The sequence below is a fragment of the Anopheles nili genome, chromosome 3 (assembly GCF_943737925.1).
Source record: "Anopheles nili chromosome 3, idAnoNiliSN_F5_01, whole genome shotgun sequence".
In the NCBI taxonomy this organism is placed as follows: Eukaryota; Metazoa; Arthropoda; class Insecta; order Diptera; family Culicidae; genus Anopheles; species Anopheles nili.
Genome location: NC_071292.1, coordinates 57514403 through 57582638, shown reverse-complemented (window position 1 = coordinate 57582638; position 68236 = coordinate 57514403). Strand labels below are relative to the sequence as shown.

Below are 68236 nucleotides of genomic sequence, written 5' to 3'. Positions count from 1 at the left end.
AATCTCACAATGGTCCGTATGGAACGGTGAGCGCATTTTCCGTTCCATTCGCGTGATTACGCTACTCGTGACTGCGCTAACACGTGTATTAATTGTCATTGATTGTGTTCACACATGCATGCTGAAGTTAAAAGCAGAAAATGGTTTCCACGGTGCTTCTCATTAACCCAATAGTGAATGTTCACAATCGAACGCAGCATGTTTTGTCACTGTCACTTCGGTTCAATTACGCTGCCCAATCTACTGCACATAATTGCAGCTCGCTAGAACTAACCCCGGTATTGGTCGCCGAGGCGTTCACCACATTGTTGCAAGACACCACGAGAGACAACATCCGTTTTCCAGCGTTCCCATGTTCGTGCCAACAAATGTACATTTATTTCCCACCCAATCCCAACCCGTGGCTCGCTAATCCAGCAGCTTTGACCGGGCTGCAATATTGAACCAGCGTGTTCCGGAGCGTTACTTTCGCACGCACAAATCTTTCCCAATCACGCGCTCGCAGCGACCATCCGATCGGGTCCCGGAGGCTTGCAAAGGATCAACAGCTAAGCCTCACCGGGAGGCCAGCCGGAAGCTGGCCAGCTAGCAAACTGTGCTCCTTTTCGAAGGGTTAGTGTCAAGGGCACGGAATGGTGAACCTTGTTCGGTGCGCCAAGCTCGGAATCCTTTTCGCAATTGCAAATTTACCAGCTTGTGACTTGGGGAAGGAAATTACACTCCGGGGGCTACCGGAAGAATGACCAATTTTATGCGACCCGCTTTGCTTGTGTGACGTTGTGGGAGGCGTTTCATTATAAATGAGATAATTAAACCCATCTTAAGTTTGCTCTCCTCTGCCAACCAGTTCAGCCGCCCTGGGTTGGTCGCTCCAGCGAGCTCGGCATACTAGATCATCCCACACTGGTGAGCAAATATTTATTCCGGAAAAAATAGCTCATGCTTTTCTTTTCCGAACGCGCTCCTACAATCTAGTGTGCCATGCTTGCTCTTCGCGATGGGATCCCCCCATGAGCTTATGGTGAGCTATTTTTACCATATTATCCCCCACTTAAGGTTCTATTCTGGATAACGTCCGGTGCAAATTTTAGTTTCTCAGCGTTAACGCCACCGAAGGGAGAAGTAAATCCACAGAGTCCCATGATCATGTGTGTGTGCGTGTGTGTGTGTATTTACGTTCATAAACAGCGCGCGTGTGTACGTGGGTGCTTGTGCCACTCCAACCAGTCTGCTGGCGTGTCGTTCAGGCTCGCTGGTACGTGATTGCATAAATAAAGTGCAAACGTATCGTAAAACTTGCCAAACACAAACAAATTTAACTCCTGCTTCGTCCTGTTTCCATCCCCGTCCCTGTACGCCACCTCGCCGGGGTTGACAGCCACCCACGGGTCGGCGAGTCACCGGCGAGGTGCAGGCGACACAAACAATTGCCGGCTTGTGGGATGTCGGACGACGTAAGCAGCATGCACGGGGGGCAATTGGGGGCACCCGCTCGCGCCATTTGCATAACTGCCGTGGAAGCAGAACTGCGGAACACAGCGTGCAGCGGAAAGCCGGGCGAAAAGTCGCTAGCGATCGTAAGCGATAAGCAAACACATGTACTTTCCTTCAAGACGTGTAAACAGCTTCAAACCGGGGTGGCTTCAAGGGGAAAGCTGATAGATTGCACGAGCGGTGGCAAACAAAAGTTAAACAATTTCCAATTACACGCCTGTAAACAACCGTCGTGCGTCGACACGGGAGGAAAATCGAACGACCGTGGCATCTTTTTTTGTTACTTTTTGCTTGGATCGTCGCGCGTTATATTGCCTGGTTGCCGTTGCATGTGTTGTGTGTTTGAATAAAGCGGTTGAAATAGTGTTCCACTGCGCTCGTTCGCGGTAATATTCAAGCAGTTTGAACCGTACTTAACATGAAGTTCATGGTGATGTTTCCAGGAGAAAATGAAAATTTTAATTTTTTCCTGGGATATAAATAAATTTTCCTGTATAAATTACAAATTTTTCTGGGGAAAATATGCACCCCAACCCCAATGGACAAATGCACCTCCCTCTGGAAATCATAAAAGCAAACCGTAATTAATCTCCCGCACTCTACCCTCCGATCGTTTGCAAAATTCGCGCTTCCCCTACGGTCAGCTTCATAAATCCCAAATTGGTCTAATAAAGAATCATTTACGATGAAAATGGGTCGTTTTTTGTCGCAAAAAAAAAACAGGATCCTCAATGGTGGCTTCCCGCTTGACCTGTTGCCTACATTCGTCCCATTCGCAGAAAAGTACCTGCCGTTTTGGACAACGAACCTTGTACGCAACCGTCACCCAATCGGCAAAGCGTGTCGTGTAATGAAAAATTCCATCCCCAACCAACGGCCCAACGTCGCGGAACGGTGAATCCTGAAAGTTTGCTCCGGTAGGAATTTGTATTGGCCCGTCGAAACACCCATGGTGGAAACGAGGCAGCACACGTGTTGGAATTCAATTTTACTGCAGTTGGGAGAATATCGGCCGCTTAGGGACGTTTGATCTGTAATCTATCTTAGTTTTGAGCTAGCGGTTCCGCTTCCGCGACACGTTCTGCTTATTTGCTTCTGCATTTAGCACTGTTTCGAACGAATTCAATTGAACCCAAAAGCTAGGAAAGTGGCTTCTACTACTTCGTGAAGGATATTTACGTACACAAGCTGTCTGTGAATCACATTCCTGCGTGATGAAATCTTCCCAATTTTTTCTCAGAACCTATCGCGTTTTGATTCTTCCATTCAATTAATTGAAGTCTTGCTGCTCGATTCTAGTCGATTGTGTGTTTGAACGGTTGTTTCGTCAATGTTATTGAAATTCCGTTCAAGAGGCTTAAGATTGAGTCATGCCATTTGTGACTGCGAGCTTCTCAAATGTGCTCCAAAAATACCCAAATAGGCAGCAGCTTTGATTGGAAATAATTTATTCATGCTGCCTGCTCTACGTCATTGCATCTCTATTGCTACTAATTTTTTTTTTCGCATCCCATCCCCGGTGGTAATGAATTGTGCTGCTTTATTATCTCATATTTACAAACTTACAATTGTGAAGCTTTATTTTCCTCTGACCCACGACTTACAAGCAGTGGTCGAGTTCGTTATCATTAAAAAGTAAACGGCGAACAATCTCCGGCCACCAGATTATAGCGTGGATGAGCTACCAAGCGTCAATGCGTCGGTTTTTCCCCGACCCAGAACAAATTCTTCACTTTTTCTCGCATGCTTTTCACTTCATCCTGATGCTCGAGAATATCCACTCCACTCTCGAACGGCCACTAGCGACGAGCTTACGTTGTAAGTAGGTTTACACATTTTACACGAACGGATATAAATTTTGCTACCTTCCACGAAAAGTTCCACCCTAACGAGAATCTATCGCCCGTCGGCAGATCATCCCGTCCTGGGCCGGAGAAAACCGTCGGCGAGCGAAAAGTGCTGATCCGACGGTGTGTGAAACCGTGCAACATCGGTCAGGATTTGGGGGAGAGAATTATTTTCCTCGTATTTAATTGGTTTTTGATGCTATTACAGTACGGTATCATAATTTCAACACTTTTCTCCGCTTTTTAAGGGCTGCCTTCGGCCCCGCTCACTGACAGCCTTTTTTTATCGTTATCCTCAGTTCTTTCCAGGAGCGGCTGGAAACTTTTCTAATGCCGTAAAAAATGAGGTCGCAAAAAAAAGAATTACTCACTGTGCTGAAACCATACGCGCGTACTCGACCAAAGGGTTGCTTTTTTCTTTAATTTTTCTTGTTTCATTTTCTTTATTTCTATCTTTCCAAAGCCGATACAGAGAAAGCGTATTTTACGAAAGTGTTGCTCATACGAAGCATTTCCTCGTATGTGTGCCGTTTGTTCTGTGAAGCTTTCACCCTTATATTCCGCGAACAAAGTGGCTGCCACCGAAGATGATGATGCCGGTTTAATGAAAACATCCGCACTCAACCGTTCCGGCAGAGTGGAGCCCAAACACGTGAGTCTTCTGCAGGTGAGCTGCAGTTTGGGTAAATAAAATTTAATTTGAAACCGTACATGGCAACTAGAAAGGCGGGTGAAATTCCCTAGTAGCGTATCCTAGCAACCTACAGTATTTTACAGTCACGCTGTGACAGCAAGTGGTGCGTATCTTTTTATTTAGGATACAAAAAAAAGCAATTTATCTCAATAAAGCCTCTAATTGTCATTTATGTGGCTTTCTTCAGGAAGCTGCAGGTAAAAGTATAGCTAAATTGAATTAATAATTGAGCTTGATTTGGGTGGCATGAGATGTGAACATAAAATCAAACCAAACATCATTCATTAAGCTGATGGAGGCGCCCAGTCTTTTGTAAGGGTTCGAGTGAAGAGCACATTTCTTTATTCGGTAGTTTTAGATATTTTATATATTATGTTTAAACTGAAAATAATTCTGAAAAAATAGCCGATGATATAAAATAACTTTGCACAGTTGAAAAAAAAAGTTGTCTGCATTATTTAAACTTCACAGAGTAAGTTGATGGAGGCGCCCAGTCTTTTGAACGGGTTCTAATAAATAACACATTTTTTAAGATTAAACATATGCTATATATTACGCTAAGGCTGTTATTAGTTCTGCAAAAATATTCCGTAAAATGAAATGACTTTGCTAAGCTTAAGAAACAATTGTCTTCGCTATGTAAACCCCACCAGTGTACGTTCATAGAGCCGCCCAGTCGTTCAAACGAGATCGAATGAAAAGCGCATTAGGGCTTTACGTTGAAGCTTATCATTTATCCGCTTCAAATTTCTATACATTATGCCAAAACTAATAATAATACTTACGCAAACATCCTCCATCATCACCTGTTTGCACACAGAAATCAACTATTCTACCATCGCAAATATTTGAGTGTGATTCTGTTACCACCGCGCGTTTGCCTTTTTTGTACGAACAAGGAAGAACTTCCACTAGCTCGCCTAGAAGGGTTTCCTAGAAAGAACTCTTCACCCACGATTTCGCAAAAGTTTCACGCGAGAAAATGATTATTTTTCCCCGTCTTTTTTTTCATCTTGTTCTTCCCTTTTTACTCTGCCGCCGGTGGAACCGTTTACTTCGCTACCGGAACGCAGCGTGCTTCCGGAACTAGCGTTGCGCCAAAGTTGAACTTCAGCACGTCAGCATCCCAGCACCGAGAGCTAAAGTTAACCAAAACACACACACACACACACCCACAGACATTCGTACAAAAAAAACGCACCGGCATCACGTTGCTTGTGGGATTTTATCACTCATAATTAAATGCCAGCTGAATGCACCCGAAAATACTAACGAACAGTGGGAAGGGGACTTTTTTTTCTTGTCGTTTTGCTTCCGAAAGCGAGCTCCAGAGGGATGTAGGAAAGTTTTAGCATTCGGTTCCGGGTGGGGGGGGGGGTTCCGGTTACCCGTGGGAAGAGCGAGTGTGAAGTTTCGCTCGGTAGAGTTGCTTTCATGATGGTTACCCACTTTTTTCCGACCGCCTTTTTTTTGCTGGCCCGGCTTTGCACCGTACCAACTATCCGCTAACTAGCTGGTGGGCTCACTGGCCACCATAGGTCAACTTGTGATTTATGGTAAATTTGTCTTGCGAGTTGATTTCCTCGTTTTCGCCGTCTCGCTACTGCTCGCCTGTTCTGTCTCTGTTGCACGTGCATTTTTTATTCGACCCTCCATTTCGGGCCCTAACGAAGTGCGTGCTAGAAGGCCAAACAGGTGGCGAGTGGCACACTGGCACACCGTGCACAAGCGCAAACTAAACCATTGCAACGGCACCGAGGGAGAAGCTTAATTTGTTGATCCTTCGTCCCTTCGCCGGTGCCGTGATTAATTGGCCAGCAAGTTTAAGGGTAAATCGCACATAATTAGGCAAACTTTGGCCCCCGCGCACGATGCGCGGAGTGTGGTGAAACTTTGCGCTCTCTCGGACTCCCCACGGACAGAGGACGGACGGCCAATTGACCCGATCGGGCTATGTAAATGAGCGCATGAATATATTGAAATTGAGCGGTTCGGTTGCAAGCTCGACCGCACGGCAGGTAAGCTGCCCGGAGCTGCAGGATTTCGGCCCTAGTGGGGAATTTGGCGGAGCTATTTGTTCGAGTGGTCTTTTGCAGAAGGAAAAGAATCCAGTGGCACTTTGAAATGCTGCAACCCGACGGTGAAGTTTTCCAATTTCCCTCACCACAGGTTCGCCGCCGTGTGTTTTACCATCGACGCCCTCGCAAACGATTCGTCCCTTCGACGGCTTGTTTCGCGTGCCCTTGATTTAGGCACGAGACCACAGCGTAGTAGCACACAAACGCTCACTGCAAAGCGTAATTTTGTTCACACCAATGAACGGCAATGGCCAATGCGACGAGCCAATGCCCCACGCAGTGCTATTTTCCCCAAAAGCACCATTAACCTGGTAGCACCGTGTACCGCTCAGATCGGTTGCTCCACTGCGTTTCAATTAACTGCGAACGCGTTTGGCACGATCACCTCGGGGACGCACAGCAGCTGCAGCAACCCCGTTTACATTACATTCATGGTGCAACGATGTGGTGCCAGGGCAAGCACAATCCACCACCCACCGGATGCTCCCGGTGGTTGGTTTTCTTTTCGGTTCTTCCCACTGCACCGGATGCCATTTGAAACATCGGGCATCCTTTCGAAACCGCAAAACCGCTGCGCGAACCTAGACGACCGGGGGTGGTGGGTGGCAAAGACGCACCGTGTTTTGCATATAAATTGATGATTCCCATTACAAAATGGTGCCATAAATCTAACGATAATGTGGCAGTGATTAGCGCGTACCATTCCTCTCGGCGAAAAGCGAGAGATGCGAAACGGTTCCGACGATCATGCCCTTTCCTGTAGCACTACGGTACGGTCGTTGGCGACCTCGAGCGAGTAGCGTTATTGTTGGAGATTTTCTAAATTTGCATAATATTTTGAACCCCTTTCCGAGCCGGTTCTCAGCACCCCTGGAGGGGTGGGTTCATTCCAGTGCTGTCAATGTTGGAATGGAATGGTCGTCCATTAGGATTGTCAGCGTGGGCTTTGGTGGGTGTGACGGGCGAGTGGAGAATTTGCCATAGTTTGAAAGCTCCTGTGATAAGAGATACACTCAGCAGGGACACGTTTGGAGTCAACTCAGACGCGGGTTTCTCGGAAGGTTTTTTTTTTCTTTCACCAGTGTAGTCTGCTTATTCTCATGGTTCAAAGGCCATGATTGCCTTTAACAATTTCAACCAACTCCCGGAATGTAGTGGTTGATCTGTATTGCCGTGACAGAATTTCTCAAAACTCCAAAAAACAATCGATTAATTACTGCCATGAGTTGCGAAGAAGGCAAATTCGATTGTGGGGCCATCGCGATGGCGGGACTACCAAACCCAAGCTGCGGAAAGGCAAAAATTATGCCAAAGCCAACAGCGGATGAGATGGAAAAAGGTACCCCGGAGCGTAAGCCGCAAGCGTCGAGAGCGTCAGTGCGATCCGCGCTGGAACGCCTTGAAAGAACGCAAGCGCTTGAAAGGCAAATGGCTGAAGCCGAGTTTAAAATGAAGATCACCCGCGTCGAGTTAGAACAAGATCGTTTGCGTGGCGAACTAGAAGAAAAACACATTGATTAATTGGAGCACTCGAACATCGTAAGTGGAGCGCCGAAAGCCGCGAGCTGGGTGCGCCAACAAAGAGAAAATGGCCACAGACAAATCTGACCGCTCAAACAGTGAGATCCACTTCGCTCGGAAGAGTACGCTAAACCAGAAAGAGTACTAGGGCACTTAGTCCAACTAGACCACTTCCCAAAAAGAAATGCACCTCCTCTGCGGTGCTGCAACAAATCAGCATCTAGAATCCAATAGAATCTAGACCATTACAACGAGGTTCGTCAGCGATATTTTATTCCCCATCTCCCCGCATTAGTGGATAAACTAACAAGCAAGAACTGCCAGCGCTGCAAAATAAGAAAAAGTAAGCCTTACTCACCTCGGATGGCCGCCTTCCCACCAGAAAGTCTTACGGCACAAGTACATCCATTCAGCTACGTAGGGATCAACTACCTACGTCCAGTAGAAGTGATCAACGGCAGGCGTACAGAGAAAAGATACGTTGCGATCACTTCACTTGCTTTGTCACTGGAGTCACTGTCAACGAACTCATGCATTATGACCATACGAAGGTTCGTTTCGCGCAGAGGATCACCTGTCGAAATATTTTCCGACCACCGCACCATTTTTGTACACCACGCTAGTAACGTCCTCTAATCTGAAATTGCAGCTACTGGCTACAAATGTGCGAAAACCTTCACCAATCCAAATGGAGCTCAAACCAAATGGACGTCAGCACCCCACATGGGTGGAGTATGGCAACGGATTTTACGGAGCGTTAAAGAGGCTATGCGAGCTTTGAATGATGGACGGCGGTTGAATGATGAAACGTTGATTACCATTTTTAACCCATGCGGAGCATTTGATAAACTCCCGATCAACAACATCACTCGGAAACAACACACAACACAACAAACATTACACTTGCACCACATCACTCGGAAAGCCTTACACTAAATCATTTCCTAATGGGAAGCTCAAGCATTGGGCGATCGAAGGCCAATGGCACCTTGTTCGGATCTGGCTTCGGCCTTACGAAAACAGCTACGGAAGATCCCAATATATAGCTGCATGCTTTTGGGACCGCTGGATGAAAGAATACTTTCCGTTTCTTAACCGACGGCCAAAATGGCGAAACGAAAACAAACCAGTGAAAGTGGGAGATCTGGTTTTCATCACAGAGCCGAAGCCGAAAGGACTGGATTCGAGCTATCGTAGAAGAAATTCATCCCGGACGCGACGATAGAGTACGGCAGGTAACTGTTGGTAGAACTGCGACGCGGAAAACGCTTCAAAAAACTGACCGTAAGACTCGCCATACTAGACGCGAAAATACAGACCGACAACACGTGGCGAGGACTTAGGCACAAATAAGTAAACAGAAGGATTACAAACAACGCGTGTGAGACCTGTCCGGCTAGAAGCCGTTTAGGTTCACGGGTGGGGGTGTTGCCACGTCACTAGATAAGTTGTTTGGTTCGATATGTAGTAAGGAAACCGGACAATAGATGGCGCTAGCACTGATAAGCCCAAGGAGGCTCGGGCCTAAGTCGGTGAGAGAGACGGCACGACAACAAGCCGAATCGGAGGTCGTTGGCCCGATCGTCCGGACGATCGGGACGATTATGGACAATTGGCGCGAAACTGTCGGGTAAAGGTCATTCGCAAATTAAAAGTGGACCAGAAAGAACACTGTTTTTTTTTGGAGCTACCAAATCACACATAAAAGTGGCAGCTGCCAGAAAGTGCAATTACGGTTCCAATATTTTATTCCGAAAGTAAAGAGGAAGTTTTGCGAACCAACCAGCTAGTAATTTGATTGTAGAAAATGTGGTACGGCCATTTTTTTGTTAGAACAGATTCCATGATGAATCGTGAGAGCAGATATTGTCCGTTTTCAACATGCTCCCTGTGAAAGGAGTTCGCTCGCTGATCCCTATCAATAATTCATTTCTCCTTTCCCTCACGTCAAACCAAACCCATCAGCAAACCCGTTGTGATCCTCCGGTTGTTTTTTCTCTTCTTTTTTTGTCAATTCCCATCCCCCATCCGATCCGTATCACAGTGAAAATAGGATATCACATGTTTGGTGTGGTAGAAAATGAAATTTGATCCCACTATCGGGCGATCGTGCTGAACGACGACCACAAAACGGGAACAGCAGTCCGTGGACTCATTCGCTCCGGGGCCAGCTGTCCGGAGCCATTCGGAAAAAACCATTATGCGACCGGAGTGTAATGAAATCTGCTTCCGGCCAGCAGCATCTGCATCCCTGCAGTGAGGAAGTCAACCGTTTCACTGGCATTCTGGTACGCTTTCACACGGCCACTTTCTCTCTCTCTCTCTCTGTCTCTCTGTGTTTTTCGTTCTCTCACCCGGTGGTTCTGAATTTTCCGCCTGCCCACTCGAAACCCAAGGTTTGCCGACTAAGAAGCTTATGCCCATTTGCTTTATCACCGACCGGGTGTACGATGTGTTCGATGGCACCGTTCCTTCGATTGGCAATCCGCTTATCGATGGACAAGATCATTTTACGGGCGCTTTTCCTGCGGGGTGAACTTTGGGCGACAAAAATTGAAGCACACCACAGGCAGCTCAGCAGCTCCTGGGCGTGCTTGGGAACTGAATTGCAAATTATGTGTACCCAGGCTCCCCCTTTTCCGGAGTGTCCTGTGGGCCGGTGGATTCAGGTGAGGTGCTTCATTCATTATGCATGGCTTTTATTGCATTAATCAGCCAGTGCGAGTTGGCAATGAATTTTTATTACGTGTGCACTCATCGAATCGTCTGTCGTCTGTCGTGCCCGGAGGGTTTCTACTCTTTAGGACCATCGAGAGCGGCATCCCTAGACAAACAGACGCAACTTGTACTGCACTCTAATCCACTCTGGTAGACAAATAATTCCCACCGATTGGTGTGTGAGTGTTTTCCACCCCCGGGGGGCGGTATCCGACAAAGAATGACGATGGGTGGGGGTTTTTTTTTTATTTTTTGCTCATCTAATCTACAGCTCAAAACAAACATGAAGACACCGCATTTGCACCGCTCTATCTTTGGTTTTGAAATCAGTTTCAATTTCACATGTCCTTGCTTGTCGACGAGAAAACCAAACATACGTATACGTTCACAAAACATCCAGATCAAAAGGGCCGATTCGATTTTCCACTCACCGTTAACGATATGTTCAGCACACGGGAGTTAGCCTGCTGCTAATTGCATTGGCACGAGCAGGACGAGCAGGTGGTGAAAATAAAACGAAATACTTCCTTCAAATCCACGTGTGTCTAAACAGACGCGAAAAACTCAATCAAATTTGACGGATTCGATTTGCCGCAGCAGCCCGGCAGCAGGAAACGTTGACCGGCTCTGGCTTATCAAGCACGGATGTGTTTTTAAAGCGCCCTGTTTAGACAGTTTCTGCTAGCTTCCGGCACATATTGACGAAAGGTTTAATCGAATACGAATGGCCTACGGGCACGGGACGCGGGCAAGCGTTTTAATTAATTCCATGCCAACGCAAATCGCATTAAACCGACCACATTAGACCCGAAATGGGCAGAAATAAAGAAGCTTCCAGCCGTAGCGAAGGGCTGCAATAAATAAACCCGCCCATTTATCCACCACCACCAGCCGTGAACAGCATTTGTTGTCAGCTACGGAGTGAGAAAAACACACCCATAAATCATACGGCACGGGAAGAAAAACCCAACACGCTCCATCTCACCGACGCCCGTGCTTGGGATCCTGTGCACTGTAACGTTATTAAATTACGTGATTGAAGTTCAAATTATATAATCAAAAGCGCTCGGTGTAGCATACGGTACGCTTTGCTCAGAATGAAAGATTGTGCACCTCGGTGGATGGGAGGTGGATGATGTTTTGGTGCGATACCAACCACACCAACCGGGTGATGCATAAAATATCAGCAAACGTAAACCCAAGGGCGATGCACAACTGTGCACCGGACCTCGGCCGTGATAGTCAACACATCACCAACCGGGGCCGAGGATGTGCCAGCATCTAGTATGCCGGCAATAATTTACGCCATGGCAACGCGTTTTGAATATTTGCTGTCACCGTTAGCAACAGCAGCGCACCGTGTTCCGGGCCGGCTTCCGGTAAATGACAACCGGGTAGGTAGCTAAATTGCCGAAAAAAAGGACTCGCCTCTCCTTAAGCTGGCCCGAGATAAATGGCACCAAACGAGGGGTGAGAGAGAGAGAGAGAGAGAAAGCAACAAAAAAACTCCCAGCACGCAGCGAAATGCTAGCAAAAATACGTGCCCATTGTTGAACTGTTATCAGACCGTAATTCTTCGTCCAAGCCAAATACACCATATGGGCCAGTACCATGGTCGGGTATCTAATGCGATTTTTTCTCGTCCTTCTTTTGTGCTCCCACCCTTTTTTTTTTGGTTCAGCTCACCGTTTCCATAATCCACCCAGCGCTCGCTATGCTTCCCACCGGCTGGAGGTGTCGGCTACTGGCCTTACTTTCGGTGCGTTATAAATCATGAGCCAAAATGTGATGCAAATATTTCAACCATTTACCACCCCGGGAGAGCAGATCGAGTGCAGGGATTTATTTTCCGGCACCCATTGCGCAGCGTTCCTGCCGGAAGGAAGCGGAAGCAAGAAGAGGAAGAAAAAGAAAACAGAAACTCTCGAATGCAAAAGTAACATCCAGCTGGCGCGGAAGCAGTTTGTTGAAAGAATGGAACGAGGCTTCCCTAAATGGGGCACTGGAGTAGCGCAAATGTCACTACCGTGCCACCATCGACCGGACGCTGGGGAGAGACGAGGACGAAACGCAAACCATAGAACCGAATCTTCCCCAGGAACCGGAAGGTCAAACCAATCGCGTTGCCACCAGGCGGAGTCGCAATGGCGCGTACACGGATGTTCGAATGCACCCGGATCATACGCTCCCGTCCAATTGCTACTCAGCGCGCAATAAATCTTTATTGCACGATGATCTTTCGCTCTCGCGCTCTCCCCACCCGTGTGTGGTGTCTCACTTCCGGTTTTTGTTCGCTCGTGCCGTCCCGGGTCGTTTACGCGCATCCTTACCACGGTGTGCCACGTGCAAGCAGCAGCGTTAGAATAAAATATGTGAAACACAATACTTACAGGCAGCCATCTGCCGGGAAGCGCGTTGCATTTTTCATCGCCCCGTTCGTTCCGTGCAATGGGTGGCGCAGGATACTCGCAGGTTGCCTAGCTCGTCTAGTATGATCACATCATCAGGAAATTCCGCATCAGCAAGATTGTCATCGTTATGGGATATTTTAACACTACGCGCTTGCAACGCTATGCTGACTGGTTTGCAGACGACGCTAGTTTATTGGGTGTTTCAATCCCACGACGGGACCGGGTGCATAAATTCCGCATCGTAACACCATTCCTAATCCCTAATCCGATAAGCGGGTGCTTTTCTTTGTTGCATCATTTTTCAACCGTTGCAACACCTTCACTTGTTCCTCCATTCGTCGGATCGTATCCTCGTACAGCTGCAAGCGGGTAGATGAAGCAAATGGTCGATTATTCAAAGCATGGCATGGCAAACGAACGTACCCACCTCAGTCTGGCTCGTGTACTTGCTGTCCGGCAGGGGTGTTTTGGGGTGGCGTGCTTGGGTGCGCCGGTCGGTTCTGTTCAACGTCGGGTACCGCTCGCTGCTGGCCACGGAAGCAACCTTTCGGAGATCCGACACCACCCGGTACGTGTAGTCGTTGACCCCCGAAGGCATTCCAATTGACGAGTATGTCTGCAAGAAATTGTGCCCAATTAAAACTTCGTCCTGTCGCGAAGAAAGCTTTCAGAACTTTCTGTGGTGTGGTCACGAGGTCACCCCCGCTCGTGCCTTTTACAAACCCACCTCCCCCCGAGACTTACCCGATCGATTTCATCGTAAAGCTTTTGCTTCTGCACCGCCAGCTGCTCGAGGGCCACATGATAGCGCTGATCGAGCGGACGTTCGTCGGAAACCGGCACCTTGGGAACTGGAGCTGGTACCGGTCCGCTCTGGTACCGCGTGGAAAGCAGCTCCAGCTCTTTCAGCTTAATGTCCTCCTCGGCAAACAGCAGATCCGTCTCTTCGCGGTGACGCTGGTGGTGAATGCCATTAAGCCCACCACCGGGCACGTGGTTTGGCCGTTGCGCGGAACGAACGAAAACCCGGAACCAAATCAGCCCCGCGCGGGAGGAACGGAAATGAATGAAAATTCAATTTTTAAACACAAATTTGCGCCGGTCTTACCTCACGCTCGAACTTCTTCAGCAACGCATCGAGCTCCCGTTCCCGCACGGTCGCCTCGTTGATGAGCTTCGCATTGTGCACGTCGAGGGATAGTTCGCTTTCTCGCTCGCGCAACTGCTTCCGGTGCAGCAGCAGCAATTTCCGCTGCATTTCGATCCGCTGCTCTTCCTTCGCGATTGCCTCCTCGAGGTTGCGCTCCACCGCTGCAAGAACCGGGAAGCGAAGGAGAAACGATTTCTTATGAGCATCCTGTGAACGTGAGCAGCGCCTTCACCCACATTAGCCCTTCGCTCCTTGGCGTTCTTTGGCGTGCCATGTAGAGTTGTCATTTGCTGGCATGGCGTACTGCGATCGCTTGTGTGATTAATAATTCAATAAAGCGTACAAACGCTCAACTTTGGACAGTGCCGTGTCGTGTTCTTTAGGTGGGCTTATAAATGAGTAATGTAAGACTAGTGCCACCGGCTGGCCAGCGCCACGTGCAGTTCGTGCGTGGAAGGAAGAAAAATATGACCAGCACCCAAAACTGCCTCAAAAGCATGGGAGAACGTGCAGGTGCATTTGCTAAATTATGCAGCGAATACACAGGAAGCGCAATGCTTCACCGGAACAGCTGTTTGTTAAAACAGCACTCTCAAGCTCGTTAGTAGAAGCAAATATTATTACCAGCTCGAGATGGCAGGAAAATGGATGTTACTGCATAACCTGCATCCGAATAAAATGGCCAGAGTACGATGCAAATGAACCGCTTTTAAGTTTGAGCCATCGGTTTGGAATTGTTTTTTTTTTGTAAGCGCAGAACACTTACAGCTTATTGTGTGAAGGATTTGCCAATAGAAGGGACACAACCGTTGCAGCACGTTTGTTGTTACTAAATCAGCTTAAGCGCACGAAGTAACCAAAGAGGTGCTTGCCGGGCGTCTAAGTGTTTTATTATTCCCGCGTAGGTACGTAAGTATGCGCACATAAAAGCTCCTTCCTTCGATGAGCCACCGGGGACACGGGCGCCATTTAAATAGCATATGAACGCAACTATCGCATAAGCCGCTTATTTTATGCCGATGCCTCCAAACGAGCCAACAATGGCTCGGTAGCCGTAGACGCTCAATCGTTTCTCGTGCGCTCGACTTTGATACGATTAAAAATAAACCCCGTGGACCCCTTCCCCGGGGGTGCACAAGCCAGTATATTTTCTCTCTTCTCGATGGCCCGGTCAGTGGGTTTTGATTGCCACCCCAAAGAGCCTGGGATGCTCGCTGCGCCCGTAAAAAGGATTTGCAATCGATAGCCCTTCAACAACTTGCTTTTTTTTTCTCCCCCATTTCTCTACCGGTCCCTGTCACACGCAATCATAGCACACCCAAATGGGTTTTCCCCTTCTAGCGAACGAAAAAAAAAAAGAAATACATATCCCTCAGTGTCACGCGAAAAAGATACACCGGCAGGACGATGGCCGGTTGGAGTCGACACGCGTTACTTACCCATCACCCGCTGCTCGTGCTCCTGGCGGATCAAATTGTTCACCATACGTTCCTGGAGAGCGTGCTCGAGCTTTTCCAGTTCAATAATTTTCGCCTCCAGCTGGCGCTGTTCCGCCTGCATCGCGTCCGCCTTCGTGCACCGGATTTCGGTGAGCTTTTTGGGGAAATTGCAAAAACTAGCGTACGCCCGGGTGGTCGCTTGTGTGGGCACGTCATTCCACGCCAAAGATGACGCCGGTGATGGGAACCGCTCGTCGGGCGATTGCCGTACCGAGCCGTCGCTGGACGACGTGAAATCGATAGCATTATTAGCATCATTATGGAAAACCTTTGCGCCAACCGATGGGCGCCCATTCACGGCCGGGACGTTGCATGGCTGTCTGGCGCGACGATAAGCTTCCCGATGGTGGGTTGGACCTTCGGTGGTCATGCCAAGTGGGCGAAAGGATTTAAAATAATTCCTCGGGTGGACGGTATCGGGGCAACGTTCCATTAGAGCGTACGCACGTCGTACGAGCCGCCGCACGTCGACAGAACCCGATTGATGGAGCGAAAAGGTGTCCTTCGTTGCAGTGCCGTTCGCCAGAAGCGCACCCCGGTGAAGGCTGCTGTACGCAGCGATGAGAAACACTAGAAAGTAGGGTTCGTTAGAGAGCACGTGGTCCCACAGGGCCAGCCACTGGGCGGTTGTGACGCATCCGGCGAAGGCCGTCTCCATCAGTGGCATCGTGTACGCTCGAGATGGGATGTTGCGTTTGCGATAGAACGCCACCAGCCGGGGCTCACACTCCAGCAGCACGTTCTCAACCATGGCCAGGTAATTGAACGGATCGAGAGGAGCGAACTCGAACCATAGCTGACACTGATTCAGTAACACCGTAGCGACGGTTTCGAAGAGCCCGAGCGCATCATTCGGTTGCTGGCGGGCGAACGGGAGCACAAAGCTGGGCATGTAATCGATAAGACCAAACACGGGACACCAGTGGGCGAGGCAGGAAACGGTTTTCTTTAGGCAGCGGACGACGCGCTGATCGTAACTGGCAAACCGGTGCTCGTAGTCGCCCACACACGGATGATATCCTCGCCGGAGCAGCCCGCTGAAAGTATCCGCATCGCCCGGAAGTTCCTGCACGGTGCGCCAGATTGTGGCACGGTGCTTCGCCGGGTACTCGCCGTACTCCTTCAGGATCGGCAGCAACCGCTCTTTGGGCAGTGTTTTCGATAGCTACGAATTAAACGTTGCGTCCAAGGGGAAAAGAAATGCGAAATTAAGCGATGGAATTTACGCCGACCGGGTTTGGTCGGTGAGCTCGGGACGTAATTAGATGTTCCATAAATTTTATCAAACATCCGCAGTGAGCGAGCAAATTAAAATGCCTACGGAACCAACCGTCGGTTTACCTTCGTTTGGAGTGCGTTCAGCTGGAGTTTAAGTTTTATTTCACGCGTACCATCGTACGGCCGCAGAACCGCGATTGTACCACTGGTTGTACCACACGCCGTTGCTGTACTGCAGCTACCGGACGATGAGCTGGCCCGCTCGCATTTACCAGAGTAATTTGCACCCAATCCCGATACTGGCACACCTTTTGTGCGGGCTTTCTGTGTCACCGGAAGTGAGCTGACCGCTCGGGACGAACTCGTATCGCCGTACGCGTCCAAATTGTGCAGAAGCACTTCGCCGGTTTGCAGCACATTCGCCAGCATCCGTCCGTTGGCAGCGAGACCGAATTTATAGCACTTGCCCTCGGAGCGAACCGCAAGCGACCGGGCAAATGGAGGATTACGGAGGCTCTGGCCGAAATTCAGCAGCATTAAATCATTGTCAGTGGTTCGAACGACGAGCGAACCCATCGTCGTCGTCGTCGTCGTCGATGGCCATCGGCAGCGGGCGGCCGTTTCGCTGATGCTGCGTGCGACATGGACAGCCGGTACGAATGCGAACTGCGTGATAAACAAATTGGAAAACGTAACCACGCGGCAGATGAGCCAGGAGTCGAGAGCCAGGAAGGCCACCGTGGCGGGACAACAAAGCAACGCGTAATACCGACCATCGGCGGTGGGCCGTGCCATAGTCACACGAAGCCCCGGGACAGCGTCCTGCATCAGACGCCTTATCGTTGGTTCGAACTCACTCGCTTCCGTCGAGCCGGCATTTGATGGAGGGTGCTGGTCAAATGCGATCGTTTGGGCGGGCGTGTGCTTGAGATAAAGCTCGATAAGCCGGGCGGCGTTCAATTCCTTGCAAAGTTTGAAGTTAATTCGGTACACTCTGATAAATCCGCTCGTGCTGTGGCTAATCAGCGACGATCCGTGGACGCCCTGTTGGAACCAATGCCAGTCGGTTGGACGAAATGAATTATTGGAAGCCAATCCGTAGCGGATGCAGGACACCTCAACGAAGCCATCGGTTAGGTACAGTTTTGCGCAATCCTGTGATGCCACCAGGAGATACCGACGATACGTTTCCTCGGTTGGTTTGGCGGGATCAACGTTCGCTGCACCAGCTTCGGGTGATCTTACGAGGTGTGTTATTCGATCAGGATGTGCGTTTAGCTTCAGTACGCACCGCTTTGTATCTACAATGGCAAGGAACAAACAAAATGTATTAAGAAGAACTAAACATGCGGCTAACCTTTCGCACCTAAATCGACGATAAACACCGTGCCTTCCTTATTTCCAAGTGCCACTGCATTTCCGCCCGAAAGGCCTTCGATTACGGTTATCTGCTTGAGTTGTTCCGACAGCGTCCAATAGCGCTTACTAACCAGATCGAACACAAAAACGTTCCCTCTGCAAATAAAGGCGTTAGATACCATAGAAAAAGGTTTTTAACCACGCCGATCTCTCACCTATGATCGACTACGATCATGCGTTCGTTGTTGGCGGTGAATCCTGCGACGGTAAACCGCACCCGAAGGATCGTTCCATCCGCCTGATTCTGCACGGTGTGATGAACATTTAATAGCACTCTGCAGATGAAAGCAAACCTGTAGCCCTGATCTGTGACTGGCCGCGTATTCCCGTTCAAATAAAACCTACCCGAGATCGTTGGATGATGTGAATTTAAAGCGTACTTTATTCTTCCCCTTGACAGCATCGTCAGCGTTTACGTCCATCGTTTGCGGCAATTAATTAGAGGCTGCAAATCTGAGGAGATGCTAAAAATCACTAGAAATCGAGCTTTTTATTGTTATTTTATGCCACCAATGCCTCGGTTTCATGTCACTGCTGTAAAATCCGGGATACACTGTTTACAAACCATTTGGACGCGGTCTTCTTCGCATCTTCTTTGTCCACGCTGCTTGGTTGTCATGGCAACAGGTTGTAACCAAACAAACAACAAGTGGCGTCATCACAAACGAAAACAGCTGACACAACATTTCATGTTGATCGCTGTGGGAACGTGATATTTTAATTGTGTCAAGCAAGGAATGTTCCTCAACCGAGTCGCAATTATCCGCTGATAGTAACGGCTGCGTCTACGGCGGATCACTTTGGACATTTTCTTTCATCAAACATACACGCATGTTTCGTACAAGTTTCCTATCTTACAGCTCTTCGTAAATAGTTTATTTAAAAAAGAATCCTACAACGAGCCGAAAAACTGGGTAATACATATGAAAATGCAAGCAATACAAGGTCAACAGTCGGTAAGACGATCGAAAATAATTGACTTCTGCTTAAATAAATAGATATGCGCGTGAGTGAATGTGTATGCCTTAATGTTGTCCTCTGAACGATAGTCTTTGAACATACTGTTCATTTGCACTAGACGTCGGGTGAGCGATTACTTAGCCGTATCGCTCACGCTTCACGCTGGAAGAGATCTATTCACGTGTCACGGTGGTCGCTGAAGCCTGCAGACAAAGAATATAAGTAACAAACCATCCCTTCACTACCTCCTCCCAGGGTTGGTACATTCCGAAGCTACTCGCCCAGCCATTAGGTATAGTTTTCTGTTAGGTTTTAATTTCGCGTTCAACTGCAGGAAATACTAATATATTTTGTGGTGTAGCGTTCTATACGAAAGCTTTCGTCTTGTTTGTTGCCAGCTATGCTTTTTGTATGATTTTGTTTTCTTATCACGAAACGGGGCCAACGAATTCATGCATCGGTTACTAGCAACGGTTTCGCAAAGCGTCACATTAGATCCTCGTCCCCGGAGTGTATATGTATAAATATAAAAAGCTATCACAAATCTCTCGCCAAATCGAGCCAATCTAGAATCCGTGTAGGTAAGTTCGTTCCGGTGCGGAAATGCACACGCTGTCGAAAAAAGAAAAGAACACACTCGTCCGCAACACACACAAACACACGGCTCTAATAGCAGCACCAGCCAACTCGCTGCTCATCGCCGTGCGCTATGTGATCCCTGCTCCAGGAGGGCGTTTCTAGCCTGCCGATTCCGTCGCTAAGTATACTGTCATTTTCCACCGGAATGCCCATCTGCACGACACCATTTACACCTGCCAATAGCCGAAGGAAAATGGTTAGCAAATGCGACAATATGGTCTAGGACAGACTGTAACTTACGTGTCGAGTAGCCGGACAGCACGAGGGAATCGTTCGATTCGTACCGTTTGAGAGATGAACACACGTCCTCCCCGGAGAGTTTAATTAATCCTACTGCTATCGATATGAACACTTGCTCTATACCCTGCAAACGGTCGCAAAACGGTGCATGGTCTTTAGTACAATACGGCACCACGCGGAGCGATACAAGAGATCGCGTTAGCCCTACCTGATCGTGTAATGCGGAGGTTTCGAAATAGTTGCCCCCGATCGAGTTTGCGTACAGCATAGCTTCTTCCCGGGACACCGCCCGTTTGTCTTCCAGGTCGAGCTTGTTGCCCACGAGCGACAGTACCATCGGTTCCTGCACATTGCGCTGCAGTTCCTGTACCCAGCCTTTGATTTCGTTGAAGGAGTTGTATTGCGTAAGGTCGAACACGAGCAAGGCAGCGTTCGCGTTGCGATAGTAAAGTGGTGCCATGGCCTTGAATCGTTCCTGTCCAGCCGTATCCCAGACCTGCAAAAAAAAAGATCAATCAATTGAAGTTTAAAAGGCGCGTAACGGAGCATTTTGATTGGCCGATTCACACACGTACCTGCATCTTTACTTTGAAATCTTCCAAATTGACCTTACAAGTGAAGAACGAGGCACCAATTGTGGGGGATATTTCCTTTGTGTACACGTTCGAGACATACCGCATGACCAGGCTCGTTTTGCCAACGCCTGCCGTAATGGAAAGTAAAACAAAAATACGTGAGTTATAGTGACCCTGTCGAAACACGTGCAGCCTCTGGTGATATAGACGTCGATGTCAGAAGCACCCAACCGGAGATGCTGTCGATAAGGATGAATGCGTCTCGCTGAAGCAACGGGCCTCCTGTACACGACAATATGATAAGACTCTGTTTACAGACAGTTTGTCCTATCAACCCTAAGCGGATTCAGGGGGTTTCAGTCACACACCTGAATGAAAGCCTCAATTATGGCATTATGATGAAATCGCTTTTGATACATTCGAGAATGTTTTGAGGTTTGATTAGATATATCATTCCAGCTTGTGATAGTACACATCGCATAGACCGGTTGGTTCTTGCCACTGATACTCTATCCCCATTGGCAAAAAGGGAAAAGAAAGCCAGCTCCATCGCCAGCACACACCTATGCTGAACGAGGCGCGACGCGAAGCCACCTGTGCCAGTGGCGGCGTCGAGTTCGGAAACGTGCAGGTCCAGTGCTTTCCGCACTGATAAGCACGGTTACTGGTGCGGGCGGGTCTGAATAACAAAATCCGAAACCTAATCCAAGGCAAACGAATTATTTGCAACGCGGATATCCAGATATAATGCGCTTGAACGAAACCGGCAAAGCGGTGGAAAGGAAAGCATTAGGGCATGGTACCGATATGGGCGGGGAAAAAAGGGAAAAAGAGGCAGAAAATCCATACGCTTTCGTGACGCGATAAAAATGCAGCAAATTATGCTACGTAGGCTTTAGCTTATCTCGTACGCAGTGCGCTTGCTGTATTGCAGCGGTGCAGTGAGATACACGCATGCGGGAATTTGGCGTGAAAGCGTGAAAACGAAAGCGGGAAAATGTCCTCAGCGTGTCCGCATGGGGCGATCTCCAAGTGTAGCGGTCGCCGGCTGCCACGATCGCAGAATGAAAGCCGCGCACATTCGAAACCGAGCCGCTCAAGGTGAAGGTCACCGTTTTGGCAGCGTACGGCACGGTGCGTAGTACGGTGCCGTGCAGAAGTACACCATGAACTCCTACCAGTTTTCGCTTCGTTCCGTCGGAAAAAAAATCCTCTCTCACCTTGCGACCCGAGGACGACAATTTTGGCTTCGATCGCTTTCATGCTGGTGAACGATGCTGCTGCGTTTACGGCTGCGTAATGGGGTTTTGTTTCTTTCTTTTTGCTGCCACAGCGCGCACGGAATTGGAAACTACAGTTAGGCGGATAATTCAATTACGATTTTCGTGGTCCACTCCCGACCTGGCAGCGCACACACTTCATACACCGCAGTAAGCGCCGAAACGAACGGGAAAACTAGCTCGCTTCGGGAGGGGAGGCGGTTTTCCAGGATCCGTTAGTTACATCGAAGCACGTCACGAGCACAGCACACAGATTTTCGTGACACCATGCCAACGAGCTGCTCCGTTGCGAACCGTTCGAAGGCGCTTAAGTTTTTTCCGCTTGTTGCAGCCGCTCCACTCCTTGCTATTGTTTCTGCTGTTGATGACGGGTGCTTTGTTGCTTGCCAATAGACGGCACCTTTCACTCATATCGCACGCAACAATCGTACGGATCGCCTTCTACACCATCGCTTTTCACTCGGGCGCCACAGTAGGACACAGCACAGTTATTGGAGAAACAGAAACATGAACCGAACACAAACCACGGTCAATGCTAATACGCCGGCAATTTTCGATTCGGGCCACCTGTTAATATCGGCAACTGCGACTTTGCTGTTCCAATAAATTCACTTCTTTTTCTCCGTCTTCGGGGGCACGTTTGGTTTCCTTCTTGGGCAACAGTGGAAAATCGCTTGTTGACAACCGTTTTCGTATCGTTCATCCATGGGCAAATGTAAACAATGAGCTAGGCTCGAGTTGACAGATAAACGATATATATATTTTCTTTCGCGAAAAATAACTTGAAATATACCAATAGCGATAAATATTCTCAAGTTATTTGCATCCCCAGGGGGTCCCCGAGTGTGAGCTCCTAAAAATACGGTCATAATACGCATACGACGCCTATTAGATGAATAATTTGCCTTCGTGTTTCATTGCTCTTAGACGGACGCTAACTATCGTTTTCACGTCATCAACAAAACACGGATAAGCCACAGCCACTAGTTATTTTTACTCGATCGTAACCCAGGTTTTTGGGAAAGCGCAGACCATTTCAATCCAGGAAAAGCTGATCAAAGTTATTATATTTCGATAGAGCATCGTTTTTTGGCCACCGATTATGTGAAGTATATTTGTATACATCGATCATTTCCGACGAAAGATTCCTCTTGCTCAGGCGCGAACACCGGTGTTTTCATCACGGTCGGTAACAACGAACAATCAACATATTTCAGTATTCTAGTGCTACCGTATTTAATTCCTGCGTGAAAATGAGCGACACACTGCCTGAGACAGATCCAGAGGAGATGATGGCCCGGCATCGCAAGGAAAAAAAGGATTTGCAGTGCAAAATACAATCGATGAAAAAAATGAAGGTAGATAAAAAGAAAAAGAAGGAAATTCTTGATGAGATTGCGAATCTTGAAGTGGAAATTGAGCACCGGCATGCGGAAGAGCTGAATCGGTTAAACCTTTCCGATGCAGCCGATCGACCAACATCCCAAGATGGCAATGAAGAGCCTCATAATGACAACGATTCAAATGAAAAAGCGGAGCCACGTATCTCGAAGGCGCAACGTAGAAGGGATAAAAAAGCACAGGACAATCGAGAACGTGATGCCCAGATTAAGCAGGAGGAAGCGATTCTTCAGAAAAACTCTCCGCGAATCCTGGAAAACAACCAAATTAACGCGATACTCAAAAAACGAGGCTTCATATCCCACACTGTACCAGCCGATGGCGACTGTTTATACAACGCGATAAGTCACCAACTTACGCAGCTGGGAATCGGTTCCCACACCGTAAAAGATCTGCGCAATCTAGCGGCGGACTATATCGATGCCAACAGAGATTCGCTGATTTGCTACATGAGCCATCCTGACACGGGGGATGTGCTCAATCCGGAAGAGTACGCCAAGTACTGCCAGCAAGTTCGAGCGACCAAGGCATGGGGCGGCGAGATAGAAATCAAAGCTCTCTCTACCATCCTCAAGTGTCCCATCGAAATCATACAAGCTGTCGGTCCACCTACCATGCATGGGGAGGATCATACCAAGGATCGTAAATTAGTGCTAACGTACCACAGGCACATGTACAGTCTGGGAGAGCATTACAATTCTACGCGACCATTGCCACCGGCAATGGTGGATGAAAATGAGGGTTAAGCTTAAAAGTAGTTGCAAAAAAAAAAATAAACGATTAACCGTTTTAGAAAAATATATTATTCAAAAAACAAAAATCAGATTTAAAAATATGCACTGTTCCCTTTTTTATTTGGTATCGCTTTGAAACACGTATAACCTTCTGAAATTATCACATAAAACGTTTAATACAATTGTCTACCATTGGAATTTAAAGTATAATTTACTTTTGTTTTATTTATTTACTTATTTTGATCAAATTTCTTGGAAAAAAGTTTTATTTGGTAAAATCCTTTTTATTTAATCCCCCACAAACTTATCGTTTATAGGTCATTCGATCGTCTGTCAATTCATAGAGCAAAAAAAGAGGTTCTAGAAAATACAAAACATTTCCTTTACATGGCATCCTCGAATTGCAACTGTTCGAAGGAAACCTAGTGAAGAGAACCGTGCACTCCTCGAGACATCAGTAAGACATCGACACCTCGCGTTACAATCGAAAATCGCGGAATACATCATGGCAAAAGTGAAATACGACTGGTATCAAACAGAGACCGCCGTTACGGTGACGGTTTTGCTGAAAAATGCTACCGAAAAGAACTACTCCGTCCAGCTAGAGCAAAATGCATTGACCCTGCAGGCCGACGGCATCGAGACGATTGCACTGCAACTTTTTAACCCGATACACGTCGAGCAAAGTTCGCACAAAGCGACACCTAGTAAAGTCGAGATAAAGCTCGTAAAACTTATCGGCCAGCGATGGGAAACGCTGGAGCGAAAGGTGTCTGCCGAAGATTCACCCACCTCGGCTGCGGCGAAGAAGAAGCATGATTGGGATAAGATCTCCAAGGAAATCGAAAAGGATGACGAGGTAAGCGTGCCTGTCCGCACTCGTCACGATTGCGTCTTCCGTGTCCGTGTTTATAACCCCGATCGGTTTTAATTTTAGACGAAGGACGACGTGAGCGAACTCTTCAAGAAGATTTACGCCGATGCAAGTGAGGACACCAGGAAAGCGATGATGAAATCGTACTACGAATCGGGCGGTACCGTCCTCAGTACCAACTGGGCCGAAGTTGGTGCCAAACAGGTGGAAGTTAAGCCCCCGGACGGATGTGAGTTCAAGAAATGGAAATAAGCTCCTTCGGCGCTGTACTAGCATGCATCCCAAGCGCACGTGTGCATCGGTGAACTGTGTCCTCTGTTTGGTTAAATTTATGTACATTTTTTTTTCGTACGCGGATTTGTTGCCATCCGCACTTAAATAAACAATTTGAACTGCTTCATTTTACTTACATGACGCTTAAAGCTTTTATTACAAACGTCTCAGAAATTTACTTAATGCAAACCTTTTGGGCACTGTTTTTTTTATGATTGCTCTTTTGGAAAGAACATCTTCAGAGTGTTTTTGTAGTATTGATCGGCGAGTTGATCAATGGGTTTTCCTTTTATGCCAGATAATACTTCCAGCACTTGACTAGAATGCAAAAAAGAGCCGATTGATTTGGTTGATCGATTAGCGAGGAAGTACAATTACCTTATCATAACAGGCTCGCAGCGTCCCGCTATGAGTGAGCTAGGTTCCCATTTTTCCTTCTTTTTCACGGTGGGGTATTTACTTTTGACATGCTTCGCCCCGGCATGGGATGGCCTTATTTCGCACCAGGGACTGTCCGTTTCCAGCATAATCCACTCGTCAGGGATCTTCGCGACCACGCTGAGGTTTTCCTCCGTTTTCAACGAACAACCGTTGATGCCTATGTAGAATCCGTCGGCAATCAGCGCCTCAGCCGCTTCAAGAGTGCCATCAAAGGTGTGCACCACTCCTCGCTTCGGTAGCTTATCCAAATTCCGCCGCAAGATGTCGGAGAAATCTTCATGCGCATTGCGGCAGTGCAGGAACAGCGGTAGGTCGTACTTTGCTGCTAATTCGAGCTGCTTTTCGAAGTACTTCCGCTGGATGTCCTTCTCACAAAAATGCAACCGATCGTAATCCAAGCCGCACTCCCCGATCGCTACGACCTTATCACGGTGCTCCTCGATTTGAAGACAAAGCGATGTAAAGTAGCCGTCCGGATCCGGCTCGAACTCTCCGCACCTTGTTGGATGACAGCCTACCGTGGCGTAGAGTCTTTCTTGACGGGGATTAAAATGCATCGTAAATAACTTGAAACGCTTTCATTCAATCGCTAACAACACTCGAATGAGATGCAGTTCGTTCTCACCGTCGGTCCCTAAAATGTCAAACGTTGGGGCGCAGTCGAAAACCGTCCCGACCGTGATGATTATTTTATCTAATCCACCGTTCCAGCCTCTCTGAAGGACGTGAGGTAGGTCAGGTTCGTGCTTCGCGGAACCATTGTAGATCCCTTGGTACATGGGATCGGTCAAATTAGCTCCTATATCTAAGGGTTTGATAAAACATACCAATTACCGAAATTGTAGTGACAGTGGAAACAAACTATCGTTGAACTTCTTACCAATAAACTTCATCGTATTAGAGAACGTTGTATATACTGCTTTTTTAGCGTGGTTCTGCCACGACACCGTAAGGTTCCGGTGTATCCTGATCGAACTTCTGCAAGACAATGCAATAGAGAGACTGGTTCTAACTAAGCCGATGCGATTTCGAGCGTTCATTTAATCTGTGGATGTAAATTTTAAGGATTCCACGAGTTTAACTAACGAAAACTAATAGAACCATACCTTTTATCGGTTTGTTTTGCCGGGATTCTAATTAGGCGCGATGTCAAAACATTCCACAGCTCACTGGAATATACAGTGACGGCAACTTCTCTTGACAGCATAACTCGCAAAGGCCCATTATGTCAGTATCCTTTTTTTTATGACGAAAACAATAAACTTTTGTTGGTAAGCAGAAACGGAAACACAACAGGAAGTAGATCACGACCGCTTTGTTTTGACAACAAACGCCGATTAAAGGGCAGCCTTTTTATCGGTTTTCCCGGTTAGCTGCTCCAACCGCGCGCCAATGATATTCTGGGTGCGATGTTTTCGCTGGTAGCAGACTATGGAAATAGTGAAGAATCGGGCTGCTCCGATTCGTCGTCGGATGAGGGTGATGCGAAGAAAGAGGCTCTAATCCACACCCGACAAACACCGCCGTCCAGTGCGTTGTAAGCAAACGATTGGCGTGTGGGGGAACCATTCTTCCAGCACCTTCAACATTACCATAATAGGCGTAACGTCCATTGCAGGAACGATGGGCAAAACGTGCCTCTGCCTAGCGCCAGCACGATGCTGCAATCCGGATCGAATCGCATCATTCCGGGAAGCGTTTTCAGCAATCCATTTCGTGAGGCGGAAGAAGCCAAACTCGCTAGCCTGGAGAAACACGTGAAGATGGTCGATCCAGAGGCGAATGCAGCCGAGCAGAAGCGCAAAATTTGCTGGAGCCACAAGAAGGGACGCTGTCGATTCGGAAGCAAGTGCAATTTTGCGCACGATTCCGATTTGATACTGCGCAAGGAGCTGCCGGGGGCTGGCAGCAGCGAAAATGAGCAGGAACCACCGGTTACCGAAGAAATAGCTGTTTCGGTGAAGAAAGTGACTCCACCGAACAAGAAAAAACGGCCTGGTCTGAGCCGGGAGCTCGTCCCACCGAAAAAAGTACTGAAGATGTACCACAAGGAGAAATACGGGATGCTTAAATAGGCCCACCCCACGTGGTGGGGTTTGTTAGTGACACACGGATGAATAGCTACATTTTACGTTTCGCCTTCTGTAAGATATGACCTAGTTATTTCATTTTTTTTTTATTTACAAGCAATCCACACTGCGTTCCAACATACATACGGTTCAAAATAGACTAATGTTTCCTTCCTGAATTGGCTTGCATATCAGCCTTGTCTATCGATACTAGCACACACCGGCGTCCGTAATCCGAAAGAAGGTCTTTTCGCCCGATCTGAGATAATTGCTCTTCCACACCTGTACCGATCGAGAGCCCGAGCCGTTGCTGGATTCGTTTTGAAGCAGTAGCCTCGTGCCAGGGGCACTTTCCCAAAATCGTCCTAACGCAGAATAGGCCCCGGTAGAGCATACGTTTCGCTTACTTTCACTTCCGCTGCGCCCTAACCCATCCACCACGCTGACCGCTAAATTAACCAGCACTATCCCGACGCAGTACTGTGCGGCCAACTTCCGCAGCGAGCATATGAGCTTCGTCAGCAAACCCAACGCTTCGCAGGAGCTTTTGGAATCCTGGAAAAGGTACCACAGCGCAGGTAGCGAGTCGATGATGAGCAGTTTCAAGTTTGCCTGCTCGTCGAAATGCTTCCCAGCGGCCAGCTCTTCCACGGTCTGCACAAGCCGCTCCGGGGAAAATATCCGTTCCACCTTGATACGAGCCATCGTGTGGCCCAGTTCTTTCTCGGAGAGCTTACTGTGACGGTGGTTTAGTATCAGTTGTGTTTTTTGCGCCGAAAAATCACACTTTGTGTCGATAATACACACGGAACCACTGTACCGCAACGCAACGTTGGCCGCGATCGTCATGGAAAGAATCGATTTTCCGGCACCGGATTTGCCGCAGATCTCATACACGTGACCAGGATGTAATCCACCTTGCAGCAGCGTGTCCACTGTCGGTACGCCCGTACTCATCGGGACTGCTGCCCCAGGGTTGATCGTGGATCCATTGCAGTACCGGCCGGCGAACCGTTTGTTTAGGTCGATCTTCACCAACGAGATGTGTTCCCTGGACAGATTGGTGATGTTCAGCAGCTTGTCCGTACTGATCGTGATGAAACTGTACACCGAGGTGATTTTATTTTTCCTCAGCCTTTCAATAACGTACTCCGTCAACACTGGATGCAAATCGGCGCTCAGCGATGTAGCAGCCATGGGAACAACATGATCAGATCCGTTTGTATCGGCTTTCGTTTATGTTTACAACTGGTGCGTCAAACATGTAGGGCAACATGAAGAAACATACCTTTCTGATAGCTGTGTAGGCACAATAGCATTTCAAAATTGTAAATTGCAATTTTCAATATATTCGCATTAGAAAACGAGTTTTGCAAGTATTTCATGCTTCACCAGTGCTTTCAACAGTGCAGATATATGTTCAACTTTTTTGCAAAAGTAATCAAATATTCATATGGAGTTCTAAATCGCGAAGGCCATGCAATACCTTTTTCAACATTTATTTTTTTAAATTAAGCCTCCGGGTATTTAAATTTGAATATATAGTTTTATCAACACAACGATACATTCGAATTTTTGTTATCCTTTAAAGGACATTTTGAAATTTCAAGTTTAAATGTTGGTAACACGTGCAAATGAGTGATTCACTCCGTCTCAAGATGACTTCTTGCGCTTGAACAAATTTTAGCGGTAAAACAATTGTTGACAATAGATTAATAGTGTATCCGAAGTGGATTTGAATACAAGAAAATTGTTCGTATTTAAGTAAAAAATATTTTAGGTATTTTCTTCGTTAGGAAGCGTGGCCGTTGCGGAAAGGAATAATTTGAACTTTTTTTGTATGTTACTAGAATTGTTTATACTTTTATTTACCTTCACAGTAATGTGTTTTAATTTTCAATATGTTTGACAAAAGAGCTAATCTTCTGATCATGTATAATATAACACATCTAATATAATTATGAAACGTTGGAGCAGCCAACTCCGCACCTAAACGAACGCTTGACATAAGCCATGGTTTGACTACGGTGCGTCCATCCCTATCATTTCCGGCAGCAAGCGAGAGAAGAAAGAAGCATTTTTCGTCGTCGCGTTATTTTCGCAGATCGGGTGAGAAGAAAATTAATTTCTGCCTCACTAGACAAAGGAAGTGTGATTTTTCGGCAAGAACAAACCGAATGTGGTCGTTAGCAATAGTGTGTAGTGTACGTGCGAAATTATAATGAGTGCGTCTATTGTTCGCTCGGAATCGAAATCGCCTTCCAGTTGAGGTACGCCCGGGGACTCGCCCGAATGTTCTTTAAAATCAAGATGGCTGCCGCTGGCATTTTTTCCGTTCGACTTCGCTCCCTTGGCTGTGTCGAGTGCTGTAGCTTCCGTGTGCTGTGTGACACGACAGAAGACGAAATGTGCGACGCATTTGATTAAGATAAAAATTATTAGGACATTTTTTGCGGCACTTTTCTGTTATCATTTTGTGGAAGAACCATCGCGGTGCTTCCCCCAAGCAATCTCTTGTTACCGGTAAAAATGGTATCATCTGTTCTCATTAGAAAAAAATGTAATAAGTGATAGTAGATTGTTACTTATGAGTTTCTGAAACGTATCCGTCATCTTGGTTGCGAAGATTAGTGACAACGGGTGGCATGATTTCTTGAATTGCTTGATTCTTCCATGCCGCTCACGTCCATAGTCACCCTTCAAGCCGCGCGCTGCGCTTGCTTTACTTGGGTTGGCGCGTTTGAAAATTTGACAGCTGCCACCGGGAACGGCTACTGCTTGTCGGCTTCTGTGACTCGGTCTCTGTTGCTTTCAGTAGAGACCGCTTCGTCTCCCGGCTAACAGCAGTGTTTACGACAGAAGGGAAATGTAGTATTTGCTCATAATCTGACGAGATCTCTGTGTGAGTTTATGTGAGTTACAAAGGAACACTAGATATTATCAAGCCAGAAGATAGCAGCACGAGAGTTTCATCGTGGGGCACGGGGATCGGTTTCAAATGATGATAAACTTTACTTTCGTATCTAATGAGCCGTCTGTAGCTCCGTTTTGGAAAAACAGTCTGGCAAAAAGATTACAATTCGAGGCATTTGCCTGATCAAACCGACTAGTAATGGAGTTATCCCTTCTCGGCATATTGATTCGTTTGGAGTGTGATGCTAATAGACCATTTGTTAATTTCTTATCCTTAGATGTGTAAAAAATGAATGAAGGCGATACGGCGGGAGGGCAACGTGGTCGAATCCAGGCCCTTCCTGCTGGAACTGATCGTATAGCACCTACCGTTGTCAACTCTGTCCAGGTAAGCGTTTAAATTTGTTTACTTTCATTCTGTTTCTCAAAGAAATTTTCATTGTTTTCCTATTCCAGTTCTCCACTGGATCGCACGAATCCACAAGACCAATGTCGCGTTCGTTAGATGAAGACCAACAACAGCAACTGGAACAACAGTCTCAGCAGCGCCCGCAGCAACAGTCGAGCTCGCAGCACCGGCACCGAGAGCAACAGAGTCAGCAAATGCAGTCTGCTGGAACACCGACGTCTTCGTCGTTGTCGTCAGCGTCCTCTAGTAAAGGCTTACCACTTCAGGATTTGCAGCAGGCACCATTTCAGGCAACTTCTAGCCACGTTAATAACGCCGCGAATGCATCTAACGTTCAGCAACACCCCACGGCATCATCTCACACCCTCCAGCAGCAGCAGCAGGCTTACGTTAGTTCCGGTAGTAACACCGTAGGTAGGGCAACCGCGACCGGCGGCATTGTGAATAGCAGTGGTGGTGGTGGTGGTGGTGGTGACAGCAATAATGCAATCGTTACCGGTGCGACGGGTAGCATACGAACAGCAAGTCCTCCCGCTAGTACCAAGGGAGGGACCGTTTCTGGTGCTGATGGTGGGATAGTGGTGTTGTCGGGTGCGCCGCATGAAAGTGAATGCAGTGTTGGGAGCGAAACTGCAAGCGCAACGAGGGCAAGTACGTTCGGTGTTGTTAGTGAGGACGGCAACACCGCAGCAGCAGCTAGTGCAAGTGACGAAAAAGTAGGAACCAGTTCGGGGGTGGTGGTTGGCAAGGCGTATGCGAGAACTAACCCTGCCGGAACCTTTTCGACGACGAATTCGGCCTTGGGTGCTGCTGTTGCTGGAGGGACGGCATCGATTGCTACCACTGTTAGGTCGGTGTCGACTTTACCATCCGGATCCGGGGCGCATAGCAGTAGTTTAGCTTCGTCGCCATTATCTAAAAAGCGCATCAAGTTAGAAACGGACACTGCTGACGTAGAGAATGATATTGATGCGCTCAAGAAGCTGATTCTTGAACACAAGTACATGCGTTTAAGGAGCATCAAGGAAAGGTAAGGCACAATAAGAAATGCTGCTTATTCTGTTGGATTAGCTAATCATTTATATTTTCTTCAATTTATTACAGATACAATGAACACGTAGCGGAATTGTTTTTCCTTCAAACCGGTGGTAGTATGATGGAATATCCCGTATGGAGAAAGAAACCATCCACGCCAGCGTTTACCAATTTCATTCGTTCGTACAAGCTAGAGCCGTTGTCCAGCAATCTGGAAGAGGCCGGAGAGGCTCTAAAGCAGGTGAGAACGGTCGGCAGATATTCTCAGCAGCTGTTCGAGCACACACAGTACGTCATCTTATAAATTCGTTCATATTTTCGTTTCATTTCTTTGCAGCAATCGACCCGAGCTCAAAGCGGAGTGTCTAATGCGCTTTCCAGCATTAATAGTATCAGCGTTACAGCTGCCAGTAGCAATAGCGATGTTGCAACAAATCTGCCGCAAGGGGCGGAAATCAAAATACCCGGTGTTGGAGTTACACCAGTAGCCGTCTCGACGACACTGCCGGCTGCAGTGGCCCAGCTCACCCAACAAGGTATGCTTGTCCGTGCTATTTTTTTCTAGTCATGTCGTTGCATCTCAAATTTACGATGATTAGGAGCGGTTCAAAACCTAGACAAATTTGGCATCAAATTTGAGATATTTGGATTTGGAGATATTTTGGTGAACAAAATATATTTGTTTTGATCGCTAATATCATTAACCACGCGCCGCAAAGTGTTCATGTTTCGTTCTGCCGCTATATAGTTGCTACATGCGCTTGTAATCACGTACAACTACAATAATTGAAATATGTATTGCAAACGTTTGAATCTGTTTGTATTATTTCATATTGACGGAAAAACGGACTCAATTTAGATGCCACACTTGCTTGGAGAATTCCAATTGTACATATCTACAACCAATGATGCTTCCTTATATCTTCAAATGAAAGTTTAGCATATTCTGAATGTCTCTCGTTGTTCTCTTTATTTTTTATTTAATCCCTTCCCTTTTCTGTACTGCTCATCCGCCGTTCATGGTACAACTATGCCATTGTCTCCCCTAAATTTCTTCTGGAGTAGGACACGTACCCGGTAGGCCGCAGGGTGGTCGTCATGGGATGGTATTTGGGCAGATTAGTGTATCTTCTACGCTAGGAAACTCTTCACAGCCTCTGGTGCCAGGTAGAGCACCCAGTTTTCATACTATTTCTTTTAATTGTAATGGTCGCTGTATTAAATTATTATTTGTTATCACAATCTCTCGATTATATATCTTGTTATTATTTCTGATATAATGTTACGTTTTTTTTGTCTGACAAGAATATTCGAAGTTGTAAGAGTGCTCTACGAAAACTTCGTCATCCAATTGTGTGGAATAGCAATCATTCATGCTCTGCAATGTTACATTTTTTTACGAGATGAGATATTTGCAATCCATTTTCAAACAGAAAAAGTTATATAACAGTATTTGTACTAGAATTAGTTGAAATATTTACTTTTTTGGCTTTGAAATTGATAATATTAGCTTCAAACCACGAACCTAGGATACTGCATATTTGTATTAGGTATTTTAGAAACATTTGCATAGAGCACTCTATTGAATATATGTTCACTAATATGTCGGATATAAATATGATTTTCGTATTCGGCATGTTGGTTAGTGTTAATTACGTTTCGGCTAGATTTTCGTTTAGTTATGCTTTGGTTTCAATTCCGTTGCGATTCAGCTACGAGCAAGCGAAATGATTGATGGTTTCGTAGTAAACTTTAGATCTTCATTTGAAAGCGCATGTGTTCTTTTTCCGCTCGCTCTTCGAAACTGTGTTACTCTTGTTGCCAAGAGTTTTCTGTGAATCTTTTAATTTTTAGTAGCGTTCAAGTATTTAACTTTAAAATTTCATAAAAATAATGCTTCGTATGACATGAAAAGGAGAAATTTATCTTCAAATGGTCAATTTTCACTGAACTAGTTTCGTTGCTTGTTTGTATATTATTGTTGCAGTAACTCTGATACTTAGCTTTACTAGTTTCTAATATAGAATATTTTATTGTTTGTTTGTTTCAATTATAGGTGGAACGCCGATCATCCCTGATAGGATTGGAATCGGTGCCGCGAGTGCATCTTCAGCGATTGATCGGAAAAAACAAATTTCCGCTTCAATTGTAGCAGGAAGTCTTACGATTAAAGCCGAGCTGTTGGATGCAGTTGGTAGTCGTACCACGTCTCAGAGCACGTCATGTGACTCTAACGGACCGAGTGCATCGAGCATACGAGGAAGCATAGGCATTAGTAACAGTCGCAGCGGCAGCAGTACAAGTATTGCAGGAGCCTCTTTTGGGCTTCAAGGAGGTGCAGTGAATAGCATTCAACAACAGAATGGGGTAGAGCTGGACAATGCCAACGGCAACAATGCAGTGGTTGCTGGAACACCGGCTGGTGAACAGTCTAGCCTACCTGGGGCTAGTGGGAGCAGTAATGGTCCCGAGCAATACACTAACAAAGCCCGCCAGGAAGTGTTTGTCATGCAGCGAGTTCAAGAGTTACAAAAAGAAGGTCTGTGGACTGAAAAACGTCTCCCTAAGGTGCAGGAACCACCACGGCCAAAGGCTCACTGGGACTATTTACTGGAGGAAATGGTGTGGTTGGCCGCCGATTTTGCGCAAGAACGGAAATGGAAAAAAGCATGTGCTCGCAAGTGTGCGCGTATGGTGCAAAAACACTTTCAGGACAAAGCTTTGGCGGTACAGCGCGCGGAGAAAGCTCAAGAGTTGCAACTCAAGCGGATAGCAGCCTTTGTTGCGAAGGAAGTTAAGACATTCTGGTCGAACGCCGAAAAGCTTGTTGAGTACAAGCAGCAGATGAAGCTGGATGAGAAACGAAAGAAGGCTCTGGATCAGCAGCTCAGCTTTATCGTCGACCAGACAGAAAAGTACTCGCAGCAGCTGGTAGAAGGCATGAACAAGGCCACCGCTACTGCTGGCACAAGTGGCGCCCTAGCTTCCGGTAGTAAGGCTGAGAGTTTAAATTCCTCGCGTATATCTTCGCCTCGCCGCAGTGGATTGACTGGTACCGACGATGAGTTTTGTCCGGAGGCGGAAAGCTCCGATGATGACGAGGAGACCATCGCAAAAGCCGAAGCGGAGGCGGAAGATGGAACCAAAGATGAGGTAGCCGCCCTGCAGAAGGAGTCTGAAATGGACTTGGATGATTTCCTTAAGAATCTGCCAAAAGACTATTTGGAAAATCGTGATAAAATAGTACTGTCAGACCCAGATGATAAAGACGAGGATGATAGCGAAAGTGGTGCTAAGGTGGATGAAGACGGTGATAAAGACTTTAGTGCTGATGAAGATAGTATCGATGATGAGGATACTATTCGTGAGCAAGAAAAGAGAGAGAGGAATCAGGATCACAAAAAGGAAATCGACGATTTAAATGTAAGTGTTTGAAAAATTTCCTTATTTAGTATGCGAAGGCGATCGCGAGGGTACGGTTTCAATTGATGTGCTATATTGATCTCAATCTTGTATAGTTCAAAGTAGATACAAACGTGCAATTGGCCAAAAGATGATACGATCGTACCGTACATACATGGGCCTAGAGTGTTATTTCTTAATACTATTGCTATAGCTGGATTTTTTTCTGTTTGTATTCTTTACCCCCAGGCTGAAAATGAAATGAGCATAGAAGAGCTAAAGGCAAAGTACAAAGACCTTCCAGTAGAGAGGATGGATGTGGATTCTGAACCCGACGGTGAAGAGGTGGAGCTGGTTAAAGAGCGAAGTCGTAGAAAAACGAGGAATCATCCACAATCTGAGTCATCTCAGTCGGACGAGGACAATGAGGACGAAGAGGATAGCGATGAAGACAATAGTGAGGGCTTGACGGGATCTGAAGACGATGATGAACTTGGTGAGGAAGAATGGGAAGACGACGAACAAGCGATGGACACCGAAGAAGATGGCATTGGATTGAAAAATCTGCTGGACGACGAAGCGGTATCCTCGGGAATGCCATCTGTAAACGCAAAGAGCCAAAGCGAGAAGGATGACATGATAAACGACGCAGCCGCTATCGCCGAAAGTATCCAACCCAAGGGCAATACGCTTTCGTCTACCAGCGTTGTGACACCGATTCCGATTCTCCTGAAGCATTCGCTTCGCGAGTACCAGCACATCGGTCTGGATTGGTTAGTCACAATGCACGATCGAAAATTGAATGGCATTTTGGCGGACGAGATGGGTTTGGGGAAGACGATACAAACCATTTCTTTGCTGGCGCATTTAGCATGCGTGAAGGGCAACTGGGGGCCGCATTTAATCATTGTACCATCCTCGGTTATGCTAAACTGGGAGATGGAGTTCAAAAAGTGGTGTCCGGGGTTTAAAATATTAACCTACTACGGTACGCCCAAGGAACGGAAAATGAAGCGCACCGGTTGGACAAAAGTGAACGCGTTTCATGTGTGTATTACTTCATACAAGCTAGTGATTCAAGATCACCAGAGTTTCCGGCGTAAAAAGTGGAAATATTTGATCCTGGACGAGGCGCAGAACATTAAGAACTTCAAGTCACAGCGCTGGCAGCTGCTATTGAACTTCCAAACGGAACAGTGAGTATGCGAATGCTTTTAGTTTTTAGGAAGTGCTAAGAGAAATGTCAGTACACTTTTTGTGATGATAACGTTTACTTTTTTTAAACTGATTGGAATAAGAACTCTGTTTTAGAGGACTTTTTCTGATTTCTAGATGACTCGAGGCATTTGTCTGAAACAAGAACGCGTTTCACTATAATCTATTATATTTATTACAGCCTTAGTGTTAATACATGATTTTTTTTCTTTTTTGTCATTTTTATTACTCGGGATAGACGGCTGCTTCTTACCGGAACGCCGCTGCAGAACAATTTGATGGAACTTTGGTCGCTGATGCATTTTCTAATGCCCCATGTGTTTCAATCTCATCGGGAATTCAAGGAATGGTTTTCCAATCCGATGTCCGGCATGATTGAAGGCAACTCTGAGTACAATGAAACTATTATCAAACGCCTTCACAAGGTCTGTACCCTGTACGTAATGTAATATTATGATTATTTACGCATCAATTGATATTGGTGATTTGTTTTGTTGTGTTATCTAATTACGATCATTCACGTTGTTATGTTTGCCTGTGGGTGCTGTTCACGTATCCATGGTGTTTGGGAAACTAAATGATTTTTGTTTCATTTCGAGATAAATTAACAATTCTGGATAGGTTTTGTGTTTGGGACATGTTCATATGTGTTTGTTTCGGGGTTGGTGATGCAAGAAATTACTGGAAAGTCAGTTTTATTTTATTTTGTTTTAATTTGTTTTTGTAAGGTTTTGGTGATAAATAATCATAATGCTACACATTACCATCGTACGTTGCAACAAGTGTTGCATTATTAGGTTCATTTTGGAATGGTTTAATCACCAACAAGTTCGACGCACCTATTTCTGTCTTATCTCCTAGGTCCTACGTCCCTTCCTGCTGCGGAGGTTGAAATCGGAAGTGGAGAAGCAAATGCCTAAAAAGTACGAACACGTAGTCATGTGCAGGTTATCCAAACGCCAACGATTTCTCTATGATGACTTCATGAGTCGTGCAAAGTAAGCAGTAGTGCGATACGCACATATTCGTTTAGTAGCTGAACGCTAATATTTGAATATGTTTTTGGACTAATGGTAATTATTTTTTAAATTTCAGAACAAGAGAAACGCTAGCGTCGGGTAATCTGTTAAGTGTTATTAATGTGTTAATGCAACTGCGCAAGGTGTGCAATCATCCGAACATGTTTGAGGAACGACCCACGATATCTCCTTTCCGGATGGAAGGAATATGTTTTAAAACGGCCTCCCTCGTTTATAACATGTTCAATTATGATCCGTTTACTGTGAGTATAAAGCCGTATGCATTTTGCCATGATTTATTTGTTATTTTGTCATTTTTTTCTTTTCTATCCTTACAGCAAATTGATCTGTCTTCCTTAAATTTAGTTTTAATTCAACTGGAGTTGTTGCTACCAGCGTACGTAGCGCACCGATCGCAGCGGCTATGTATGCCGAAGCGCTTAATCGAGGAAATCGATTCAACTCCACTGCCACCGCCCCGGTGCCCAACTGGCAAACTACGGTTGCATGTCCGTATACCGGATTGTCGAGTGCAGGAATCGATCGGTGGTGGCAACCGTGCTGGCATTAGTGCCAGTACGGGCGTCCGCGTTGGCACCAGCCCAGCGATGAAGACTGAAGGGACGAAGTTCGTTCCGCTTGTAAATCCTGAAGCATCTTTAGATAAGAAATCATCGCTCATAGCTTCTAGCGCACAGTTCAGAACCATTGACATGCGACGGCGAGTACCGACGATGATGATGATGATGGGAGGGACAACGGCAGAATCCTACGTGACAGGTGGAACAGCTAGTGGAATGAGCAGTAGGAGTTCATCGCCTGGTTTAATTTTACGCAAACGTTGTGATATTGGTGGTGGCGGTAATGTCGCGTCCGTGAATAATCAGCTACTACAGCAACCGCACCAACAGGCGCAACAGAGCCGGTTAAGTACCGGACAGGTCGTGCAGATCATTCCTCAGGTGTCATCAGGTGTGGCAGGCGTGAATACTTCATCGTCCTACATCATCACCGGACGCTTACAACCTGCCACTAGTGGCGGTAGTCTAGGAATGTTTCCACGATCATCCGTTTCGTCAACGACTGCTGGAGCAAATGTTGCGTCAATGCAACGAATATTAACTACCGAATCGGTTGCGCAATCCAATCCGACCCTGCTGACGACCAGTGCTAATAGAATGGTTCACAGTGTCGGTCATCAGACGCAAATCTCATCCACGCTAGCTGCAACGATCATGAAAAAGTTAAAAACTAATTCTTGCTCGACCCCTAAGAGTGTTGTGTCTGCTGGCAACAAACTTGGAACAAGAGCTTCTGCGGCCGACTTGGAGGAGCGACAGCGGACCGAATTTTACCTCGCACGTATTGAGGAATCGCGGAAAGAGCGCCGCCGTGACGTTTTGGAACTGCTAGGACGCATCAACACGAATCGGTGCGATGCGTCTCCAATTTACGGGAAAGATTTGAGAGAAACGATTTGTTCGTTGATCGATGAAGAATTTCGTCAGCGACCCAGTGAATTGATTCCGTTTGGAGTTGCCGGTGCGTATTACACACGCGAGGCGACCATGGCACAAAGCAATGGTAACGGTGACGTTGCGTTGGCTGCCAGTGGAAGTCTCGCGAAGGCGATTAAGACGATCGGTGAGCGAGCGGAAGATCTACGTGCTATGATCTCGAATTTTGTCCTCTTTGTACCTGCCGTGTGTGCGCCGACACCGTATCTGCAAGTATCACATCCGTACCCTTCCATGCTGAACGCTGAACGCAGGTGGGAAACGACGATGACGGAGCAAATTCGACCAGCCATTCAGCTGCTCCATCCGATCATTTCGGCCATGAGCACACAGGTGAGTTCATAGTTTTATTTTGAGACGTTTTAGCTCTCATTCACAAATTACTTCAATTTATTTCAATCAGTATAGTTGCTCCAATAATCGATCGTTCTGAAGTTATCTTCGATGCGATTTTTGCTATGGAGCTATAACAAAAGATTGACAGTTTAGTTCCAAAACAATTTTTTGTCATTCTCCATTTTGTGGGAAAACGATGAAATAACAGTCATACAGGTCATAAGAGCATCATTAATGTAGTTTCACTCGTGAACACTTTCTGTGCAGCTTTTGTCGTGATGCAACATTGATTGTTTCGTTATAATATTGTTACAAAATTTAAATGCAATATTTTATATTTATGATTCCAACAACATCCTTTCTCTTCGCAGTTCCCAGACCCCCGCCTGATACAGTATGATTGTGGTAAACTGCAAACATTGGACAGACTGTTAAAAAACTTGAAATCAGAGGGTCACCGTGTTCTGATTTTCACTCAAATGACTCGCATGCTTGATGTGCTGGAAGCGTTTCTTAACTACCACGGTCATATTTACCTACGGTTGGATGGCACGACGAAAGTGGAACAGCGGCAGGTGTTGATGGAACGATTCAACAACGATAAACGTATGTTCGCGTTCATTTTGTCGACTCGGTCTGGAGGCGTCGGTGTTAATCTGACCGGCGCCGATACTGTGATATTTTATGACTCCGATTGGAATCCAACGATGGATGCCCAAGCACAGGATCGATGTCATCGGATTGGTCAAACGCGTGACGTCCACATCTATCGGCTGGTGAGCGAGAAGACTATCGAAGAAAACATTTTAAAGAAGGCAAACCAGAAGCGTATTCTTGGCGATCTGGCAATTGAAGGTGGCAATTTTACGACGGCCTACTTCAAGAGTTCCACCACCGTTCAGGATTTGTTCACGGTAGATAACGCAGAACAGAATGCTTCCGCTCGATTGGCTGAAGTGCTGGATCGTGATCGAGAACGAAAAGAACGGTTGAATGCGAATCTCGTAACGTCCACCACGCCACCGGCCACCGAGGTGGAATCTAATAAATCGGCAATCAACGTGTTTGAGTGCGCACTGGCAGCCGCGGAGGACGATCAGGATGTGCAGGCGGCTAATTTTGCTAAAGCCGAAGCCTCTGCCGATTTGGATGAGTTCGACGAAAACATTCCGATCGATGAAGATAGGGGGGCTGCAGCAGTAACCGCTGGAAGTGATGGCAAAGAACCAGAGTTGAGTAAGGCCGAAAAAGAGGTTCAGAATCTAATTAAACAGGTACGTAGTACTTTTTGTCGTTGGTTACGGATTTATACATTCCAATCTTGGGAAAAATCGAATCCTTTGGATTTGAGATTTGAACTAATTTACACGAAGTTCATTTCATTTGCTTTGGTTGGTATATAATTTTGACGTTCCAGACCGCTCACGGCTTTCATTTGATAGTAGCCCTGTGCTATCAAAGTTCTCGTACAATTTATCTATATTACTTATTTGTATTGATTTATTTAAGATGATTGCTAATTTATTTAAAATGTGTTTTCTTTTTAGTTGAATCCAGTCGAGCGTTACGCTATGCGTTTCGTCGAGGACACCGAAGGTACCTGGACTGCGGTGCAGTTGAAAGTAGTTGAACAAGAGATAGAGCAACAGAAGCGTGATTGGGAAGCAAATCGATTAGCTGAACAGCGACGCAACGAAGAAGCAGTACGAAAGCGCGAAGCCGAAGAACACGCTGATCTTCTGACCTTCTCCCGGGAGGATGCCAAAAACCAGGTTAATAACACACACCCTAGTTATAGAGTTAGTCGTGGTGGTAGTAAAAGGATGCGCAGATTGCACCGTAATGACGAGACATTAAGGGTAACTACGATTACCAAGACAAAATCAGACGGAGGGACATTAAAGACAAGAAAGAGCAGCGGAAACAACAAAGGGCCATCAATCACTAAAATAGACCGGGGAAACAGTGATAATAGAAGCGACGGGGGTCATACACAAAGACAAAGATCGACGGCAAGGGGAATGCTTTCTGGGAGGCGGCAATCGGCGCAGCATACTATGGGTGGGGGGGTACCAAGAGGTGCTATTCAACAAACATTGATCAAACGGAAGGTCGAAGGAACCGTGCTAGGGAAACGAAAATTTCATGACAATATCTGTAAAATCAACTCTACTCACCGCCTCCAGCCTGGTACGGTTAATTCGCGCCAGCTGAAGGGCGAATTACGAAATGTTGCTGCAATAGAAACAACACGCAGAACAAAGTACGCTAGGATGGGTCGTTCAGTTTCGAAATCGCATCATGCCGATCAAAAAGAGGAGCAACGCTCTGATGGAAATTTACCAAACAATGAAGAAGAATCTGTCAGAGAAGATGATGGTTCTGATTTGGTTACGACGGGAAGCGATGAAAATGGAACAGATGAAGAGGTGAGAGGGAATGCCTTGGCACAGAATATTATTAAACAGAAAAAACGCGGAACATTAGTGGGAAATGTTACACGGAACAGTACACCTGTTAAGGAAGCTGCTGCAGTTCCTTATCGGTTATCGCTTAGACGTTCGTCAACAGCAGTGACGAGTGTTGTGGCTTCGTCATTGCTTAGTGAAGGCAGTAGTTCAAAATTACAGACGCTAGCCAAAAGTTCCAAACAATCAGCTACTAGTAGCAATACTAACAGTATAAGGGGGAAAATGTTGCTACGAGTGCAAAGTCCCGCCATAGGGAAAGGCAATAGTACAACGGAAAGAACGGCGGCTGTAACTATTGCAGGCGTATCATCGAACAGTGGTGATGGCCGTTTATTGCATGAACAGCGCGAGAAAGGGAATGAATCGACAGTCGTGGCGACGCTTAGATCACTTGATGAATTTGACAGTGAATGCAGTTTAGATGTGATGGTTGATTCAAATGATGCACCCGATTCGGATTCAAATCAAATGAACAACTATTACATCAATTCTGCTAGTACAGGGTTACATCAAGACGAAGATGGTTTGATGACTGGGGGATGTCCTTCAAGGGAACAACCGAGACCCTCTTCGCGAGGCGGTCGTTCACGGGACAGTAGAAGCAAAACGCCTATTGGTAATTCGAATTTATCAGGCGCAGCTAACAGTGAGCATTCTACTGACGACCTTCTTGATGGTGAGGACGAAACACGTGGCCCAACGTCCGCAACCCCGCGAACTCGTTCGCGCGGAACTGTGAAGATAAATCTTTGGACATTGGATGACAGCCCAATGCTGCCAGTCTTTAAGCGAAGCAGATCAAAGACTCCTCAGCAACAGTCGCTGCTTGTGAATCACGTTTGTGAGGGTGATGATAAGTCGTTTGAAGAAGAAAGTGGGGCCAACAGGAGCGAATTTTGCAGAAATGAAAAAATTGAAACAGAAAGCAAAAGTCTTCGTGCTGAAGAAAGTAAGCCAGACATGGAGGATAACCATATCGACATGAACAACATAATGAATTCGCCTACAGTTTCGACGGTCGAGCAAGCGAAAAATGATGAGCCTTCGTTGACAGATAAAGCTAAATCTGAGCGACCTGCAGACGCCAAGTTTGGCATGTTAAGAGATCTGAAGATTGTAGTAAGCGATTTGAGGCGCAACTCCGATGGCGGAGGAATATCAAAAGTAACTTCAGGTTTGACGCATGGTTTTCGTACACCTACTCCTACCCTGTCAAAGATGCGAAGATTTAATCGTCTGTCGAAAAGCGCTATTAGTAGGATTTCCTCGCCAGGTACTTCAAAGGATATTGGACGCCTTAACCATACGTTGGATGCTTGGCTTGTGAAAGGTGGTAAAGTAGAGGAATCTGATGAAATTCAGTCGCGGGATATAAAAGGCACGAACATTATTTCATCGAAGCAGCAGGAGTTGGGCAATCATGTCTCTTCAGAGCAAGACAAAAGTTCAAGCGCCAGTGATGTAGATCATCGATTTATCTCGAAAACTGATTCTGCATCGACTACATCCTTGTCGGTTTGTACGGATAATTCTATTGCTGACGTTCCAGCTTATGGTGCTGGTGGTGATATTCCTACGCCTGTCGTACAGGATGAAAAAAACTTATTTGAAAATGGTGAAGTTTGATGGACGCTAGTGAAACTATCTGCAGTTTGAAATTTTTTGTCACTGTTTTAAAAGGTTGCTTTTTTATTTTCTATTGACCGTTTGGCCTACGGGTTGTTTTATGATATGATGCGACATCAGAAATGAAAATCGTGTATGATGTATCATTTTACGGTCGAATGCTGACTTGCTTAACAACCACTGGACAATGGCTGGAGACCATGAGGGAATTGATTTTTTCATATATGCATATTTTTAACACTTGTCAAAAAACAAATTTCCTTGCAAAATCGTTGGACAAGGGGCGTTTCGCGTATCTGTATTTTCTTTATTTACATTATTAAATTATGTTTTATGTAGAACATTTTCCGACGAGGCAATCGCGAACAAAAATTGCGTGTATAAATTCTTAAAATATGCTTTCATTGAATTTTCTCATTTTTTTTTTTCAAAGCTCAAATCTGGTTTCTGGTAATTGTTGGAATATGGATTATTTTAAAACAACGATTCCATGTTAATTGTTATGCTTATTATTCGACCAGCAGGGAAGAATCAGTCTATGTAATGTAATGTAATATTTTGCCACACTTTTGGTATAATAGCAAAACAATTCCTTACTTTATTGTTACGTGTTCTTATGCTTCTCCTTCTGCTCTCTCCTATTATTTTTTGGTTTCTATAATGCAGTGGTCACAGCACATCGAATGCTGTGTATCGTTCAATTGTGATAGCATTTTATTCTTGTACATTGGCAGTTTCTATTTATTTGTATATCATCATAATTCCACTTTTGTATCCTTTGCTCACCTCGTGCATTATACTTTAAGCCCTTTAATCACATTTTGATCGCGTTATTACATGCAAGTAATAATCACGAGCAAAATATATTTGTCTGTATGCGTTTTTTGTACGCAATCCAATCTACATTCGTCACAAAAAATCAAGGGGAATCAAAGTATAAGGGAAATGATTTTGAAATTGATTTAGAACTGTTACATTTATGTTTTTTCGTTTGTTTAAACGAACGATTAGCCCTCGTAAATTTTATGTCCTGTTTTTGAAGATTGGAAATCTTCGCTTAGCATATGTAGTAGGTAATACTGGAGTTCTGGGAAATGTAAATTTATGTATAATAAGAAATAATCTCGAGATTATCTGAACCTCTGATGTACAGGTGAAACAATTATGTTAGTCACTGTCTAATAAGAGATACTTTAAAGTAACTCAAAGAGTATTTTATCATTCACATTGGAATACGTTTTCAAACAATCGTGAATGTATTCTGCAAGCAAATCATCATCGCATCGTGCGTACAGTTTTATTTTCACAGAACGTTAAAATCTGTGATTAATGCCGCTGTTTGGCAATGACTGGAATAGGGGATGATTATGTTTTACATCATTTGACAGTCCAGAATCGTAACTGCACATGCATACAACGATTTGTGTATTTATATTGTGTACAAGATTCCATAATTCATCAACAAAGAGCTACTTACAAACATACACATATACGCTGCCTAATGATCAACAATATCGATGCAACAAAATAACCCAGATCAAATCGGATTGTGAGTACTGAACAGGTTAATAAGTAACGATTGAACGATAATCTACTAAATAAGTATAGGGGTATGTTTTCACAGGTTAGAGAATATTTCGTACGCAGCTACGGAGGATGTAGAGGGGTGAAGAAATGACAAAATTTAAATGTATAAATGAACATATGAGAGTACCAACAAGATGAACATGATGAACATATGGAAAGTAATACCATAACAACAATATCCCAGGGAAAATGAAGAAAATGCTTAGTGGAAGCATTATATAACACTAAAAGAACTAAACATTACAAACGAGAGTTTGTGAAAAGGTTAATAGAATAAAAAATTGTCCTTGCTGATTGAATGCTGAGTTGATGAATTCATTTCGATGAGGAAAACGTGATTTAATCAGGAAAAACGTTAAAGGATGGCTTCGCTTAACAAACAAACAAAATTAGAGATCAAATGAATTGGATCAGTTTTTGGTGTCGTTAAACGTATCGCTTGGCTTTTCGAGAACGTGTCAACAGAGATGAATAGTTCTTGAAAAACATACAAATGGTTCTTATACCATAGCGTGGCAGCGTTTTGGAAAGAAATAATGAATACAACAACTGTCCGACTACGAAATGGAGGTGGTGGTATCAATATCCGCATATCTAGAGCAAAAATGAGGAAATGATACTAATATAAAAGTAAAAAGCGTATACATTATGTCAATATGAAAAAAGTTGATAAGAGAAGATAAAGAGATCGAAGGAAGAGAGAGAGAGAGAGAGATAATACAACTATGAGTGTTGTTACTGAAGAGAGCAATCCATACCATAACTTGCTGTTTATTGTACGTTCTTGATAGTGCATCCAGATGTCGAAATACAAAGACCCATACAAAATTATACTAAAAGCTAAATGAAACGCGACAGCCCTGTGCGATATTTCGATGAAATGTTATTAGATTTTTTGATGGCACCAAAACGTGATAAGTAACTGAACATGTTGTAAGAGCATTTCTGTATTGTTTTGAACAAAAATACCTGGGTCAACGCAAGTATTTAAACGTGAAAGTAAGTTCTACAGTGTACTTACGAACGTACATATAAGCAACGCCATTCAGACAACTCAACAAACAGCAAGGAGATGATTTATTTTGTTAATTTTTTCATGTATTTCTGATGCATTCGAATAACGAAACTATGAATAGAAAAACGAAGTTTTTCATAGATTTAGATTTTATAAAATAACACAAAATGTTATAGCTGTATCGCTATAAACATTTGTTAGGTAAAGAATCCGTATTAAACACTGCAACGATTGTACCATGTAGAAAAAAGTACAGTCTACGTTTTGTCATATAAGCTCATATATTATAGAGGAATATCTTTGTTGAGTGGAATATATATGTACAGGCTGGCAGTCCGGCTTGCGTAGAACGCAATTTAAACTGGATTGCGGTTATTACGAAAGCATCAGAAAATCCTTGAAAAGAACACAGATTTGCTAGCTTCATGCAGGGTAGCACAATCATCTTATCGTTTCAAGTAACGAATGTGTTTGCAAACCAAAATTAACAAAATAATTGTACGGATTTGTAATATCTCTTTTCTCTCTCTCTCTCTCTCTCTCCTTCCTTCCCGACCCCTTTCTCTCTTTCTCTTTTTTATTGGCTTTATCGCAATGTGTATCATGGAAATGCTCTAGATATGGATATCGGATAGCACGATGGAGAAAATGCCGGTGAGTACTAGAAATAATTGCTCTGTAAAACTAAAGAGAACAGCATGTCAAAGTTTTCTTTGTCATCTGGAATTCTCTGTGAAAAATCAAAAGCTCAATTAATTCCAACAACATTTTCTCGAATTTCTCAGATGTGGTGTCCACCGACGCCTCCGCAAGATGATAATGATCTGTACGTTGATCATTCATTAACATTTCTGTACGACACGTGCGAGATAATTCCAGAAACCGACCTACCTGCGGTGTATGTTAAAAAGGAATATAAACGCAGCCGTTCGGAGGCCGGATTTTATCCCGATGGACGAAGACCACAAAAGATTCGTCGTGAAGATACCTACTACGCCCCACGCTCGTTGTTTGATCGGCCAACGCCGCAAATGGCGAAGATGCGCAAGGAGTACAAATTGCAGCGATACAAGGGCATCATCAAACCCTTCCCGCCGATGCTGGCTATGAAACCTGTAACCATTCCGATGAAACCTCCGGTCGAACCGGAAGGTGGCATACCAGAGTGGACGGTGTACGAGGATATGGCGATTTTGAACGTGGTGCAGAATCTACAGGGGCTACCGATGAATCTTATGCTGATTTCTCCGGGCCATACGCCGAACTGGGATCTAGTGGCGGATATTGTAAATCAATCCTCACGGACATACCGGTTGCCGAAGCAGTGCCGCTATCGTTACGAATCCGTCATACTTCCCCGTGAGGAAGGTAAACTGCTCGAAAGTCCGAAGAAGCAAAAGAAAAATAAGAACCCCCTTAAGCAGTCACCCTCGTCGTCGTCGTCGCCGCCGTTAACATCCGGTCCGTCGCCACCGAAACAGATTCGATCGATGCGTACAGGACAGCTGTACACGAGCGATGCGAACAGCTCGTTCATCAAGCTGATGCGCCAAAAATTCGACAACATACGGAACGCATTTGGGAAGAAACCTCCCCCGGGCAAGACATCGCTTGCTGTTGTCTTGCCGGCCGCATTGAAGAACCCAAAGCATGCTGTCGTGCTGGCTAAGCACGGAATTAGTGGATACGAAAGCCCGCTAACACCGGTCGAGATAGCTACAAGGCGTGCCGAACGTATTCTGAAGGAAAAGCAGAAACTAACCATCGCCCAAGAGCAACAACAGAACACTCCGCAAGCCGCCACGCAAGCTCAGCCAGCCCAGCAAGCGCAACAAGTCCAGTCTCAGCAGCACCAACACGTGCAGTTGCAGGTCGCCAACAGCAATGCAGTATCGCAGGCAACGACCGTCGTTGCCACGATTCAACAACAGCAACAGCAACCGCAAATTGCTACTGCAACACTTGTGGGTGTACAGCCGATCGTAACGACCCCGCAGCAAGTTACGGCTCAATCTCATGTGCAAGCCAACGTCCAACAGCAGCAACCCTCAGCGGCTACCGTACAAGCGGTGACGGTTGCAACTCCTACGCAGCACCTTCTTCAGCAACAGCTTCAAATTCAAGCGCACGCTCTGCCACAGCAACAGCAACAAGTAGCAACGCAAGGGCAGCAAATATCAACAACGTCAGGACAGGGCATACAGCAGGCGACTATCGTTGTGTGCGGCGTGTCGACGAACCCAACCCCCACCGTGGCCACAATCGTTCAAGCGAGTCGTGGAGGCGTTCAACCGGTGGTGAATATATGTCCCAGCCCGGGCCAGACTCAACAACAAACGCAGCAAATCGTCAAAGCCATTGTGGCCAGCCCGGCGAGTCAGAATCTGCTTACACAGCAGCTGGCACAGGTAGCCGCCCAGCAAAGCACCAACGCCCAGCAGCAGGGTCAACCGGGACAACCACAGCAAGTTTCGGTCGTCCTGACCACACCAGTTACCACAATGTCGGGTGTTAGCTCGGTGCAGTTGTCCTCGCAACCGCAAATTGTGTCAATTCACCAGTCAGCGGGATCGCAGCAACAGCAGCTATTGCAGAGCGTCACCGCAACAACGATCGCCCAAGCGTCCTCTTCCTCGATCGTCAGCCAGGTCGCCACCGGTCAGTCGATTCCGCAGGTCGTCTCGGTAGCGCAGCTGAGTAGTGTCATGGCGACGGGAGCGGCAAGCAGTGCAACGATACAGCCTACACAGGTAGCCACACTGACGACATCGGCTCTGCGAGCCCAGCGAATTGTTACACCGACTGGAACCCTGCAGGAGGTGGTGTTACATCAACGATCGGGTTCACAGAGCCCCACCGTGGTCAGCGTGAGCAGCCTTGGCGGAGGCCTAACACAAGCCCAGCTGCAAACCGCACAGTTGCGCCTCTCGATGGCAGGTGCCCAGCAAGTGTCCGGAGTTGTGGCTAAATCCATTCCCGTAGGCACGGTTACCAGCGCCGGTAAGCCGGTGAACACGCCGCAGATTCAGTTCTACCGACCGCAATCGATCCGACAACAACTGAAGGTATTGCATCCGGGTACGGCGGCGCAGGTCACCACCACCGGAGGAACAACGGCCACCGTGCTGCAGGCTGCTGCCGGCCAACCTACGATTGTCAGTCCGGCCATCATCCAGGGTAACATCATCCAAACCGGCACGGTGGGTCAAACGGTACAAGTGCAGCAAGCGGGTGCCGCCGTTGGATCGGCCGCTGGTGGAACAGCCGTGGTTCAGAAGGTGTCCGGAATAACTACGGTGACTGGAGCAAATGCCTCGACCCAGGTCGTTTCGGCAACCGGTGGTACGATCGTATCACAGACCCCGACGGCGGTGGCAACGGGCACGGGCAACACCATCGCGACCGTACAGGTGCTCCAAGGGCAACCGCGAATGCAGTACATTAAGCAGCTCGGTGGTACGAAGCACATGATAACCCGCCCGGTGACGGAGAACGAGATGCAGCTGATGGTAAAGCGACAGATCATCAGCCAGCAGCAGCAACAGCAGCAACAACAGCAGCATACGAAGCAACAGCTCATCCCTCAGGCTCAAATCTTCGCCCAGGCCAACCTGCAGGTCCAACAAGCCGGTACTTCGGGTGGACAACAGATAGCGACGTTGGTGAAGACCACGGGTGGTACGGTTGCCGCTACCGGGATGACCCTCTCCCAGGTCAAACCAGGTCAACTAAAGACGATTAGCAATCAGAGCCAAGTTCGTCAACTGCAACTGCAACAGCAGATCTTGGCCCAACAGCGCAAGGGTGCCGGCAAGATGACGCAAATCACACAGGTCGCTGGTAAAGCGGGCCAACCGACACAAGTGTTCCTGCAGGGACCGAAAAATCTCGCCTCCGGTACGACGATGACCATGCAGCAGATGCAGAATGTTATTCGCCACACGCACCAGGGCCAGATCGTGCTCGGTAAAACCGGCGTAAGTCGAATGATCCCCGTTTCCATGTCGCAGCAACCGAACCGACAAACGATTCAGGTATGTTATGCAAGCAAATATTCGCTTCCTGGAACGATTGCAGCCTTCCTTGATTGTTTCGGTTATATACTAACTCGTCTGTTATTTGTTTCAGGTGGTAACGGCTACATCCGCTGCGCAGGCCATTGCAGCGGGTAACATCCGTGCGCATGTGCCGGGACAAAACATTGGCACGATCAAGGTGGCAGGTGGTTCCACCACCGCCCAACAGCAGCAAGTTATTTTGAACGCCATACAAAGCCAACAGTCGGCGCGTTCTAATGCCAGCCCCGTGCGACTGCAAACTACTGCCGGCGGATCGCTGGTGGCCGTAACAATGCAACAACCCCAGCAAGTGGTTGGGGTTGCGAGTGGAGCTTCCACGGTTGCAGCGAATGTATCCCAGACGGCTGGTGGCACCGTGGGTGCGCCCGAGGCAAGCCAGACTTCCGGCGGATTAGGAGCTGGTGGTAGTGCCGGTAACAGTGCAACGATGCAGCCTCAGTCTGGCGTAAGCGGCTCGGCACAGGTTGTCACTGCTGCCCAACAAGTACTGACGTTGCAGCAGCAAACAGCACAACAACTGATCAACGCAAGCAGCAGTACCACGATGGTACAGACTGCAGCTGAAGGCGTACCCGTTTCTCAAGGCACTGGCGTGGCAGGTTCGAGCTCCGGTTCTGCAACACCCACTGGGACTGCGCAACAAGTGCAAGTGTCTTCGTCCTCCGTGGTGAGCGCATCTGTTGTAAGTGCAACGGGTGGGGCTAGTAGCGCAACAGCCACAACACCTCAACCAGCCCAACAATCATCGCAGCAACAGCAGCAGCAAGTGAGTATGATTAAGAAGAAGCAATCACCTAGTGTGGCCAAGTAGCACCACAGAGAAACATAGACAGTGAGAAGAAAATTAATGCCAAATTAATATGATGCATTAATTAGTAAAGTAGGCAAATAGGGAAGAGGTACAATGTAATGAGATTATTGTAAACATGGTATGAAAACGAAGTAGGAATAGTAATATATGCGAAAAAGAGGATCCGTCAATATGTAAGCTTTGGTGGAATTCTTCTGTTGCTAACCGAATGGACAGAGAACACGCTGATGTCGGAAACACACTTATACTTATGACTTTCGCTTTAACGATGTGGAAGGAGCTGTAATAAGGGTAAACCGCAGAAGTACTATTGCCATTGTCGATGGCATGTACTTTTGCTATAGTCGCATTTTAATGTAATCGTCAACCATTCCCTTGTAATCGATTTTGATGATGGATAACATTGAGCGCTGTTGATATCGAGTGGCAGATAAAATTACAAATAACACATTTGGTTTCTTATTCGATGTATCTCAAGTTGAATACGAATAGAGCAATTTATTAACGAATGATTTCACCAACCTTGGAAGAGGCATGCTTAACGTATGGATGTGGTTTTATCACACATACGTTACGTGCTGTTCTTAAACTTTATGATGTATCATATTCGATTGGCTTTTAAATTTGTTTGGTTTGTGTTTAAAAGGTCTAAACGTATCTCGCATCTGTTTAAGGGTACATGTAATTCTTTCTTTAAAGTTTTTTTTTATCCTTGTAGTCAGTTATCTTGAAATTTCAAATAAATGCTATCCATGTAATTGCATAGTTGTCAGTCGTTAAGGTGGTATGCTCGAAAAAAAAATTCTTCGTCACACTTTAACGATAACTACGAATATTGTATTTTCATAATAATCGAAATGTATGGACGAAAATCTATCATCGCCGCAAATTTAGCACGAAAAGCTTACCATTTTGTACCATCACCGTCAATCGTTGGTAATTTAATCTTTGATAGTCGCAAGTTTAAATGCTCAATTCGGTAGTGATTGCTCAATGATTCGGTAATTGCACAATCCGCACTGCAACAAAAAAACACCGTAAGCAATTTTGTTTTAAACTTCACGGGGTGAAGCTTTATCAACGATTCCAAAACAGACCAGACTACTCTACTCTTATGTTGTGAGACTAATCTCCCTATATCCGTACCACATTAATACCTTATCAATCCGTAAAATACAGCCAGGTACATCGCCTGGTCCAGTACATGTAATGTTGAGCCCATTATATATTATGGAGCAGTTCTCCCTATCATGGACCATTAGTACCTTTATACTTACTTTTGGCTGACTATTAACAGTTATTGCCATTATGCATATATTCGTAAACCACTCATTTTAATATCCACTTCTGTGTGCTGCTCCGAAATTGAGAGCAGTTGTTACTATTGTTGCGTGCATGAACGGTTGAATTTGTGGGCGAATTAGATTATACATCTTATTTGAGTGCAGCTGTACATAGTCATCAATAGATTTGGAAACCACGTATTGACGATGATTCTTATCCCGTATTAGCAAAGTATATCTCCTCATACAAAACTCTATGCTAGCAGAATGAGAGCGAGAGATAGAGAGAGAAAAAGGCATGTACGAAACCGCGACAAAGTAGCATTGTAATTTGAGTATCCTTCAAGCACAAAATCCATCAACGCCCAGCTAGCATAGCCGATTAGACGACGTTACAAATTTCATACTTACCTAAGCGCAAGGACACGCTTTCAACGACTCGTTTCAATGTTTCATTTCCCTCGCGTCGATCGAGTCGAAACAGAAGCCGTTACTACCGGTTTGGTTTTTAAACTACGTCTTTAGAATTTCTGTCTGTTAAGTTAGGTGATGTTTCGTTTTATTTATCGCGCCATAGATACGACACTGGAATTTAATCACTATGTACTTTCGTGAAACAAGGGATATGTTTAGGTGTGCGCAGTCGTAAAGTATTAATAGAACATAATTGCGGGAGCATGATGGGAGAATTAAACTGATTCGAAATATGCGAGAGCATCGCGAATGCAGAGGGATATGGAGTATCTTTAATGTAACGCGCAGGAGCCGACGTGTAATTACCATGTCAGGGTTTAGGGAAAAGAGAGTGGAGTGAAAATAAAATGCAAAAAGTAAAACAAAACAACTCCTTCGTGTTAAGTTATTTGCAGGGCGAGGAAATTGCAGGGTTACTCTTCTACAATGGGAGGTCAGACTGTTTTTCGTAGTTGACCCATTCACTAGCGGTGGAACCAAGGTGTACGGATAGATGGACATCCGTTCCATCGTGTGTGCGTTGGTCCTGCTCTTCGTTCTGCTCTTCTTCCGCTTCCTCGTTGTGCGCCTCCGGTAGGGGTTGCTCCTCGAAGTCCACACTGTTTCGACCGCTGCCACTTCCGGACGTTTTCCCAGTAGCAGTGAAGCGATCGTTAACGCGTCCGAGTAGGCGCTGAATGTACCTCTGAAGCAGATCGTTGTGGATGGACGTGTCCACACCGTTGGCTTCTCGCAGTTTAACTTCGTACAAGTAGGCTTCCTCGAAGGCGGTTGACTGATCATCTCCAGTCTTTAGGGGACCTGTCTGTTCCAGATAGCGTACAACCGGCAGTAACATCTCTTCGTAGCTTTGCTCGGTGCCATCTATCACGGTGGGAGTGAGCAGTCCGGTAAGATACTCAAGATACTTTCCACCTGGCGTGTTTCGCGAGTGGGTAAAGCACAGGTTGAACAGATTCAATATCGCCACTAGGTTGATCCGTGTGCTGCCATGGAGTTGCAAATGAAAAAAAGGAACAAATCAGGATTAGCATCATCGACTGAACGCCTTACACGACCGACGCAAATCTTACAGGGTCATCTTGTGCCGCTGCTGCTTCAACAGCTGGCACACTTTGGCCACGGAGGCATGGTTTCGTTTCAGCAACATCAGTATCCCATCGAGAGCACGCAAGGAGCGTTCCTGCAGCTTCACGACGAACCGTCGTTCGAACAAACGCATCTGGCCGGTGGTGATCTCAAGCTCCGTCTAAAATCCAGAACAATTCAGGAGCCTCTTGAAGAGAAGTTGTATTATTGAAACGATTCTACATACCTCAAGCTGTTTGAGTTCTCTCCCCAGCTCGTGGTGGACTTGCAGCGCTTTCATCAGTTCGCTTACGGCAGGCATCCCACTTACGGTTACGTGCACCTTGGCAGCAGAAGCGTTCTTTCGCGTGTCAACTTCCGATTCGGCCACCCGGTGCACTGGCGAATCATCGTGTAACCGTTTTATGAGACACTCCAGCACCATCGGCATTAGGCCGAGTTCATCGGATTGTACGCGAAAGCGGTTCGTACTTTTAGCGGCCACTATCGTAACCTTCCGGGTGTCACTTCCGGTGACTAACTGCAGTCCGAGAGCGCTTGAAGCACCACCTTCGGGGGTGAATTCCGGGAACAGTTGCCCTAAACCGCCTCCAAGGACACTCGATACGGGAGAAATCGTTAGGGTAAGCTTGTGCAGGGCCTCCTTCGATGGCTGGCAGGATTTCACGAACAACGCCAGCGGAAGTGACGTGTCCTTGTGCTGGATCCTTGTGATGCCTTGCTTGTTGGTGTACGAGCAAAACACGGTCAGAGTGAGCGATGCTGGCGGAGCAGGTTCCACAGGGTACACCCACACGTTGAAGCGCTCCGTGCTGTGGGCCGCAACGTCCCGAAACAGAAACGAGTCCTTTGAACAACCAACGGCACGATCCGTTGCAATCGTAAGCTGCAACACTTCGAGTGCCAGTTCCACCTGAATCGATACACTTAACTGGCACATTTGAACGGTTCCACCGGCCGAAGGGACATTCGTTGGATGGGTACAAGCGGTCATCGATGCACCATCGATTTCGACCTCCATCCTGACGTCCCGTTCGGCGGCAGCCTTAGCGATAGTTGCGTCACTTGGATCAACACCGGCGCGAATCTCACGTTCCAGCTCGAGCAGCTCCTTCTGACAGCGGGCCATCTCAAACGGGGCCAGATTGAGCGCGGGCACACGGAACAACTGCGGTTCGGACCCGAGGTACCCGATCGCAAGGGCTCCAGTTGCGCCCAGCGTCACCAGGGCTCCAGGTAAACCGGCCACATTAGCACGACCGATGGCCACCGGAACCTCACCGAGCTGTGCCGACCAAATGATCTGATCGCTTTCGTACAGCAGTAATGAGCCGCTTTCAGAGACAACAGCCAACATCAACCGGGCGCCGGGTTCTGTGAGGAGAAAGAGAAACTTCTTTGAAGGACTGGATCGCAGAAAGGACACCTTAGGGAATGCCTTACCCCAGTACCATCCGGCAACGAACGCGTGAAAGCACATCGGCGAATAATCGAGCTTCTTGATGAATTGCACCTTTCCGGTGTCACTCACGCACAGGAGATTGTTTTCGCCCAACACCACGATCACGGATTCCGTGCTGGAAACAAAGGGGTGGTCTTGAAATGAAGGAAACTGCCCCACTGAATGCCACTCACTTGGAGACCTGATGCACCTGCAAATCTAGTGCATATTCGCCGACACAAAGTGACCAAATTGGGTCATGACGGCGTACACTTTCTAGTGCCTCGGCGATGTCCTGATATCGGTAGCACTCCAACACCCAAGCCGGTGTGACCGTTACGAAACAATCAACCCGCGGTACGTAGTGCAATGGCGTAGGGATATGCCGATCGGTGGCCAACGTCCGATCGTAGCTGATACCATCCTGCTCGAAGAACCGCAGTGACCCGTCTAAGTGTTGTACGCAGAGGAATTCACGTCCTTTGACACCTCCGAATGGACCGTGACACAGGGAAAAAGCTGGTTTCGTGAGTAGATGGTCACTGAGCGGCACAAGGCGGGTATGGTCACCATGATCCGCCAACCCGTCGATGGTGACGATCTGATAGATGCACAAGCGCATCGGATGAAGCACCACCAGCTGGAGTCTTGTGTCGGATTTGCTGGCTCTGGAAGACCGGAACACACGGGAAGGATATGTTTAGTCCTGGAAGAGAACCATCCACTCGAACCGTACACGTACGTGGTGAATTTTCCACTGCTGACGCCCAACACGGGATGTGGCAACAGCATTTCCACGATGACGTCTGCATGCTGAAACACGTTCTCGGTGTTGGCCGTTTGGATGGCGGGTTGTTCTTCGTCCTCGGCGTCGAAATCGGGCTGGGAAGCTTGTCCACCCGACGGTCGATAGATACACAACTGACCAGAGTGTGACCCAACCACTATGCTATCCTTTTCGCCCTCCTCGAGACACAGTCGGGCGCAGTGCAGCGAGAAGGAATCGTACGCCGACTCAACCGTTGGACACTGCGTTTTCCACCAATTGCGTACCTTAAACAGCGACATCGTTGTCCTTTGAAATCACGCGAGATGTAACCCACCCACAGAACGTAAGGATCTCGAATGGGATTCCCCCACGGAGTCCTGGCCGTTTGTTTTGACAGTTACCAACCAGGCAGGCTGTTTGTGAGCTCCGTTGCCATCGCAACCAAAGGACGGCGTTGTGCTTCACCGCATGCAAACGGTGGTTCGATGACGGTTCGTACGATGACCGTTTAATGATGGAGCCCATCGGTAGCTAAATCGAGCTGGAATGGTGGTAAAGGATAAATTTAGCTTCGGTTTGGATTAAAATCGTCACATAGGCTAATGAAATATGACCGCCGTGGTTGGGGTGCGCATCGCGAGACGCAAAAATAAACGCAAATAGATAAAAAGTGAAACCACACAACGCAACCCCTCGCATTCGGTGGTCGCTCGCGTACGGTAATGGGCATATGGTTTGTATCTTTTTTCCCTCGCCGATCGCACGCGTAAATATTAACTTTTCCGCCCCGTGTGGCCCGGCGCGAATGATAGTGTACGTGGGCTATATTTAAATTGCGCATCCGAATGCGTCACAACGGGCGATAACGGGCGTATCAATTACACTGCGATCATAAACCGGCCGCGGATACGGTGCAGGTGTCGCTAGGAGTAGTTTGAGCGCACTGCTTGGAAGGGTAAAACCGAGAGAGTGAGTGAGTGAGAGAAAAAAATGGCAAGGATAATCTTGCCCCCATGGTGACGGAAATCGAAATCCAATAAATGACGCTCCCACCATAAATCAGCCGCCGGTCCATAACTCTATATAAAAAAAACCATGTGACGCACCCTGCTCGCTAATCGAGAGGATTTCAGCGACGGATTTTGAACGCCAAAATCGCCAAATTTGAATTCGCTAGTAACGAGAGATCATGCGTCGAGGAGGTTGCATGTACCAGCTGGAATATCGCACTTAATTTTTATGGATTTCCCCTCCAAATGTTATCAGTACATATCGTCGATCTTTGCGGCGCATGATAATCCGCATGCCATGTCGTTTGCTCTCGTTTGCTATCGATCGGATTATTCTAAGCACACTGTAGGATCTTATTGAGTGTCGTATCTTGTCGGTCATAATTCGGTCGCAGCATTTTGCCGGTAATAATAAATTTGGTGGTTGCGTACATTAAATCCTTTTATGGTACAAAACATAGCAGAAAACTGTATGCGATAAATTTCTCTTACTCAAACCACTGTTCACCATATCATTGAGCATCTTTTTATCACAAAACTAAATGAAAATAGCGGGATTATCAAACACGGTGTCCAACTAGCACGCATCACTCCATAGTGCAAACAATGTCACCTCCTACGTTCGCCTGGTACAAAATATAGTAGCTGCGTTCCTTGTTGCGCTCACGTGCTGCTTCCGATCTTTAAGCCCATGGCGCACGTGTTTTATCAACAGTGCCAAATCTGGCGTCATTGCGCGTGTTTTTCGCGTACGTGAATATCACAAAAATTAATTCGATTAGCCACCAATATCGGAACGATTTGGACGCACGCTGCTCATCGGGAGGATTTCGAGGACGGATTTTGAACGCCAAAATCGCCAAATTTGATTTCGCTAGTAACGAGAGATCATGCGTCGAGGAGGTTGCATGCACCAGCTGGTTTATCGCACTTAATTTTTATGTATTTCCCCTCCAAATGTTATCACTACATATCGTCGATCTTTCTGGCGCATGATAATCAGCATGTTATCTCGTTTGCTCTCGTTTGCTATCGATCGCATTGTTCTACGCACACTGTAGGATCTTCTTGAGCGTCGTATCTTGCCGGTCATAATTCGGTCGCAATATTTTGTCGGTCATAATAAATTGTCTGGTTGCATACATTAAATCCTTCTATGATACAAAACAAAGCAGCAAACTGTGTGCGATAACTTTATGTTATTTTAACCACTGCTCTCCATATCATTGAGCATCTTTGTATCACAAAACTATATTAAAAAAGCGGGATGATGAAACACGGTGTCCAATTAACACGCCTCACTCCATAGTGCAAACAATGTCACCTCCTACGCGCGCCTGGTACAAAAAATAGCAGCTTGTCCTTGTTGCGCTCACGTGCTGCTCCCGTTATCCGAAATCGTAATCTTTAAGCCCATGCCGCACGTTTTTTATCAACAGTGCCAAATCTGGCGTCGTTGCGCGTGGTTTATGTACATAAAAATTCCACATAATTCTATCGATTATCCACCAATATCGGAATGATTTTGGAACCGCGCTTGGTGGAGGGCACCGGAATTATATGAAAAGACCATGTGAGGAGGTACCTTTACCCAATCTCTCCTAAAGTCTCCACCAGACCTTAGTTCTACGGCCCCAATGTGGATCGCGCCTTCAGCTTTATTGGGCGCAATTGAGGCTGTTCTAAAGCTGTCGGAGATCCCTATTCGTGAGCTATCTAAGAGCAATTCATCGGTTTGCTTCGGCCAAGACTTGATCATCTGATTTCCTACCTCCCTATATCCTAAATACCCTCAATTTTTCCAATGCAGGACAGGAGGCCGAAGAAATCAAACTGGAACTCAAATTCAAATTGTTAACTGTGAAATGAATTTTATATTATGTATTGTATTTTGTATTACGAATAACGCAGTTTAACGGTCAGGCCGTCACTATAATAAGAAAAATGTAAGAAAATTATTCCAAACTGATAATGTATGGTTTCCAATAATACCAATTTGTACGTTCTATTTAAATTTTCCAGTAAATAATGGCGCTAGACTTTTATCCCGGTATTTATATGGGAGTGCCCACCGTGCGATCGCCGGTTGATGTGGTCACGAGCGAATTTGGTGTGGGGGTTTTTCCTTTTTTTGTTTGCGTCACCATCGAGGATTGGGAAATTTTATTACAACCAGCTGAGAGCCGACCACCAAACGACACGCAGGTACGTCGGATGCTGCCACGCGGCCGAGCAAACCCGGTGAACCCGGTGGGCCAGCGGAAGGACACGCCGTTTCATTAACAGCGCCGGGGGAATGGAATGAAAAATTTTGCTCCCGTGACGCCCGAAGATCACCCGTAACCGGATCTAGCGTACGCTTTCCCGTCGCACGGTCGATGATTTATGCGGTTCGTGACACACTTGCGATTCACAAATCACGCGCCGGTGCGGGAGAGCACGAAAATTTGGTCCGTGCGATTTCAAACGGAGCAAACACACACACACACACAGTAAATCCGAAGAACAACAAGAAGAGATAGGCAAAACAGCAAACTATTAGCGAGGCGGGAAACTACGTCAAGACGGTAAATGGGTTTTCCACCTCGTGCAGCGGCACGGAGCAGGAACTATGGTGATGGTGATTTAGTGCATTCTTGTACGGGAGTAGGTATTTATTCTGCGCTTTTTTTCAGCGTTTAGTATTCTTTTTTTTATTTGCTGCCATGCTCCACCATTACACTGCGGTGCGCTATTTTGGTAGATTTTTTTTTCCTGCACCCTCCACGAGTCTAGCAATATAGGGGCTGGGAACACCGGCACGAAAGGGGCGTAATTATTCTCATAAATAATCAAAACCCGGTGCACTGATAGAACGGGCACGAGGTAGAATGGATTCGCCAGCTCGCTACACCCGATGTAAGCGGCGCGCGTTACAGCATTAGTTTCGGAGCGTGCTGGGAAAAGGGCCGTGAGATGGCCCACGCGAAAAATTTGAAAACTGCAACCCGCACGATGATTAATGCGCCGCGCTGCGACGCCACGTGCGAATCCTCTGGCGCTTGAAGGGATTGTGCATCTGTGCACAGCTCGTACCCTTGCCCGAAATGCATCGCCGTTGCAGCGCGTCCGCCGAGTTCTGCTGGCTCACATTAGCGATAAATTATGCCGCTCGCGGTGGCGTCTGTGGAGTTATGCAAACAACAAATCGCAGCTCCGACTAATGGAGCTTCAGAGAGAGACGATCTTGGGAGTGGTTCTGAATGGAACTTGAAGAACCTCATTCAGGGAACCATGCATTCCCAAGATACAAGTGCTAACTGAGCTCAGGACGATGTATCCTTTGAGCGAGTTTAACCTATGCAAGCGATGCATGAAATCAAAAGCGGTTGATTTGCTTGAGTCTGCATTCAGAAATGAATATGCTTGTCAATCAACTACTCGCCGATCGATTTTCTCCTCGATTCTTTAATTACAAGTTAGAATCTAGACCGCAAATGTAACCTCGATACGTGGGCCTGCCTTGTGCTGCATGAATAGATTAACATGGTATTTAATACTTTATTAACAATGCATATTCAATTAACCATGGGCAAGGATTACGGTGCGAAAAGGATACTTCAGAAGAGGCCTCGATTGGTTATAAAACAAGCAATCGAAAGTATTGTCGCTTCAGTGCCAAGGTTCACTGGACAATTAGAATCAATAAACATGTCACTCCAGCGGCTGAGCTTTGAGAAAACGCTGGAAAACACCAACATCATGCTGCTGACGTTGGGAATACCACCGTGCGAGGAATACTACCCACCCGGAAAACTGGCCGCAATAAAACGCAATGGCTTGTTCATTGTTTCGTTTCTACTGCTCTCGTACACGACGGTCGGTGAGGTGATCTATCTGCTGCAGTTGTTTCAAAGCGATGTTACTTTCCTGGAGGTGACGTTCCAAACACCCTGTATTGGATATTGTACCATAGGCGTGTTGAAAATGGTCATTCTGGCGGTGCGCCGGAACACGATCGCCGAGCTCGTGGGAGTTTTTCGCGCTAAATGGCAGCAGGCGGTGAGTATCGAACACATGACATCTCTAAATCGCCATATCCTGTCCAATATCGTTTCCATGGCAGCATCAAGCAGTAACATGCATTAGCCTACATTGATTGGGAGCAGTCTGTCTGCAACAACTCGTCTTTCGACATTTTAGTTGTTTGTCCTAACCTCTCTTCTCCTTCTTGTGATGAAACTTTTGATTCGTGCGATATTGTTGTGCAGTTTTTTCACCCTTGAAATCCTTAATACTCATCGTGGATTTAGATTATCACCGCCGAGCATCGTAAAGTGTGCGAGGACACCATGAGCCCCGCTATTTTGGTGACTACCGTGACGGCCCTGGCCAACGTGGTGATGGGAATAGCCTTCACCATACTCCCCATGGCTGAAATGATCTACCATCGCTACCACACGGGCACCTGGATCCGGCTTCTAGCCTTTAACATCTGGTGGCCTTTCGACGCACTAGCCGGGGCCAAGTTCTTTTGGTTCGTTTACCCACTGTACGTGGTCATCGGTTTTTCCGGTATCATCATACACATGGTAAGAAGATTAGAATTAGAATGGGAATCGTAAGGAATCCTCATCGCACTCCGTTCCTCAACCAGGCGTTTGACTGCTTATTCTGCATACTAGCCGCCCATCTCTGTATGCACTTTCGCATTCTCAAGCATAACGTCGATCTCATGGTGCAAGGAATGCATCAAAAAGGCTGCAGCCAAAACATGAGCCGTCTGCAGGACGCCATCATCACCCATCAGGATTTAATCGGGTAGATGAGCTTTCTTCTTTCCTTTTCTTTGTAGGCTTATTGCGCTCTAGAACATGTTTCTTTAGTTGCAGCGTTTTCATGCAGGATGTGTTTGGAAACATGTTGTTCATCAATTTCCTGGGCAGCTCCATCATCATCTGTATCCAAGCGTTCATGATAACGGTAGGTACGCGCAGTGAGCAACACTTGTGACCTTCCAAAATGTGCGGCACAAGAATGAACGCGAATGTTCAGGTGCGCGGGTAGCTATCATTTGTCCCCAGCTCGGGTCCAATCTAGCGATATCGCGCACGTGCGATACCTCGTGCAATTTAGCGCGACGCATCGTCCTGATCGAAGCTTATCTTATCTTGAGGGGAACGCAGAGTCGCAGCTTATGACTACGTGATTATGCCGGCGCTTGGCGGATGTCGATCGCAGACCACGATATGGAAGCACGTGCAATTCGGTGTGCGAGTGTGTGTTTGTTTACTGATGCAATTGTACCGTAATGTATGCTTTTTATTAAATTGCAGTCTGGTGACGTAGAGTTTAGTGGAAAAATATGCACCGGAAGTAGCCAATGGATAATCGGTGTTGCAGTAACGAGAAAGAAGGCTATCTTTCTCGGTCAAAGAACTGATCTTAATTTATAATTGCTCTGTTGTTTTCACCTGCAGACCGTCACAGGTTATACGCTTGTTAAATTTGGCTTGTTCATGTTGTGCTTTTTAATCGAACTGCTGATGTTGTGCGTGTATGGAGAAGACATCGTACAATCGGTAGGTGATTTGTAATATCGCACGTCGTGGCGTAGTTTCACTCAGAGAAGACATGTTTTGGATTGGTTATCATTCATTCCAGAGTGAAGACGTCGCGAATGCAGTGTACGGTTGCAGGTGGTATGAGGAATCGAAACCGTTCAAGCGGTCCATCCTGCAGATTCTGCACCGTAGCCAGGACCCTGTCATACTGACTGCCTGGAAAATTTGGCCCATTCAAATGAGCACCTTCAGCAGGGTAAGTATTAGGGGAAAAAGAGGTTCTGGTTGAGGATGTCACGAATCAATATTGTCCTTTCTGCTCGTCCTTTAGATCCTACAGGCTTCATGGTCCTACTTCACCCTGTTGAAAACTGTCTATGCAAACGAGTAACAACACTTGTGAATCAGCATTCATATAATCAATCTATGGAATGTATCCACCATGAATCAGCACCTGGTCGTTGCGCAATTAAGACGCAGCAGTTTGATTAAACAAGTGAACACGACGATATTGGATTTGTATCTTATCTTGCACCGGGAACTTTCACGCATTTACATGATACGAAATTCATAAAATTGCGAAACGGACGGCTTAACCCTTGTGCCCTGTGTTGGTCGAGCATGACCATCAATTGCACAATAAGTGTGCAATAAATAGACTAGTCCTTGAGAAAACAGAAGAAACAAATAAACAAAATGCACTACTGCAATTCACCCATCCATTGTCGAAGGTAAATCCTCACTGATCTCGGAAGCACGAAAGGGAAAACTGTCGCCTAAAAATAAAGCGCCCATGATGACCAACGGGAAAACTATTCGCATCGTAAGGTACTTCAATTGCTTTCGTCATTCGGTCATTATTGAAGTCACGAGCTAAGGCAGTGTTATCTAATCGGAAGCGTTCCATCGATGCGGTGCTACACGTCATAGAGATTCCGCCGACGGTAGATTGCGAATCGGGTGTGGGGACTACTCAACAGAGTTCAAAAGCAAAAAAAGGAGTCAGGGGGATTGGTCACATCGATTGAGAGAATTCGGGAAATATCACGAAAAAGGAACGATAACCTATTTCCGCTTGGTTGAGTCGTATCGATACTGCAGGGGCCTTTAAAAGAAATCCTCCGGTACTGCTGTTACAGCTGTCGCTTATCATTTCGCTTACATCATTGAGATATAGATAGATAGTGGTTCACCTGTTTATCGGTCGGAGGTGTGGATGCACATTCTTCTGAGGATGATGAGTGTGGGCTTTCCCGTGGTGCAATCTTATGCAATTCAACTGAAGTGAGACTAAACTGAAGTTAGTTTGACTAAGGATCGGAATTCGATGCAATCACTGAAACAGCTGAGCTGTTTATTCTACTACTCAAATTTATTGCCGGCATTCGGAGGTCGGTATTGTGTTCTGGTAATGCATTTCTCCACTATCTAATGGAAAAAACTCACATATTTTGTTTTTTTCATGATCGCATTCATGATTCTGTCATTTGGGACGTTATCAGGTGTGTAATGTGGTTGTTAACGTTGTATTTGACATCGCGATGTGACCGGAAAAATCACACCGACTGAACATGATTTATCATTGCAAATTATTACCCTCTGGGTGGAATTGTACTAACCACATTTCCGGGAATAAATTCCGCAACCGCACGGTGTGCTCAAAACAAGACACATTCGCTAATTAAAACCACCCTCCTTGTTAGACGGTTTGCTTCGCCGACCAACCCTTCTGCAGCCACGACCGAGCTGCAGGGGTTTCCTTATCGATCGAGGCACTGGGCGGCCGTTTGTCGGTTGATTCAAAGCGGGTAGACCTGGAAGCGATACCGAGTCCTACGGGATGGTATGGAGTGCTACTGCACAACAGGTTGAGGAGTCTCGTCAGCTGGTCAACCCGCATACCGGACCGATGTCGTCAACCTGGCTGGTGGAGCTTATTTTTGAAATTCCATGAAGTGGCGTCTGAAAAAGGAAAAAGGGTTTCAGGATCGAAGGTTTGAGCTTATCTTAAGCCAAGGTCGAGGGGAAGGAACCTTTCGCGCTACAGGTGGAGGTGATTTGACAAGAATTTGTATCGTTATCAGTTCATTTGCCATATGTTACTGTAATGTGACGTTTAGTCGGCCGGAAAGAGTCGATTTTGTTGATGAAATAATTGAATTATTTCATATCGAGCTTCTAACAGGAAACGTTGGGAAAAATCATAGCAGTCCATGAAAGGGAAAGCACGATGACATTATTGGTGACGTTTCATGTTTATTTGAAGTCCTTTTCAATCGGTAAGCAGCTTTGGCCTAAGAAAATGCTACATCAAATTGAAAACCTGTTCAATCATAAACTGCAGCATTTCGATCACCAATTCTTGTTGCATCGGGATAACAGCATATAAAATCGATGCCTTATCTTATGGAGGTGGTTAACCGATTTGTTGGAATCTTCAAAAAATAAACAAAATCAGTGTGTTGTTTTTAAATGTCGGTTTTTACTGATAAGAAGTGGCGCTACAATAATTAATTCAAATTGTTTAGTTTGGAGTAGACTTCATTCAGAATATTAAAAGTGTAGGGGCTCAAAGTGGATCGATTACTCCACAATCGATTTTTCTTGTTTCTTTGATCCTGGCCTCGACTTTGTCGCATCTGCTATCTAACATATGCAGTGACCTTGGCACGTGCATGAATAGCAGAGCATGGTAGTTAATTCTTTAATAACAATGTAAGTTGATCAACTAAGGGAAAAGGATTTCAACACGCATAGAAAAGGATACTTGAGAAGCGGTTGGGTATAAAACAAGCAAGCGAAAGGATTTTTACTTCAGTATCTAGGTTCACAGGAAAATTAGTGTCACTAAACATGTCACTTCGACCACTGACCTTCGAGGAGACGTTGAAAAACGCAAACATCATGTTGCTATCTATGGGAATACCACCGTGCGAGGAATACTACCCACTCGGAAAATTGGCCGCCATAAAGCGCAATGGCTTGTTCATTGTTTCGTTTCTACTGCTCTCGTACACGACGGTCGGTGAGGTGATCTATCTGCTGCAGTTGTTTCAGAGCGATGTCACTTTCCTGGAGGTGACGTTCCAAACACCCTGTATTGGATATTGTACCATAGGGGTGTTGAAAATGATCATTCTGGCGGTGCGCCGGAACACAATCGCAGAGCTCGTGGGTGTATATCGCGATAAATGGCAGCAGGCGGTAAGTGTAGTACGTATAAAATCTCTTCAGATCCTGCTGGACATTGCTTCCGGGGTGGCAATAGGATTTATTAATTTTTTTCTATGCTTGACTATTAAGCCTTATTGTTTACTAATATAGAGCTACGTTTTACCTCGTTCATTGATGTTGTTTAATATATATTATATACGAAGGATGTGTTCGTTTTGTTTCTCCATTTTATCAGACTATGTTCGTCCTAACTAAACAAAGAAAAATGAAATAGAATTGTTTGTTCCCTTGAAAGTGTTTTTTAATTCCTTATCTACTCGATATATTTTTGCATATTTTTTTCTCACATAAAATCATATTTGTAATGTCTATATCATGTTGTAGATCATCACCGAGGAACATCGCTTAGTCTGCGAAGGCACCATGAAGCCTGCCATTTTAGTTACTACCGTGTCTGCCGTGGTGAATTTGATAATGGGAACATCCTTTACCATGCTGCCGCTGGCTGAGATGATTTACCACCGCTACCACACAGGCACGTGGCACCGTCTACTGGCTTTCAACATCTGGTGGCCATTTGACGCACTAGCCGGGGCCAAGTTCTTTTGGTTTGTCTACCCACTATACGTGGTTATCGGATTTAACGCCATGCTTATTCAAATAGTAAAATGACAATTATATTTAGAGTGGGCTCCCATTGAATCCTTACCACTTACTGTCTTTTAATCAGGCGTTTGACTGCTTATTCTGCACTCTGGCTGCGCATCTCTGCATGCATTTTCGCATTCTTAAGCATAACTTTGGCCAAGTGGTGCATGGAAGAGAGGTGAAAGATCACAGCGAGAATATGGGCCGTCTGCAGGACGCCATCGCCATCCATCAGGATTTAATCGGGTAGATAAGCTTCTTTCTTCCATTTTACGTTTAAAACCGATAAGCTTGTTATATATCTAAAAGCTTTCTTTTGCGATTTATTAGTTGCAGCGTTTTCATGCAGAATGTGTTTGGAAATATGTTGTTTATCAATTTCTTGGGCAGCTCCATCATCATCTGTATCCAAGCGTTCATGATAACGGTAGGTGTATTGAATGGAAACTTATGATTATAAACTTGTAATGTGCTCTCATAATAGCACGTGATCGTTAAAGTTTGCTCGAGGTGTCGCTTAATCGATCCTCCGATCTGATCGAATTGTATCACGCAGAAGCGCCACCTCAAGCAATTACGCACGTCATTCTAATTGGGGCTTATCTTATCGAGTGGGCTTCAATTTCTCTCGGTTTGGGGCAGTTTAGATAGGTGTGATTATGCTGAAATATGCCAACACGTGCAGTACGATGATCCAAAGAAATGTTTTTGCCAATTTTTAGCCCATGTAATAGAGATTGCTAGTGAACTCCCAACGAGTCGTCGGAAATTCAAATCAATCGGTGGAAAAGGAAATGTTTTCTGAGTCTTATTCTGCATTAGCTTATTCGTGAACTCCATTTTATTTTGACCTACAGACCGTCACCGGTTACACGCTTATTAAGTTTGCGTTGTTCATGCTGTGCTTCTTGATCGAGCTGCTGATGCTTTGTATGTACGGTGAAGACATCGTACAATCGGTGAGTGAACTAGATTGAAGCATAATACATTGCGGTTTCATAAGGCTATTCATTGTTTACTTCAATGGTTCTCTAAACAAGAGTAAAGATGTTGCAAACGCGGCATACAACTGTCGATGGTACGAGGAATCGAAACCATTCCAACGGTCCATTCTGCAGATCCTGCACCGTAGCCAGCACCCTGTCATACTCACTGCCTGGAAAATTTGGCCCATTCAAATGAGCACCTTCAGCAGGGTAAGTATTAGGGGAAAAAGAGGTTCTGGTTGAGGATGTCACGAATCAATATTGTCCTTTCTGCTTGTCCTTTAGATCCTACAGGCTTCGTGGTCCTACTTCACCCTGTTGAAAACTGTCTATGCAAACGAGTAACAACACTTGTGAATCAGCATTCGTATAATCAATCTATGGAATGTATCCACCATGAATCAGCACCTGGTCGTTGCGCAATTAAGACGCAGCAGTTTGATTAAACAAGTGAACACGACGATATTGGATTTGTATCTTATCTTGCACCGGGAACTTTCACGCATTTACATGATACGAAATTCATAAAATTGCGAAACGGACGGCTTAACCCTTGTGCCCTGTGTTGGTCGAGCATGACCATCAATTGCACAATAAGTGTGCAATAAATAGACTAGTCCTTGAGAAAACAGAAGAAACAAATAAACAAAATGCACTACTGCAATTCACCCATCCATTGTCGAAGGTAAATCCTCACTGATCTCGGAAGCACGAAAGGGAAAACTGTCGCCTAAAAATAAAGCGCCCATGATGACCAACGGGAAAACTATTCGCATCGTAAGGTACTTCAATTGCTTTCGTCATTCGGTCATTATTGAAGTCACGAGCTAAGGCAGTGTTATCTAATCG

The 68236-nt window shown here is 46.1% G+C and overlaps 11 protein-coding genes across 11 annotated transcripts; 6 read left to right on the top strand and 5 right to left on the bottom strand.

The window, feature by feature from the left end:
• Window positions 1-13649: 13649 nt before the first annotated feature.
• Window positions 13650-17425, bottom strand: LOC128724680 (TBC1 domain family member 31). The gene is made up of 4 exons (XM_053818401.1): window positions 16754-17425; window positions 15967-16577; window positions 15353-15633; window positions 13650-14074 (listed from the first exon to the last, which is right to left on the bottom strand). The coding sequence occupies exons 1-4, from the start codon at window positions 17423-17425 to the stop codon at window positions 13845-13847; spliced, it is 1794 nt and encodes a 597-aa protein (XP_053674376.1). The 3' UTR covers window positions 13650-13844.
• Window positions 17426-18948: 1523 nt separating this feature from the next.
• LOC128726446 (uncharacterized) lies at window positions 18949-22206 on the bottom strand. The gene is made up of 5 exons (XM_053820259.1): window positions 21684-22206; window positions 20464-20591; window positions 20097-20384; window positions 19889-20012; window positions 18949-19821 (listed from the first exon to the last, which is right to left on the bottom strand). The coding sequence occupies exons 1-5, from the start codon at window positions 21724-21726 to the stop codon at window positions 19676-19678; spliced, it is 729 nt and encodes a 242-aa protein (XP_053676234.1). The 5' UTR covers window positions 21727-22206; the 3' UTR covers window positions 18949-19675.
• Window positions 22207-22880: 674 nt separating this feature from the next.
• Window positions 22881-23900, top strand: LOC128726445 (deubiquitinase OTUD6B). Its single transcript, XM_053820258.1, has one exon. The coding sequence runs from the start codon at window positions 22997-22999 to the stop codon at window positions 23888-23890; it is 894 nt and encodes a 297-aa protein (XP_053676233.1). The 5' UTR covers window positions 22881-22996; the 3' UTR covers window positions 23891-23900.
• Window positions 23901-24293: 393 nt separating this feature from the next.
• Window positions 24294-25143, top strand: LOC128726448 (protein SGT1 homolog). Its single transcript, XM_053820260.1, has 2 exons — window positions 24294-24737; window positions 24816-25143. The coding sequence occupies exons 1-2, from the start codon at window positions 24384-24386 to the stop codon at window positions 25002-25004; spliced, it is 543 nt and encodes a 180-aa protein (XP_053676235.1). The 5' UTR covers window positions 24294-24383; the 3' UTR covers window positions 25005-25143.
• A 56-nt stretch (window positions 25144-25199) lies between these two features.
• LOC128725189 (deoxyribonuclease TATDN1) lies at window positions 25200-26628 on the bottom strand. The gene is made up of 5 exons (XM_053818913.1): window positions 26573-26628; window positions 26347-26511; window positions 26092-26271; window positions 25404-26001; window positions 25200-25343 (listed from the first exon to the last, which is right to left on the bottom strand). The coding sequence occupies exons 2-5, from the start codon at window positions 26504-26506 to the stop codon at window positions 25235-25237; spliced, it is 1047 nt and encodes a 348-aa protein (XP_053674888.1). The 5' UTR covers window positions 26507-26511; window positions 26573-26628; the 3' UTR covers window positions 25200-25234.
• Window positions 26629-26875: 247 nt separating this feature from the next.
• On the top strand, window positions 26876-27670 carry LOC128725855 (uncharacterized). The gene is made up of 2 exons (XM_053819624.1): window positions 26876-27003; window positions 27085-27670. The coding sequence occupies exons 1-2, from the start codon at window positions 26876-26878 to the stop codon at window positions 27539-27541; spliced, it is 585 nt and encodes a 194-aa protein (XP_053675599.1). The 3' UTR covers window positions 27542-27670.
• Window positions 27671-27745: 75 nt separating this feature from the next.
• Window positions 27746-28732, bottom strand: LOC128724679 (DNA repair protein RAD51 homolog 4). The gene has a single exon (XM_053818400.1). The coding sequence runs from the start codon at window positions 28730-28732 to the stop codon at window positions 27746-27748; it is 987 nt and encodes a 328-aa protein (XP_053674375.1).
• A 2005-nt stretch (window positions 28733-30737) lies between these two features.
• Window positions 30738-50970, top strand: LOC128724678 (helicase domino). The gene is made up of 15 exons (XM_053818398.1): window positions 30738-30836; window positions 30905-31887; window positions 31962-32133; window positions 32230-32428; window positions 33949-35315; window positions 35544-36490; window positions 36748-36934; window positions 37371-37507; window positions 37605-37791; window positions 37867-39378; window positions 39753-40655; window positions 40929-41153; window positions 46699-46734; window positions 46866-50114; window positions 50209-50970. Exons 1-15 carry the CDS (start codon window positions 30738-30740, stop codon window positions 50968-50970), a joined length of 10965 nt encoding a protein of 3654 aa, XP_053674373.1.
• A 2178-nt stretch (window positions 50971-53148) lies between these two features.
• On the bottom strand, window positions 53149-56325 carry LOC128726615 (protein PTHB1). The gene is made up of 6 exons (XM_053820430.1): window positions 56000-56325; window positions 55452-55925; window positions 55260-55393; window positions 54043-55190; window positions 53801-53976; window positions 53149-53713 (listed from the first exon to the last, which is right to left on the bottom strand). The coding sequence occupies exons 1-6, from the start codon at window positions 56323-56325 to the stop codon at window positions 53149-53151; spliced, it is 2823 nt and encodes a 940-aa protein (XP_053676405.1).
• Window positions 56326-60726: 4401 nt separating this feature from the next.
• LOC128724677 (odorant receptor 4-like) lies at window positions 60727-62970 on the top strand. The gene is made up of 7 exons (XM_053818397.1): window positions 60727-61077; window positions 61329-61607; window positions 61673-61836; window positions 61902-61998; window positions 62496-62597; window positions 62680-62835; window positions 62911-62970. Exons 1-7 carry the CDS (start codon window positions 60727-60729, stop codon window positions 62968-62970), a joined length of 1209 nt encoding a protein of 402 aa, XP_053674372.1.
• A 2462-nt stretch (window positions 62971-65432) lies between these two features.
• LOC128724676 (odorant receptor 4-like) lies at window positions 65433-67732 on the top strand. The gene is made up of 7 exons (XM_053818396.1): window positions 65433-65783; window positions 66138-66416; window positions 66484-66647; window positions 66732-66828; window positions 67259-67360; window positions 67442-67597; window positions 67673-67732. The coding sequence occupies exons 1-7, from the start codon at window positions 65433-65435 to the stop codon at window positions 67730-67732; spliced, it is 1209 nt and encodes a 402-aa protein (XP_053674371.1).
• Window positions 67733-68236: the final 504 nt, after the last annotated feature.

Bases quoted from the DNA above. Each gene is read 5' to 3' on its own strand.
- LOC128724680 (XM_053818401.1), bottom strand. From the start codon at position 17,425: ATGGCACGGCCCACCGCCGATGGTCGGTATTACGCGTTGCTTTGTTGT. The intron at 16,578-16,753 runs GTAAACCGACGG...TTTAATTCGTAG, and splicing joins TGAACGCACTCCAAACGAAG to CTATCGAAAACACTGCCCAA. The intron at 15,634-15,966 runs GTACAGCAGCCT...CACGTCGTCCAG, and splicing joins CTAGTGTTTCTCATCGCTGC to CGACGGCTCGGTACGGCAAT.
- LOC128726446 (XM_053820259.1), bottom strand. From the start codon at position 21,726: ATGAAAGCGATCGAAGCCAAAATTGTCGTCCTCGGGTCGCAAG. The intron at 20,385-20,463 runs GTACGTGTGTGA...TTTTTTTTGCAG, and splicing joins ATTTCAAAGTAAAGATGCAG to GTCTGGGATACGGCTGGACA. The intron at 19,822-19,888 runs GTAAGTTACAGT...GGCTATTGGCAG, and splicing joins GCTGTCCGGCTACTCGACAC to GTGTAAATGGTGTCGTGCAG.
- LOC128726445 (XM_053820258.1), top strand. From the start codon at position 22,997: ATGAGCGACACACTGCCTGAGACAGATCCAGAGGAGATGATGGCCCGG.
- LOC128726448 (XM_053820260.1), top strand. From the start codon at position 24,384: ATGGCAAAAGTGAAATACGACTGGTATCAAACAGAGACCGCCGTTACG. The intron at 24,738-24,815 runs GTAAGCGTGCCT...TTTTAATTTTAG, and splicing joins AAATCGAAAAGGATGACGAG to ACGAAGGACGACGTGAGCGA.
- LOC128725189 (XM_053818913.1), bottom strand. From the start codon at position 26,506: ATGAACGCTCGAAATCGCATCGGCTTAGTTAGAACCAGTCTCTCTATT. The intron at 26,272-26,346 runs GTAAGAAGTTCA...TCAAACCCTTAG, and splicing joins TAATACGATGAAGTTTATTG to ATATAGGAGCTAATTTGACC. The intron at 25,344-25,403 runs GTAATTGTACTT...TTTGCATTCTAG, and splicing joins TGCGAGCCTGTTATGATAAG to TCAAGTGCTGGAAGTATTAT.
- LOC128725855 (XM_053819624.1), top strand. From the start codon at position 26,876: ATGTTTTCGCTGGTAGCAGACTATGGAAATAGTGAAGAATCGGGCTGC. The intron at 27,004-27,084 runs GTAAGCAAACGA...CGTCCATTGCAG, and splicing joins ACACCGCCGTCCAGTGCGTT to GAACGATGGGCAAAACGTGC.
- LOC128724679 (XM_053818400.1), bottom strand. From the start codon at position 28,732: ATGGCTGCTACATCGCTGAGCGCCGATTTGCATCCAGTGTTGACGGAG.
- LOC128724678 (XM_053818398.1), top strand. From the start codon at position 30,738: ATGAATGAAGGCGATACGGCGGGAGGGCAACGTGGTCGAATCCAGGCC. The intron at 35,316-35,543 runs GTAAGTGTTTGA...CTTTACCCCCAG, and splicing joins AGGAAATCGACGATTTAAAT to GCTGAAAATGAAATGAGCAT. The intron at 36,935-37,370 runs GTCTGTACCCTG...CTTATCTCCTAG, and splicing joins TTATCAAACGCCTTCACAAG to GTCCTACGTCCCTTCCTGCT.
- LOC128726615 (XM_053820430.1), bottom strand. From the start codon at position 56,325: ATGTCGCTGTTTAAGGTACGCAATTGGTGGAAAACGCAGTGTCCAACG. The intron at 53,977-54,042 runs GTATGTAGAATC...TCTGGATTTTAG, and splicing joins GAGAACTCAAACAGCTTGAG to ACGGAGCTTGAGATCACCAC. The intron at 53,714-53,800 runs GTAAGATTTGCG...ACTCCATGGCAG, and splicing joins CAGCGGCACAAGATGACCCT to CACACGGATCAACCTAGTGG.
- LOC128724677 (XM_053818397.1), top strand. From the start codon at position 60,727: ATGTCACTCCAGCGGCTGAGCTTTGAGAAAACGCTGGAAAACACCAAC. The intron at 61,608-61,672 runs GTAAGAAGATTA...TTCCTCAACCAG, and splicing joins CCGGTATCATCATACACATG to GCGTTTGACTGCTTATTCTG. The intron at 61,999-62,495 runs GTAGGTACGCGC...TTTCACCTGCAG, and splicing joins TCCAAGCGTTCATGATAACG to ACCGTCACAGGTTATACGCT.
- LOC128724676 (XM_053818396.1), top strand. From the start codon at position 65,433: ATGTCACTTCGACCACTGACCTTCGAGGAGACGTTGAAAAACGCAAAC. The intron at 66,417-66,483 runs GTAAAATGACAA...TCTTTTAATCAG, and splicing joins ACGCCATGCTTATTCAAATA to GCGTTTGACTGCTTATTCTG. The intron at 67,361-67,441 runs GTGAGTGAACTA...TCTCTAAACAAG, and splicing joins GTGAAGACATCGTACAATCG to AGTAAAGATGTTGCAAACGC.